Source organism: Electrona antarctica, assembly GCF_951216825.1.
Source record: "Electrona antarctica genome assembly, chromosome: 9".
NCBI classification, from domain to species: Eukaryota; Metazoa; Chordata; class Actinopteri; order Myctophiformes; family Myctophidae; genus Electrona; species Electrona antarctica.
In genome coordinates this window covers 13,004,724-13,076,812 of record NC_136790.1, presented here as the reverse complement: position 1 = coordinate 13,076,812, position 72,089 = coordinate 13,004,724, and the positions used below count along the sequence as shown (strand labels likewise).

Here is a 72,089-nt window from a genome sequence, read left to right as displayed (position 1 = left end):
TGGGGATTCAGCTGTGTTAGAAGATGTTTTTGTAGTGCTGAATGAAGTTGCAGAAGTTGGAATGGTTTCACTGCCAGTGACAACTGATGTTTGAGGTTGAGACTCATTGGCAGTTGTTGCTGTTTGGGCTGAACTTTGTGTTGTTTCGCTGGTTTGATCAGTTGATGAATGGGTGCTGCTGGTTGTCATTGAAGAGATTGAGGGCCTCACAGATTGAGATGACACTGGGGATTCAGCTGTGTTAGAAGATGTTTTTGTAGTGCTGAATAAAGTTACAGAAGTCGGAATGGTTTCACTGCCCGTGACAGCTGATGTTTGAGGTTGAGACTCAGAATGGCTGTTCGTAGTTGTTGCGGTTTGCGCTGAACGTTGTGTTGTTTCACTAGTTTGATCAGTTGACGAATGGGTGCTACTGGTTGTCATTGAAGACATGGAGGGACTCACAGATTTAGGTGACACCACTGGGGATTCGGCTGTGTTATAAGATGTTTTTGTAGTGCTGAATAAAGTTACAGAAGTCGGAATGGTTTCACTGCCCGTGACAGCTGATGTTTGAGGTTGAGACTCAGAATGGCTGTTCGTAGTTGTTGCAGTTTGCGCTGAACGTTGTGTTGTTTCACTAGTTTGATCAGTTGACGAATGGGTGCTACTGGTTGTCATTGAAGAGATTGAGGGACTCACAGATTGAGATGACACCACTGGGGATTCGGCTGTGTTTGAAGATGGTTTAGTAGTGCTGAATGAAGTTGCAAAAGTTGGAATGGTTTCACTGCCAGTGACAACTGATGTTTGAGGTTGAGACTCATTGGCAGTTGTTGCTGTTTGGGCTGAACTTTGTGTTGTTTCGCTGGTTTGATCAGTTGATGAATGGGTGCTGCTGGTTGTCATTGAAGAGATTGAGGGCCTCACAGATTGAGATGACACTGGGGATTCAGCTGTGTTAGAAGATGTTTTTGTAGTGCTGAATAAAGTTACAGAAGTCGGAATGGTTTCACTGCCCGTGACAGCTGATGTTTGAGGTTGAGACTCAGAATGGCTGTTCGTAGTTGTTGCGGTTTGCGCTGAACGTTGTGTTGTTTCACTAGTTTGATCAGTTGACGAATGGGTGCTACTGGTTGTCATTGAAGAGATGGAGGGACTCACAGATTTAGGTGACACCACTGGGGATTCGGCTGTGTTATAAGTTGTTTTTGTAGTGCTGAATAAAGTTACAGAAGTCGGAATGGTTTCACTGCCCGTGACAGCTGATGTTTGAGGTTGAGACTCAGAATGGCTGTTCGTAGTTGTTGCAGTTTGCGCTGAACGTTGTGTTGTTTCACTAGTTTGATCAGTTGACGAATGGGTGCTACTGGTTGTCATTGAAGAGATTGAGGGACTCACAGATTGAGATGACACCACTGGGGATTCGGCTGTGTTTGAAGATGGTTTAGTAGTGCTGAATGAAGTTGCAGAAGTTGGAATGGTTTCACTGCCAGTGACAACTGATGTTTGAGGTTGAGACTCAGAATGGCTATTTGTAGTTGTTGCCCTTTGGGCTGAACTTTGTGTTGTTTCACTGGTTTTATCAGTTGACGAATGGGTGCTGCTGGTTGTCATTGAAGAGATTGAGGGACTCACAGATTTAGGTGACACCACTGGGGATTCAGCTGTGTTTGAAGATGTTTTTGTAGTGCTGAATGAAGTTGCAGAAGTTGGAATGGTTTCACTGCCAGTGACAACTGATATGTGAGGTTGAGACTCATTGGTAGTTGTTACTGTTTGGGCTGAACTTTGTGTTGTTTCAATAGTTTGATCAGTTGACGAATGGGTGCTGCTGGTTGTCATAGAATAGATTGAGGGCCTCACAGATTGAGATGAGACTGGGGATTCAGCTGTGTTAGAAGATGTTTTTGTAGTGCTGAATGAAGTTGCAGAAGTTGGAATGGTTTCACTGCCAGTGACAACTGATATGTGAGGTTGAGACTCATTGGTAGTTGTTACTGTTTGGGCTGAACTTTGTGTTGTTTCAGTAGTTTGATCAGTTGACGAATGGGTGCTGCTGGTTGTCATAGAATAGATTGAGGGCCTCACAGATTGAGATGAGACTGGGGATTCAGCTGTGTTAGAAGATGTTTTTGTAGTGCTGAATAAAGTTACAGAAATTGGAATGGTTTCACTGCCCGTGACAGCTGATGTTTGAGGTTGAGACTCAGAATGGCTGTTCGTAGTTGTTGCAGTTTGCGCTGAACGTTGTGTTGTTTCACTAGTTTGATCAGTTGACGAATGGGTGCTACTGGTTGTCATTGAAGAGATTGAGGGACTCACAGATTGAGATGACACCACTGGGGATTCGGCTGTGTTTGAAGATGGTTTAGTAGTGCTGAATGAAGTTGCAGAAGTTGGAATGGTTTCACTGCCAGTGACAACTGATGTTTGAGGTTGAGACTCAGAATGGCTATTTGTAGTTGTTGCCCTTTGGGCTGAACTTTGTTTTGTTTCACTGGTTTTATCAGTTGACGAATGGGTGCTGCTGGTTGTCATTGAAGAGATTGAGGGCCTCACAGATTGAGATGACACCACTGGGGATTCGGCTGTGTTTGAAGATGGTTTAGTAGTGCTGAATGAAGTTGCAGAAGTTGGAATGGTTTCACTGCCAGTGACAACTGATGTTTGAGGTTGAGACTCAGAATGGCTATTTGTAGTTGTTGCCCTTTGGGCTGAACTTTGTGTTGTTTCACTGGTTTTATCAGTTGACGAATGGGTGCTGCTGGTTGTCATTGAAGAGATTGAGGGACTCACAGATTTAGGTGACACCACTGGGGATTCAGCTGTGTTTGAAGATGTTTTTGTAGTGCTGAATGAAGTTGCAGAAGTTGGAATGGTTTCACTGCCAGTGACAACTGATATGTGAGGTTGAGACTCATTGGTAGTTGTTACTGTTTGGGCTGAACTTTGTGTTGTTTCAGTAGTTTGATCAGTTGACGAATGGGTGCTGCTGGTTGTCATAGAATAGATTGAGGGCCTCACAGATTGAGATGAGACTGGGGATTCAGCTGTGTTAGAAGATGTTTTTGTAGTGCTGAATGAAGTTGCAGAAGTTGGAATGGTTTCACTGCCAGTGACAACTGATATGTGAGGTTGAGACTCATTGGTAGTTGTTACTGTTTGGGCTGAACTTTGTGTTGTTTCAGTAGTTTGATCAGTTGACGAATGGGTGCTGCTGGTTGTCATAGAATAGATTGAGGGCCTCACAGATTGAGATGAGACTGGGGATTCAGCTGTGTTAGAAGATGTTTTTGTAGTGCTGAATAAAGTTACAGAAATTGGAATGGTTTCACTGCCCGTGACAGCTGATGTTTGAGGTTGAGACTCAGAATGGCTGTTCGTAGTTGTTGCAGTTTGCGCTGAACGTTGTGTTGTTTCACTAGTTTGATCAGTTGACGAATGGGTGCTACTGGTTGTCATTGAAGAGATGGAAGGCCTCACAGATTGAGATGACACCACTGGGGATTCGGCTGTGTTTGAAGATGTTTTTGTAGTGCTGAATGAAGTTGCAGAAGTTGGAATGGTTTCACTGCCAGTGACAACTGATGTTTGAGGTTGAGACTCAGAATGGCTATTTGTAGTTGTTGTCCTTTGGGCTGAACTTTGTGTTGTTTCACTGGTTTTATCAGTTGACGAATGGGTGCTACTGGTTGTCATTGAAGAGATGGAGGGCATCACAGATTTAGGTGACACCACTGGGGATTCGGCTGTGTTTGAAGATGACTTAGTAGTGCTGAATGAATTTGCAGAAGTTGGAATGGTTTCACTCCCAGTGACAACTGATGTTTGAGGTTGAGACTCAGAATGGCTATTGGTAGTTGTTGCCGTTTGCGCTGAACGTTGTGTTGTTTCACTAGTTTGATCAGTTGACGAATGGGTGCTACTGGTTGTCATTGAAGAGATGGAGGGCCTCACAGATTGAGATGACACCACTGGGGATTCGGCTGTGTTTGAAGATGTTTTTGTAGTGCTGAATGAAGTTGCAGAAGTTGGAATGGTTTCACTGCCAGTGACAACTGATGTTTGAGGTTGAGACTCAGAATGGCTATTTGTAGTTGTTGCCCTTTGGGCTGAACTTTGTGTTGTTTCACTGGTTTTATCAGTTGACGAATGGGTGCTACTGGTTGTCATTGAAGAGATTGAGGGACTCACAGATTTAGGTGACACCACTGGGGATTCAGCTGTGTTTGAAGATGTTTTTGTAGTGCTGAATGAAGTTTCAGAAGTTGGAATGGTTTCACTCCCAGTGACAACTGATATGTGAGGTTGAGACTCAGAATGGCTATTGGTAGTTGTGGCCGTTTGCGCTGAACGTTGTGTTGTGTCACTAGTTTGATCAGTTGACGAATGGGTGCTACTGGTTGTCATTGAAGAGATTGAGGGACTCACAGATTTAGGTGACACCACTGGGGATTCAGCTGTGTTTGAAGATGGTTTTGTAGTGCTGAATGAAGTTGCAGAAGTTGGAATGGTTTCACTGCCAGTGACAACTGATGTTTGAGGTTGAGACTCAGAATGGCTATTTGTAGTTGTTTCCCTTTGGGCTGAACTTTGTGTTGTTTCACTGGTTTTATCAGTTGACGAATGGGTGCTACTGGTTGTCATTGAAGAGATTGAGGGACTCACAGATTTAGGTGACACCACTGGGGATTCAGCTGTGTTTGAATATGTTTTTGTAGTGCTGAATGAAGTTGCAGAAGTTGGAATGGTTTCACTGCCAGTGACAACTGATGTTTGAGGTTGAGACTCAGAATGGCTATTTGTAGTTGTTGTCCTTTGGGCTGAACTTTGTGTTGTTTCACTGGTTTTATCAGTTGACGAATGGGTGCTACTGGTTGTCATTGAAGAGATGGAGGGCATCACAGATTTAGGTGACACCACTGGGGATTCGGCTGTGTTTGAAGATGACTTAGTAGTGCTGAATGAATTTGCAGAAGTTGGAATGGTTTCACTCCCAGTGACAACTGATGTTTGAGGTTGAGACTCAGAATGGCTATTGGTAGTTGTTGCCGTTTGCGCTGAACGTTGTGTTGTTTCACTAGTTTGATCAGTTGACGAATGGGTGCTACTGGTTGTCATTGAAGAGATGGAGGGCCTCACAGATTGAGATGACACCACTGGGGATTCGGCTGTGTTTGAAGATGTTTTTGTAGTGCTGAATGAAGTTGCAGAAGTTGGAATGGTTTCACTGCCAGTGACAACTGATGTTTGAGGTTGAGACTCAGAATGGCTATTTGTAGTTGTTGCCCTTTGGGCTGAACTTTGTGTTGTTTCACTGGTTTTATCAGTTGACGAATGGGTGCTACTGGTTGTCATTGAAGAGATTGAGGGACTCACAGATTTAGGTGACACCACTGGGGATTCAGCTGTGTTTGAAGATGTTTTTGTAGTGCTGAATGAAGTTTCAGAAGTTGGAATGGTTTCACTCCCAGTGACAACTGATATGTGAGGTTGAGACTCAGAATGGCTATTGGTAGTTGTGGCCGTTTGCGCTGAACGTTGTGTTGTGTCACTAGTTTGATCAGTTGACGAATGGGTGCTACTGGTTGTCATTGAAGAGATTGAGGGACTCACAGATTTAGGTGACACCACTGGGGATTCAGCTGTGTTTGAAGATGGTTTTGTAGTGCTGAATGAAGTTGCAGAAGTTGGAATGGTTTCACTGCCAGTGACAACTGATGTTTGAGGTTGAGACTCAGAATGGCTATTTGTAGTTGTTGCCCTTTGGGCTGAACTTTGTGTTGTTTCACTGGTTTTATCAGTTGACGAATGGGTGCTACTGGTTGTCATTGAAGAGATGGAGGGCATCACAAATTTAGGTGACACCACTGGGGATTCGGCTGTGTTTGAAGATGACTTAGTAGTGCTGAATGAATTTGCAGAAGTTGGAATGGTTTCACTCCCAGTGACAACTGATGTTTGAGGTTGAGACTCAGAATGGCTATTGGTAGTTGTTGCCGTTTGTGCTGAACGTTGTGTTGTGTCACTAGTTTGATCAGTTGACGAATGGGTGCTACTGGTTGTCATTGAAGAGATTGAGGGACTCACATATTTAGGTGACACCACTGGGGATTCAGTTGTGTTTGAAGATGTTTTTTTAGTGCTGAATGAAGTTGCAGAAGTTGGAATGGTTTCACTGCCAGTGACAAGTGATATTTGAGGTTGAGACTCATTGGCAGTTGTTGATGTTTGGGCTGAACTTTTTGTTCTTTCACTGGTTTGATCAGTTGACGAATGGGTGCTGCTGGTTGTCATAGAAGAGATTGAGGGCCTCACAGATTGAGATGACTCTGGGGATTCAGCTGTGTTTGAAGATGTTTTTGTAGTGCTGAATGAAGTTGCAGAAGTTGGAATGGTTTCACTGCCAGTGACAACTGATATGTGAGGTTGAGACTCATTGGCAGTTGTTGCTGTTTGCGCTGAACGTTGTGTTGTGTCACTAGTTTGATCAGTTGACGAATGGGTGCTACTGGTTGTCATTGAAGAGATTGAGGGACTCACAGATTTAGGTGACACCACTGGGGATTCAGCTGTGTTTGAAGATGTTTTTGTAGTGCTGAATAAAGTTACAAAAGTTGGAATGGTTTCACTCCCAGTGACAACTGATATGTGAGGTTGAGACTCATTGGTAGTTGTTACTGTTTGGGCTGAACTTTGTGTTGTTTCACTAGTTTGATCAGTTGACGAATGGGTGCTACTGGTTGTCATTGAAGAGATGGAGGGCCTCACAGATTTAGGTGACACCACTGGGGATTCAGCTGTGTTTGAAGATGGTTTTGTAGTGCTGAATGAAGTTGCAGAAGTTGGAATGGTTTCACTGCCAGTGACAACTGATATGTGAGGTTGAGACTCATTGGCAGTTGTTGCTGTTTGCGCTGAACGTTGTGTTGTGTCACTAGTTTGATCAGTTGACGAATGGGTGCTACTGGTTGTCATTGAAGAGATTGAGGGACTCACAGATTTAGGTGACACCACTGGGGATTCAGCTGTGTTTAAAGATGTTTTTGTAGTGCTGAATAAAGTTACAGAAGTTGGAATGGTTTCACTTCCAGTGACAACTGATATGTGAGGTTGAGACTCATTGGTAGTTGTTACTGTTTGGGCTGAACTTTGTGTTGTTTCACTAGTTTGATCAGTTGACGAATGGGTGCTACTGGTTGTCATTGAAGAGATGGAGGGCCTCACAGATTTAGGTGACACCACTGGGGATTCAGCTGTGTTTGAAGATGGTTTTGTAGTGCTGAATGAAGTTGCAGAAGTTGGAATGGTTTCACTGCCAGTGACAACTGATGTTTGAGGTTGAGACTCAGAATGGCTATTTGTAGTTGTTGCCCTTTGGGCTGAACTTTGTGTTGTTTCACTGGTTTTATCAGTTGACGAATGGGTGCTACTGGTTGTCATTGAAGAGATTGAGGGACTCACAGATTTAGGTGACACCACTGGGGATTCAGCTGTGTTTGAAGATGTTTTTGTAGTGCTGAATGAAGTTTCAGAAGTTGGAATGGTTTCACTCCCAGTGACAACTGATATGTGAGGTTGAGACTCAGAATGGCTATTGGTAGTTGTGGCCGTTTGCGCTGAACGTTGTGTTGTGTCACTAGTTTGATCAGTTGACGAATGGGTGCTACTGGTTGTCATTGAAGAGATTGAGGGACTCACAGATTTAGGTGACACCACTGGGGATTCAGCTGTGTTTGAAGATGGTTTTGTAGTGCTGAAGGAAGTTGCAGAAGTTGGAATGGTTTCACTGCCAGTGACAACTGATGTTTGAGGTTGAGACTCAGAATGGCTATTTGTAGGTGTTGTCCTTTGGGCTGAACTTTGTGTTGTTTCACTGGTTTTATCAGTTGACGAATGGGTGCTACTGGTTGTCATTGAAGAGATGGAGGGCATCACAGATTTAGGTGACACCACTGGGGATTCGGCTGTGTTTGAAGATGACTTAGTAGTGCTGAATGAATTTGCAGAAGTTGGAATGGTTTCACTCCCAGTGACAACTGATGTTTGAGGTTGAGACTCAGAATGGCTATTGGTAGTTGTTGCCGTTTGCGCTGAACGTTGTGTTGTGTCACTAGTTTGATCAGTTGACGAATGGGTGCTACTGGTTGTCATTGAAGAGATTGAGGGACTCACAGATTTAGGTGACACCACTGGGGATTCAGCTGTGTTTGAAGATGGTTTTGTAGTGCTGAATGAAGTTGCAGAAGTTGGAATGGTTTCACTGCCAGTGACAAGTGATATTTGAGGTTGAGACTCATTGGCAGTTGTTGCTGTTTGGGCTGAACTTTTTGTTCTTTCACTGGTTTGATCAGTTGACGAATGGGTGCTGCTGGTTGTCATAGAAGAGATTGAGGGCCTCACAGATTGAGATGACACTGGGGATTCAGCTGTGTTTGAAGATGTTTTTGTAGTGCTGAATGAAGTTGCAGAAGTTGGAATGGTTTCACTGCCAGTGACAACTGATATGTGAGGTTGAGACTCATTGGCAGTTGTTGCTGTTTGCGCTGAACGTTGTGTTGTGTCACTAGTTTGATCAGTTGACGAATGGGTGCTACTGGTTGTCATTGAAGAGATTGAGGGACTCACAGATTTAGGTGACACCACTGGGGATTCAGCTGTGTTTGAAGATGGTTTTGTAGTGCTGAATGAAGTTGCAGAAGTTGGAATGGTTTCACTGCCAGTGACAACTGATGTTTGAGGTTGAGACTCAGAATGGCTATTTGTAGTTGTTGCCCTTTGGGCTGAACTTTGTGTTGTTTCACTGGTTTTATCAGTTGACGAATGGGTGCTACTGGTTGTCATTGAAGAGATTGAGGGACTCACAGATTTAGGTGACACCACTGGGGATTCAGCTGTGTTTGAAGATGTTTTTGTAGTGCTGAATGAAGTTTCAGAAGTTGGAATGGTTTCACTCCCAGTGACAACTGATATGTGAGGTTGAGACTCAGAATGGCTATTGGTAGTTGTGGCCGTTTGCGCTGAACGTTGTGTTGTGTCACTAGTTTGATCAGTTGACGAATGGGTGCTACTGGTTGTCATTGAAGAGATTGAGGGACTCACAGATTTAGGTGACACCACTGGGGATTCAGCTGTGTTTGAAGATGGTTTTGTAGTGCTGAAGGAAGTTGCAGAAGTTGGAATGGTTTCACTGCCAGTGACAACTGATGTTTGAGGTTGAGACTCAGAATGGCTATTTGTAGGTGTTGTCCTTTGGGCTGAACTTTGTGTTGTTTCACTGGTTTTATCAGTTGACGAATGGGTGCTACTGGTTGTCATTGAAGAGATGGAGGGCATCACAGATTTAGGTGACACCACTGGGGATTCGGCTGTGTTTGAAGATGACTTAGTAGTGCTGAATGAATTTGCAGAAGTTGGAATGGTTTCACTCCCAGTGACAACTGATGTTTGAGGTTGAGACTCAGAATGGCTATTGGTAGTTGTTGCCGTTTGCGCTGAACGTTGTGTTGTGTCACTAGTTTGATCAGTTGACGAATGGGTGCTACTGGTTGTCATTGAAGAGATTGAGGGACTCACAGATTTAGGTGACACCACTGGGGATTCAGCTGTGTTTGAAGATGGTTTTGTAGTGCTGAATGAAGTTGCAGAAGTTGGAATGGTTTCACTGCCAGTGACAAGTGATATTTGAGGTTGAGACTCATTGGCAGTTGTTGCTGTTTGGGCTGAACTTTTTGTTCTTTCACTGGTTTGATCAGTTGACGAATGGGTGCTGCTGGTTGTCATAGAAGAGATTGAGGGCCTCACAGATTGAGATGACACTGGGGATTCAGCTGTGTTTGAAGATGTTTTTGTAGTGCTGAATGAAGTTGCAGAAGTTGGAATGGTTTCACTGCCAGTGACAACTGATATGTGAGGTTGAGACTCATTGGCAGTTGTTGCTGTTTGCGCTGAACGTTGTGTTGTGTCACTAGTTTGATCAGTTGACGAATGGGTGCTACTGGTTGTCATTGAAGAGATTGAGGGACTCACAGATTTAGGTGACACCACTGGGGATTCAGCTGTGTTTGAAGATGTTTTTGTAGTGCTGAATAAAGTTACAGAAGTTGGAATGGTTTCACTCCCAGTGACAACTGATATGTGAGGTTGAGACTCATTGGTAGTTGTTACTGTTTGGGCTGAACTTTGTGTTGTTTCACTAGTTTCATCAGTTGACGAATGGGTGCTACTGGTTGTCATTGAAGAGATGGAGGGCCTCACAGATTTAGGTGACACCACTGGGGATTCAGCTGTGTTTGAAGATGGTTTTGTAGTGCTGAATGAAGTTGCAGAAGTTGGAATGGTTTCACTGCCAGTGACAACTGATGTTTGAGGTTGAGACCCAGAATGGCTATTTGTAGTTGTTGCCCTTTGGGCTGAACTTTGTGTTGTTTCACTGGTTTTATCAGTTGACGAATGGGTGCTACTGGTTGTCATTGAAGAGATTGAGGGACTCACAGATTTAGGTGACACCACTGGGGATTCAGCTGTGTTTGAAGATGTTTTTGTAGTGCTGAATGAAGTTTCAGAAGTTGGAATGGTTTCACTCCCAGTGACAACTGATATGTGAGGTTGAGACTCAGAATGGCTATTGGTAGTTGTGGCCGTTTGCGCTGAACGTTGTGTTGTGTCACTAGTTTGATCAGTTGACGAATGGGTGCTACTGGTTGTCATTGAAGAGATTGAGGGACTCACAGATTTAGGTGACACCACTGGGGATTCAGCTGTGTTTGAAGATGGTTTTGTAGTGCTGAAGGAAGTTGCAGAAGTTGGAATGGTTTCACTGCCAGTGACAACTGATGTTTGAGGTTGAGACTCAGAATGGCTATTTGTAGGTGTTGTCCTTTGGGCTGAACTTTGTGTTGTTTCACTGGTTTTATCAGTTGACGAATGGGTGCTACTGGTTGTCATTGAAGAGATGGAGGGCATCACAGATTTAGGTGACACCACTGGGGATTCGGCTGTGTTTGAAGATGACTTAGTAGTGCTGAATGAATTTGCAGAAGTTGGAATGGTTTCACTCCCAGTGACAACTGATGTTTGAGGTTGAGACTCAGAATGGCTATTGGTAGTTGTTGCCGTTTGCGCTGAACGTTGTGTTGTGTCACTAGTTTGATCAGTTGACGGATGGGTGCTACTGGTTGTCATTGAAGAGATTGAGGGACTCACAGATTTAGGTGACACCACTGGGGATTCAGCTGTGTTTGAAGATGGTTTTGTAGTGCTGAATGAAGTTGCAGAAGTTGGAATGGTTTCACTGCCAGTGACAAGTGATATTTGAGGTTGAGACTCATTGGCAGTTGTTGCTGTTTGGGCTGAACTTTTTGTTCTTTCACTGGTTTGATCAGTTGACGAATGGGTGCTGCTGGTTGTCATAGAAGAGATTGAGGGCCTCACAGATTGAGATGACACTGGGGATTCAGCTGTGTTTGAAGATGTTTTTGTAGTGCTGAATGAAGTTGCAGAAGTTGGAATGGTTTCACTGCCAGTGACAACTGATATGTGAGGTTGAGACTCATTGGCAGTTGTTGCTGTTTGCGCTGAACGTTGTGTTGTGTCACTAGTTTGATCAGTTGACGAATGGGTGCTACTGGTTGTCATTGAAGAGATTGAGGGACTCACAGATTTAGGTGACACCACTGGGGATTCAGCTGTGTTTGAAGATGTTTTTGTAGTGCTGAATAAAGTTACAGAAGTTGGAATGGTTTCACTCCCAGTGACAACTGATATGTGAGGTTGAGACTCATTGGTAGTTGTTACTGTTTGGGCTGAACTTTGTGTTGTTTCACTAGTTTCATCAGTTGACGAATGGGTGCTACTGGTTGTCATTGAAGAGATGGAGGGCCTCACAGATTTAGGTGACACCACTGGGGATTCAGCTGTGTTTGAAGATGGTTTTGTAGTGCTGAATGAAGTTGCAGAAGTTGGAATGGTTTCACTGCCAGTGACAACTGATGTTTGAGGTTGAGACTCAGAATGGCTATTTGTAGTTGTTGCCCTTTGGGCTGAACTTTGTGTTGTTTCACTGGTTTTATCAGTTGACGAATGGGTGCTACTGGTTGTCATTGACGAGATTGAGGGACTCACAGATTTAGGTGACACCACTGGGGATTCAGCTGTGTTTGAAGATGTTTTTGTAGTGCTGAATGAATTTTCAGAAGTTGGAATGGTTTCACTCGCAGTGACAACTGATATGTGAGGTTGAGACTCAGAATGGCTATTGGTAGTTGTGGCCGTTTGCGCTGAACGTTGTGTTGTGTCACTAGTTTGATCAGTTGACGAATGGGTGCTACTGGTTGTCATTGAAGAGATTGAGGGACTCACAGATTTAGGTGACACCACTGGGGATTCAGCTGTGTTTGAAGACTGTTTTGTAGTGCTGAATGAAGTTGCAGAAGTTGGAATGGTTTCACTGCCAGTGACAACTGATGTTTGAGGTTGAGACTCAGAATGGCTATTTGTAGTTGTTGTCCTTTGGGCTGAACTTTGTGTTGTTTCACTGGTTTTATCAGTTGACGAATGGGTGCTACTGGTTGTCATTGAAGAGATGGAGGGCATCACAGATTTAGGTGACACCACTGGGGATTCGGCTGTGTTTGAAGATGACTTAGTAGTGCTGAATGAATTTGCAGAAGTTGGAATGGTTTCACTCCCAGTGACAACTGATGTTTGAGGTTGAGACTCAGAATGGCTATTTGTAGTTGTTGCCCTTTGGGCTGAAGTTTGTGTTGTTTCACTGGTTTTATCAGTTGACGAATGGGTGCTACTGGTTGTCATTGAAGAGATTGAGGGACTCACAGATTTAGGTGACACCACTGGGGATTCAGCTGTGTTTGAAGATGTTTTTGTAGTGCTGAATGAAGTTTCAGAAGTTGGAATGGTTTCACTCCCAGTGACAACTGATATGTGAGGTTGAGACTCAGAATGGCTATTGGTAGTTGTGGCCGTTTGCGCTGAACGTTGTGTTGTGTCACTAGTTTGATCAGTTGACGAATGGGTGCTACTGGTTGTCATTGAAGAGATTGAGGGACTCACAGATTTAGGTGACACCACTGGGGATTCAGCTGTGTTTGAAGATGGTTTTGTAGTGCTGAATGAAGTTGCAGAAGTTGGAATGGTTTCACTGCCAGTGACAACTGATGTTTGAGGTTGAGACTCAGAATGGCTATTTGTAGTTGTTGTCCTTTGGGCTGAACTTTGTGTTGTTTCACTGGTTTTATCAGTTGACGAATGGGTGCTACTGGTTGTCATTGAAGAGATGGAGGGCATCACAGATGTAGGTGACACCACTGGGGATTCGGCTGTGTTTGAAGATAACTTAGTAGTGCTGAATGAATTTGCAGAAGTTGGAATGGTTTCACTCCCAGTGACAACTGATGTTTGAGGTTGAGACTCATTGGCAGTTGTTGCCGTTTGCGCTGAACGTTGTGTTGTGTCACTAGTTTGATCAGTTGACGAATGGGTGCTACTGGTTGTCATTGAAGAGATTGAGGGACTCACAGATTTAGGTGACACCACTGGGGATTCAGCTGTGTTTGAAGATGTTTTTGTAGTGCTGAATAAAGTTACAGAAGTTGGAATGGTTTCACTCCCAGTGACAACTGATATGTGAGGTTGAGACTCATTGGTAGTTGTTACTGTTTGGGCTGAACTTTGTGTTGTTTCACTAGTTTGATCAGTTGACGAATGGGTGCTACTGGTTGTCATTGAAGAGATGGAGGGCCTCACAGATTTAGGTGACACCACTGGGGATTCGGCCGTGTTAGAAGATGACTTAGTAGTGCTGAATGAATTTGCAGAAGTTGGAATGGTTTCACTCCCAGTGACAACTGATGTTCGAGGTTGAGACTCAGAATGGCTATTGGTAGGCCTAGTTGTTGCCGTTTGCGCTGAACGTTGTGTTGTGTCACTAGTTTGATCAGTTGACGAATGGGTGCTACTGGTTGTCATTGAAGAGATTGAGGGACTCACAGATTTAGGTGACACCACTGGGGATTCAGCTGTGTTTGAAGATGGTTTTGTAGTGCTGAATGAATTTGCAGAAGTTGGAATGGTTTCACTCCCAGTGACAACTGATGTTTGAGGTTGAGACTCAGAATGGCTATTTGTAGTTGTTGCCCTTTGGGCTGAAGTTTGTGTTGTTTCACTGGTTTTATCAGTTGACGAATGGGTGCTACTGGTTGTCATTGAAGAGATTGAGGGACTCACAGATTTAGGTGACACCACTGGGGATTCAGCTGTGTTTGAAGATGTTTTTGTAGTGCTGAATGAAGTTTCAGAAGTTGGAATGGTTTCACTCCCAGTGACAACTGATATGTGAGGTTGAGACTCAGAATGGCTATTGGTAGTTGTGGCCGTTTGCGCTGAACGTTGTGTTGTGTCACTAGTTTGATCAGTTGACGAATGGGTGCTACTGGTTGTCATTGAAGAGATTGAGGGACTCACAGATTTAGGTGACACCACTGGGGATTCAGCTGTGTTTGAAGATGGTTTTGTAGTGCTGAATGAAGTTGCAGAAGTTGGAATGGTTTCACTGCCAGTGACAACTGATGTTTGAGGTTGAGACTCAGAATGGCTATTTGTAGTTGTTGTCCTTTGGGCTGAACTTTGTGTTGTTTCACTGGTTTTATCAGTTGACGAATGGGTGCTACTGGTTGTCATTGAAGAGATGGAGGGCATCACAGATTTAGGTGACACCACTGGGGATTCGGCTGTGTTTGAAGATAACTTAGTAGTGCTGAATGAATTTGCAGAAGTTGGAATGGTTTCACTCCCAGTGACAACTGATGTTTGAGGTTGAGACTCATTGGCAGTTGTTGCCGTTTGCGCTGAACGTTGTGTTGTGTCACTAGTTTGATCAGTTGACGAATGGGTGCTACTGGTTGTCATTGAAGAGATTGAGGGACTCACAGATTTAGGTGACACCACTGGGGATTCAGCTGTGTTTGAAGATGTTTTTGTAGTGCTGAATAAAGTTACAGAAGTTGGAATGGTTTCACTCCCAGTGACAACTGATATGTGAGGTTGAGACTCATTGGTAGTTGTTACTGTTTGGGCTGAACTTTGTGTTGTTTCACTAGTTTGATTAGTTGACGAATGGGTGCTACTGGTTGTCATTGAAGAGATGGAGGGCCTCACAGATTTAGGTGACACCACTGGGGATTCGGCCGTGTTAGAAGATGACTTAGTAGTGCTGAATGAATTTGCAGAAGTTGGAATGGTTTCACTCCCAGTGACAACTGATGTTCGAGGTTGAGACTCAGAATGGCTATTGGTAGGCCTAGTTGTTGCCGTTTGCGCTGAACGTTGTGTTGTGTCACTAGTTTGATCAGTTGACGAATGGGTGCTACTGGTTGTCATTGAAGAGATTGAGGGACTCACAGATTTAGGTGACACCACTGGGGATTCAGCTGTGTTTGAAGATGGTTTTGTAGTGCTGAATGAAGTTGCAGAAGTTGGAATGGTTTCACTGCCAGTGACAAGTGATATTTGAGGTTGAGACTCATTGGCAGTTGTTTCTGTTTGGGCTGAACCTTTTGTTCTTTCACTGGTTTGATCAGTTGACGAATGGGTGCTGCTGGTTGTCATAGAAGAGATTGAGGGCCTCACAGATTGAGATGACACTGGGGATTCAGCTGTGTTTGAAGATGTTTTTGTAGTGCTGAATGAAGTTGCAGAAGTTGGAATGGTTTCACTGCCAGTGACAACTGATATGTGAGGTTGAGACTCATTGGCAGTTGTTGCTGTTTGCGCTGAACGTTGTGTTGTGTCACTAGTTTGATCAGTTGACGAATGGGTGCTACTGGTTGTCATTGAAGAGATTGAGGGACTCACAGATTTAGGTGACACCACTGGGGATTCAGCTGTGTTTGAAGATGTTTTTGTAGTGCTGAATAAAGTTATAGAAGTTGGAATGGTTTCACTCCCAGTGACAACTGATATGTGAGGTTGAGACTCATTGGTAGTTGTTACTGTTTGGGCTGAACTTTGTGTTGTTTCACTAGTTTGATCAGTTGACGAATGGGTGCTACTGGTTGTTATTGAAGAGATGGAGGGCCTCACAGATTTAGGTGACACCACTGGGGATTCAGCTGTTTTTGAAGATGGTTTTGTAGTGCTGAATGAAGTTGCAGAAGTTGGAATGGTTTCACTGCCAGTGACAACTGATGTTTGAGGTTGAGACTCAGAATGGCTATTTGTAGTTGTTGCCCTTTGGGCTGAACTTTGTGTTGTTTCACTGGTTTTATCAGTTGACGAATGGGTGCTACTGGTTGTCATTGAAGAGATTGAGGGACTCACAGATTTAGGTGACACCACTGGGGATTCAGCTGTGTTTGAAGATGGTTTTGTAGTGCTGAATGAAGTTGCAGAAGTTGGAATGGTTTCACTGCCAGTGACAACTGATGTTTGTGTTTGAGGTTGAGACTCAGAATGGCTATTTGTAGTTGTTGTCCTTTGGGCTGAACTTTGTGTTGTTTCACTGGTTTTAACAGTTGACGAATGGGTGCTACTGGTTGTCATTGAAGAGATGGAGGGCATCACAGATTTAGGTGACACCACTGGGGATTCGGCTGTGTTTGAAGATGACTTAGTAGTGCTGAATGAATTTGCAGAAGTTGGAATGGTTTCACTCCCAGTGACAACTGATGTTTGAGGTTGAGACTCAGAATGGCTAATTGTAGTTGTTGCCCTTTGGGCTGAACTTTGTGTTGTTTCACTGGTTTTATCAGTTGACGAATGGGTGCTACTGGTTGTCATTGAAGAGATTGAGGGACTCACAGATTTAGGTGACACCACTGGGGATTCAGCTGTGTTTGAAGATGTTTTTGTAGTGCTGAATGAAGTTTCAGAAGTTGGAATGGTTTCACTCCCAGTGACAACTGATATGTGAGGTTGAGACTCAGAATGGCTATTGGTAGTTGTGGCCGTTTGCGCTGAACGTTGTGTTGTGTCACTAGTTTGATCAGTTGACGAATGGGTGCTACTGGTTGTCATTGAAGAGATTGAGGGACTCACAGATTTAGGTGACACCACTGGGGATTCAGCTGTGTTTGAAGATGGTTTTGTAGTGCTGAATGAAGTTGCAGAAGTTGGAATGGTTTCACTGCCAGTGACAACTGATGTTTGAGGTTGAGACTCAGAATGGCTATTTGTAGTTGTTGTCCTTTGGGCTGAACTTTGTGTTGTTTCACTGGTTTTATCAGTTGACGAATGGGTGCTACTGGTTGTCATTGAAGAGATGGAGGGCATCACAGATTTAGGTGACACCACTGGGGATTCGGCTGTGTTTGAAGATGACTTAGTAGTGCTGAATGAATTTGCAGAAGTTGGAATGGTTTCACTCCCAGTGACAACTGATGTTCGAGGTTGAGACTCAGAATGGCTATTGGTAGGCCTAGTTGTTGCCGTTTGCGCTGAACGTTGTGTTGTGTCACTAGTTTGATCAGTTGACGAATGGGTGCTACTGGTTGTCATTGAAGAGATTGAGGGATTCACAGATTTAGGTGACACCACTGGGGATTCAGCTGTGTTTGAAGATGGTTTTGTAGTGCTGAATGAAGTTGCAGAAGTTGGAATGGTTTCACTGCCAGTGACAAGTGATATTTGAGGTTGAGACTCATTGGCAGTTGTTGCTGTTTGGGCTGAACTTTTTGTTCTTTCACTGGTTTGATCAGTTGACGAATGGGTGCTGCTGGTTGTCATAGAAGAGATTGAGGGCCTCACAGATTGAGATGACACTGGGGATTCAGCTGTGTTTGAAGATGTTTTTGTAGTGCTGAATGAAGTTGCAGAAGTTGGAATGGTTTCACTGCCAGTGACAACTGATATGTGAGGTTGAGACTCATTGGCAGTTGTTGCTGTTTGCGCTGAACTTTGTGTTGTTTCACTGGTTTTATCAGTTGACGAATGGGTGCTACTGGTTGTCATTGAAGAGATTGAGGGACTCACAGATTTAGGTGACACCACTGGGGATTCAGCTGTGTTTGAAGATGTTTTTGTAGTGCTGAATGAAGTTTCAGAAGTTGGAATGGTTTCACTCCCAGTGACAACTGATATGTGAGGTTGAGACTCAGAATGGCTATTGGTAGTTGTGGCCGTTTGCGCTGAACGTTGTGTTGTGTCACTAGTTTGATCAGTTGACGAATGGGTGCTACTGGTTGTCATTGAAGAGATTGAGGGACTCACAGATTTAGGTGACACCACTGGGGATTCAGCTGTGTTTGAAGATGGTTTTGTAGTGCTGAATGAAGTTGCAGAAGTTGGAATGGTTTCACTGCCAGTGACAATTGATGTTTGAGGTTGAGACTCAGAATGGCTATTTGTAGTTGTTGTCCTTTGGGCTGAACTTTGTGTTGTTTCACTGGTTTTATCAGTTGACGAATGGGTGCTACTGGTTGTCATTGAAGAGATGGAGGGCATCACAGATTTAGGTGACACCACTGGGGATTCGGCTGTGTTTGAAGATGACTTAGTAGTGCTGAATGAATTTGCAGAAGTTGGAATGGTTTCACTCCCAGTGACAACTGATGTTTGAGGTTGAGACTCAGAATGGCTATTGGTAGTTGTTGCCGTTTGCGCTGAACGTTGTGTTGTGTCACTAGTTTGATCAGTTGACGAATGGGTGCTACTGGTTGTCATTGAAGAGATTGAGGGATTCACAGATTTAGGTGACACCACTGGGGATTCAGCTGTGTTTGAAGATGGTTTTGTAGTGCTGAATGAAGTTGCAGAAGTTGGAATGGTTTCACTGCCAGTGACAAGTGATATTTGAGGTTGAGACTCATTGGCAGTTGTTGCTGTTTGGGCTGAACTTTTTGTTCTTTCACTGGTTTGATCAGTTGACGAATGGGTGCTGCTGGTTGTCATAGAAGAGATTGAGGGCCTCACAGATTGAGATGACACTGGGGATTCAGCTGTGTTTGAAGATGTTTTTGTAGTGCTGAATGAAGTTGCAGAAGTTGGAATGGTTTCACTGCCAGTGACAACTGATATGTGAGGTTGAGACTCATTGGCAGTTGTTGCTGTTTGCGCTGAACGTTGTGTTGTGTCACTAGTTTGATCAGTTGACGAATGGGTGCTACTGGTTGTCATTGAAGAGATTGAGGGACTCACAGATTTAGGTGACACCACTGGGGATTCAGCTGTGTTTGAAGATGTTTTTGTAGTGCTGAATAAAGTTACAAAAGTTGGAATGGTTTCACTCCCAGTGACAACTGATATGTGAGGTTGAGACTCATTGATAGTTGTTACTGTTTGGGCTGAACTTTGTGTTGTTTCACTAGTTTGATCAGTTGACGAATGGGTGCTACTGGTTGTCATTGAAGAGATGGAGGGCCTCACAGATTTAGGTGACACCACTGGGGATTCAGCTGTGTTTGAAGATGGTTTTGTAGTGCTGAATGAAGTTGCAGAAGTTGGAATGGTTTCACTGCCAGTGACAACTGATGTTTGAGGTTGAGACTCAGAATGGCTATTTGTAGTTGTTGCCCTTTGGGCTGAACTTTGTGTTGTTTCACTGGTTTTATCAGTTGACGAATGGGTGCTACTGGTTGTCATTGACGAGATTGAGGGACTCACAGATTTAGGTGACACCACTGGGGATTCAGCTGTGTTTGAAGATGTTTTTGTAGTGCTGAATGAATTTTCAGAAGTTGGAATGGTTTCACTCGCAGTGACAACTGATATGTGAGGTTGAGACTCAGAATGGCTATTGGTAGTTGTGGCCGTTTGCGCTGAACGTTGTGTTGTGTCACTAGTTTGATCAGTTGACGAATGGGTGCTACTGGTTGTCATTGAAGAGATTGAGGGACTCACAGATTTAGGTGACACCACTGGGGATTCAGCTGTGTTTGAAGACTGTTTTGTAGTGCTGAATGAAGTTGCAGAAGTTGGAATGGTTTCACTGCCAGTGACAACTGATGTTTGAGGTTGAGACTCAGAATGGCTATTTGTAGTTGTTGTCCTTTGGGCTGAACTTTGTGTTGTTTCACTGGTTTTATCAGTTGACGAATGGGTGCTACTGGTTGTCATTGAAGAGATGGAGGGCATCACAGATTTAGGTGACACCACTGGGGATTCGGCTGTGTTTGAAGATGACTTAGTAGTGCTGAATGAATTTGCAGAAGTTGGAATGGTTTCACTCCCAGTGACAACTGATGTTTGAGGTTGAGACTCAGAATGGCTATTTGTAGTTGTTGCCCTTTGGGCTGAAGTTTGTGTTGTTTCACTGGTTTTATCAGTTGACGAATGGGTGCTACTGGTTGTCATTGAAGAGATTGAGGGACTCACAGATTTAGGTGACACCACTGGGGATTCAGCTGTGTTTGAAGATGTTTTTGTAGTGCTGAATGAAGTTTCAGAAGTTGGAATGGTTTCACTCCCAGTGACAACTGATATGTGAGGTTGAGACTCAGAATGGCTATTGGTAGTTGTGGCCGTTTGCGCTGAACGTTGTGTTGTGTCACTAGTTTGATCAGTTGACGAATGGGTGCTACTGGTTGTCATTGAAGAGATTGAGGGACTCACAGATTTAGGTGACACCACTGGGGATTCAGCTGTGTTTGAAGATGGTTTTGTAGTGCTGAATGAAGTTGCAGAAGTTGGAATGGTTTCACTGCCAGTGACAACTGATGTTTGAGGTTGAGACTCAGAATGGCTATTTGTAGTTGTTGTCCTTTGGGCTGAACTTTGTGTTGTTTCACTGGTTTTATCAGTTGACGAATGGGTGCTACTGGTTGTCATTGAAGAGATGGAGGGCATCACAGATGTAGGTGACACCACTGGGGATTCGGCTGTGTTTGAAGATAACTTAGTAGTGCTGAATGAATTTGCAGAAGTTGGAATGGTTTCACTCCCAGTGACAACTGATGTTTGAGGTTGAGACTCATTGGCAGTTGTTGCCGTTTGCGCTGAACGTTGTGTTGTGTCACTAGTTTGATCAGTTGACGAATGGGTGCTACTGGTTGTCATTGAAGAGATTGAGGGACTCACAGATTTAGGTGACACCACTGGGGATTCAGCTGTGTTTGAAGATGTTTTTGTAGTGCTGAATAAAGTTACAGAAGTTGGAATGGTTTCACTCCCAGTGACAACTGATATGTGAGGTTGAGACTCATTGGTAGTTGTTACTGTTTGGGCTGAACTTTGTGTTGTTTCACTAGTTTGATCAGTTGACGAATGGGTGCTACTGGTTGTCATTGAAGAGATGGAGGGCCTCACAGATTTAGGTGACACCACTGGGGATTCGGCCGTGTTAGAAGATGACTTAGTAGTGCTGAATGAATTTGCAGAAGTTGGAATGGTTTCACTCCCAGTGACAACTGATGTTCGAGGTTGAGACTCAGAATGGCTATTGGTAGGCCTAGTTGTTGCCGTTTGCGCTGAACGTTGTGTTGTGTCACTAGTTTGATCAGTTGACGAATGGGTGCTACTGGTTGTCATTGAAGAGATTGAGGGACTCACAGATTTAGGTGACACCACTGGGGATTCAGCTGTGTTTGAAGATGGTTTTGTAGTGCTGAATGAATTTGCAGAAGTTGGAATGGTTTCACTCCCAGTGACAACTGATGTTTGAGGTTGAGACTCAGAATGGCTATTTGTAGTTGTTGCCCTTTGGGCTGAAGTTTGTGTTGTTTCACTGGTTTTATCAGTTGACGAATGGGTGCTACTGGTTGTCATTGAAGAGATTGAGGGACTCACAGATTTAGGTGACACCACTGGGGATTCAGCTGTGTTTGAAGATGTTTTTGTAGTGCTGAATGAAGTTTCAGAAGTTGGAATGGTTTCACTCCCAGTGACAACTGATATGTGAGGTTGAGACTCAGAATGGCTATTGGTAGTTGTGGCCGTTTGCGCTGAACGTTGTGTTGTGTCACTAGTTTGATCAGTTGACGAATGGGTGCTACTGGTTGTCATTGAAGAGATTGAGGGACTCACAGATTTAGGTGACACCACTGGGGATTCAGCTGTGTTTGAAGATGGTTTTGTAGTGCTGAATGAAGTTGCAGAAGTTGGAATGGTTTCACTGCCAGTGACAACTGATGTTTGAGGTTGAGACTCAGAATGGCTATTTGTAGTTGTTGTCCTTTGGGCTGAACTTTGTGTTGTTTCACTGGTTTTATCAGTTGACGAATGGGTGCTACTGGTTGTCATTGAAGAGATGGAGGGCATCACAGATTTAGGTGACACCACTGGGGATTCGGCTGTGTTTGAAGATAACTTAGTAGTGCTGAATGAATTTGCAGAAGTTGGAATGGTTTCACTCCCAGTGACAACTGATGTTTGAGGTTGAGACTCATTGGCAGTTGTTGCCGTTTGCGCTGAACGTTGTGTTGTGTCACTAGTTTGATCAGTTGACGAATGGGTGCTACTGGTTGTCATTGAAGAGATTGAGGGACTCACAGATTTAGGTGACACCACTGGGGATTCAGCTGTGTTTGAAGATGTTTTTGTAGTGCTGAATAAAGTTACAGAAGTTGGAATGGTTTCACTCCCAGTGACAACTGATATGTGAGGTTGAGACTCATTGGTAGTTGTTACTGTTTGGGCTGAACTTTGTGTTGTTTCACTAGTTTGATTAGTTGACGAATGGGTGCTACTGGTTGTCATTGAAGAGATGGAGGGCCTCACAGATTTAGGTGACACCACTGGGGATTCGGCCGTGTTAGAAGATGACTTAGTAGTGCTGAATGAATTTGCAGAAGTTGGAATGGTTTCACTCCCAGTGACAACTGATGTTCGAGGTTGAGACTCAGAATGGCTATTGGTAGGCCTAGTTGTTGCCGTTTGCGCTGAACGTTGTGTTGTGTCACTAGTTTGATCAGTTGACGAATGGGTGCTACTGGTTGTCATTGAAGAGATTGAGGGACTCACAGATTTAGGTGACACCACTGGGGATTCAGCTGTGTTTGAAGATGGTTTTGTAGTGCTGAATGAAGTTGCAGAAGTTGGAATGGTTTCACTGCCAGTGACAAGTGATATTTGAGGTTGAGACTCATTGGCAGTTGTTGCTGTTTGGGCTGAACCTTTTGTTCTTTCACTGGTTTGATCAGTTGACGAATGGGTGCTGCTGGTTGTCATAGAAGAGATTGAGGGCCTCACAGATTGAGATGACACTGGGGATTCAGCTGTGTTTGAAGATGTTTTTGTAGTGCTGAATGAAGTTGCAGAAGTTGGAATGGTTTCACTGCCAGTGACAACTGATATGTGAGGTTGAGACTCATTGGCAGTTGTTGCTGTTTGCGCTGAACGTTGTGTTGTGTCACTAGTTTGATCAGTTGACGAATGGGTGCTACTGGTTGTCATTGAAGAGATTGAGGGACTCACAGATTTAGGTGACACCACTGGGGATTCAGCTGTGTTTGAAGATGTTTTTGTAGTGCTGAATAAAGTTATAGAAGTTGGAATGGTTTCACTCCCAGTGACAACTGATATGTGAGGTTGAGACTCATTGGTAGTTGTTACTGTTTGGGCTGAACTTTGTGTTGTTTCACTAGTTTGATCAGTTGACGAATGGGTGCTACTGGTTGTTATTGAAGAGATGGAGGGCCTCACAGATTTAGGTGACACCACTGGGGATTCAGCTGTTTTTGAAGATGGTTTTGTAGTGCTGAATGAAGTTGCAGAAGTTGGAATGGTTTCACTGCCAGTGACAACTGATGTTTGAGGTTGAGACTCAGAATGGCTATTTGTAGTTGTTGCCCTTTGGGCTGAACTTTGTGTTGTTTCACTGGTTTTATCAGTTGACGAATGGGTGCTACTGGTTGTCATTGAAGAGATTGAGGGACTCACAGATTTAGGTGACACCACTGGGGATTCAGCTGTGTTTGAAGATGGTTTTGTAGTGCTGAATGAAGTTGCAGAAGTTGGAATGGTTTCACTGCCAGTGACAACTGATGTTTGTGTTTGAGGTTGAGACTCAGAATGGCTATTTGTAGTTGTTGTCCTTTGGGCTGAACTTTGTGTTGTTTCACTGGTTTTAACAGTTGACGAATGGGTGCTACTGGTTGTCATTGAAGAGATGGAGGGCATCACAGATTTAGGTGACACCACTGGGGATTCGGCTGTGTTTGAAGATGACTTAGTAGTGCTGAATGAATTTGCAGAAGTTGGAATGGTTTCACTCCCAGTGACAACTGATGTTTGAGGTTGAGACTCAGAATGGCTAATTGTAGTTGTTGCCCTTTGGGCTGAACTTTGTGTTGTTTCACTGGTTTTATCAGTTGACGAATGGGTGCTACTGGTTGTCATTGAAGAGATTGAGGGACTCACAGATTTAGGTGACACCACTGGGGATTCAGCTGTGTTTGAAGATGTTTTTGTAGTGCTGAATGAAGTTTCAGAAGTTGGAATGGTTTCACTCCCAGTGACAACTGATATGTGAGGTTGAGACTCAGAATGGCTATTGGTAGTTGTGGCCGTTTGCGCTGAACGTTGTGTTGTGTCACTAGTTTGATCAGTTGACGAATGGGTGCTACTGGTTGTCATTGAAGAGATTGAGGGACTCACAGATTTAGGTGACACCACTGGGGATTCAGCTGTGTTTGAAGATGGTTTTGTAGTGCTGAATGAAGTTGCAGAAGTTGGAATGGTTTCACTGCCAGTGACAACTGATGTTTGAGGTTGAGACTCAGAATGGCTATTTGTAGTTGTTGTCCTTTGGGCTGAACTTTGTGTTGTTTCACTGGTTTTATCAGTTGACGAATGGGTGCTACTGGTTGTCATTGAAGAGATGGAGGGCATCACAGATTTAGGTGACACCACTGGGGATTCGGCTGTGTTTGAAGATGACTTAGTAGTGCTGAATGAATTTGCAGAAGTTGGAATGGTTTCACTCCCAGTGACAACTGATGTTCGAGGTTGAGACTCAGAATGGCTATTGGTAGGCCTAGTTGTTGCCGTTTGCGCTGAACGTTGTGTTGTGTCACTAGTTTGATCAGTTGACGAATGGGTGCTACTGGTTGTCATTGAAGAGATGGAGGGCCTCACAGATTTAGGTGACACCACTGGGGATTCAGCTGTGTTTGAAGATGGTTTTGTAGTGCTGAATGAAGTTGCAGAAGTTGTAATGGTTACACTGCCAGTGACAACTGATATGTGAGGTTGAGACTCATTGGCAGTCGTTGCTGTTTGGGCTGAACTTTGTGTTGTTTCACTGGTTTGATCAGTTGACGAATGGGTGCTGTTAGTTGTCATTGAAGCGATTGAGGGCCTCACAGATTGAGATGACACTGGGGATTCAGCTGTGTTAGAAGATGTTTTTGTAGTGCTGAATAAAGTTACAGAAGTTGGAATGGTTTCACTGCCCGTGACAGCTGATGTTTGAAGTTGAGACTCAGAATGGCTGTTCGTAGTTGTTGCAGTTTGCGCTGAACGCTGTGTTGTTTCACTAGTTTGATCAGTTGACGAATGGGTGCTACTGGTTGTCATTGAAGAGATTGAGGGCCTCACAGATTTAGGTGATACCACTGGAGATTCATTTGAATGGCTAATCGTAGTTTGAGCTGAACTTTGTGTTGTTTCAGTTGTTGTTTCAGCTGTGTTTGAAGATGTTTTCGTAGTACTGAATGAAGTTCTAGAAGTTGGATTCTTTTCAACACCAGAGACAGTTGAGGTATTAGTTTCAGATTGAAAGGTGACTTCATGAAACTCAATTGTCACATTATCACCAAAAGCGTGGCCAATGCTGTCCAGGTTGCTTGAGTTGTTGAAGATATTGTTCAGTGCTTGTTGTAGTTCAGCGTTGAGGAACTTTGTTTGTATTTCATTGTCTGGATAGGTGTATTGCACCGTACTCTCAGCGACAACACTCCCAGGTCTAAATAGGTAGAAAAAGCATTGTTAAAGAACATGAATTATATCCAGCAACATGCTATTATGAGTACACACAATCTAAAAATATAATTTTGCTGTCCAGAGGAAACCACTGACTCCATTTTTTAGGTTTTAGATGCTCATAAATCAGTGCCCATAAATAAGTGCAGCAGAGATTTTTTTTATTACTATGAAATTTGATGAGTGCATTTGTGGTACCTGGAGAGGATCAGGATTAACCCTAACTTTCAGTGACCTTATGACCTGTAATGTACTATGGCCAAAACATGAATTTTACACACAAGATATTTCCTAATCTAATTACAGGGTGAATCCTTTTTTATTTTAGTGGCCATGACCTTTCGAACACCCCCCTTAGGAAATATTTGCACTTTTTTGTTTCAATTTTCAGATGGTATCAAGAAAGTATACCATCAAATTGATCACTTAATGTCTTTAAAAACATTCAACACATATTACATTTGTTTGCTACTTTGCAATTTGCAACCCTTATAGTCTACAATGACAACAATATATATATATATATATATATATATATATATATATATATATATATATATATATATATATAGTAATATAATATAAATATTTATTTTTTTAGTGCTACTCTCCACATGACTTAGAGCAGTGATTTTCAAAATGGGGGAATAAATCAATCAATCAATAAATACAATGTAAATAGCAAAAATAGCGATCTACAGTACATGCTCACAACAACGAGCATTTAGATCGGCTATTCTTTTTTAAAAGCCACTTTGCAATAGGAGGCTAGAGGCTATATATCATATATATTCACCATATTACCCATATTACCATATTAACCATATTTATTTGGAGGTCCTTGGTATAGAAAGATAAAAATATACCTTCTTGTCATACACCAACTAATTGAACTAATTGTATTAGCTACAGCTGTAATGATTACTTCACAGAGTACCTAGTTCAACACCCTAGTATGTTTGTTTTTTTACTCTTCTATAATTATTTTTGAGGAGCCCCTCATTCAGCTATTAGCGTAGATTTCCGTCTTACACATAGCCTACATTAAATTCCCATTGACAATTAATGGAAAATGTACGTCATATGTAGACGAGCAAATCGGCCTAGTGTCTAATTTTGTCCTACACAAACATTACATTTCCATTGACAATGAATGGACAATTTTACGTATAGTGTCTGAGCAAATAGGCATAGTGTCTTTTTGTCACGATGATGTACGATGATAAGAGCGCTCCTCACTTCACGCTGGTGTGATTCTTAACATTTAGAGAGTCGCAAACTTATGAAAGTGGCTTGGTGTTCACTGCAGTGGGATTGGCTGTGTCAGCTAGCCTACAAGGGGAAAACTCAATGAGGAGGTTTATAACTTACTTTAGTTTGGTGACTTGTACATCTTTGAAGTTTTTTGGATCTGCTTTTTTGCACAGAAGAGTAAGCTGAAAATAGGATGAGCAGAGTATTATTTTCTTACATCTTGTTTACAAATTATAAAAACATCAGCAGTCTGAAATACCATATAAAATAAACATAATACGTACGTAATTCACCAATAATAATTGCTAAAATTCTGAAATCACTGACTTACAAGTTTTTCCATTTGGAAATTGCATAATTTGAATACTTTTTTGTTTTTTTGTTTTTTCCATAGGCTACCGGTACTCTACCTGTTCAATCAAAATGTGGATTAACAGTTGTGACTCAGGAGAATTCAGATCTTTATAAGCAGGCACGAATTCCTTTATGATTTTCAAGGAAATGTTTGCCTTTCTTGTTGGTACATCACTTTCTGAAATTAAAGCACATTTATTGCATGTTAATAATAATAATAATAATAATAATAATAATAATAATAATAATAATAATAATAATAATAATAATAATAATAATAATAATAATAATAATAAATGTTCCTGTGTGTGTGTGTGTGTGTGTGTATACATATATATACACATTGCACACATTGCATGCGTGTATAGTATATATATATATATATATATATATATATATATAATATATACACGCACACGCACGCACGCACGCACGCACGCACGCACGCACGCACGCACGCATATTAATGAACAGTTTTTTTTAATGTAGCGTAAATACACCGGATTTAGCAGAGATGCTAGCTATTTTCCATCCCTAGTCCCTTTAGGACATTGAACACTGAACACATCCGTAGTCCCTTTAGGACATTGAACACTGAACACATCCGTAGTCCCTTTAGGACATTGAACACTGAACACATCCGTAGTCCCTTTAGGACATTGAACACTGAACACATCCGTAGTCCCTTTAGGACATTGAACACTGAACACATCCGTAGTCCCTTTAGGACATTGAACACTGAACACATCCGTAGTCCCTTTAGGACATTGAACACTGAACACATCCGTAGTCCCTTTAGGACATTGAACACTGAACACATCCGTAGTCCCTTTAGGACAGGGGTGCCCAAAAGGTAGATCGTGATCTACCAGTAGATCACAAAGGCTGTGCAGGTAGACCACATGACATGCCCCTGGCCTAAAATATAAATAATTTAAATTACTTTTTTTTTTAAACCTATTTTTGGCATATGCCACTTGAATTAAGGTGACTTGATTGATTTACATCAAAAGGGGCCTGCCTCAAACCCACAATGCAATACTTTGTTTTCGACCACCACCACAACATCTGGATTGTTAGTTTAACTGCAGCAGCCTTGCATCTTTATTGTCAGCATGTTTTAAAAATAGGGGAACATTCATCTACCTATTTTCACTATTATGCATGGTTTAAGTGGTTAATGGAAGCCAGTCATCCAAAATGGAAGAACAAGAAACCGGCATTGAAGGAAATGAAGGACACATGAAGTCCAACTATGCAAATATTAATATTTCAATACATGGGTGTTGTGTTGTCTGCACCATTCAGAATAACACAGCATTCCAGTCTTGCAAACGTATACGTTATTGTCTCCACCAGGCCGAAGGCATGGGGAGAGAGTATGTTTTGCACTCCGTCCGTGTGTGTGTGTGTGTGTGTCCGTCCGTGTGTCCGTCCGTGTGTGTGTGTGTCCTTCCGTCCGTCCGTTACCAGCTAATCTCCGGCACCGTTAACCCGGTCGATGCCAAACTTTGCACACACACTCCCTGGATGCCAACGATGAACCTCTGCCCCACATTTTCCAGAACGGCCTGTTATAGCGCCACCATGAGGCAGCTTTTCACATGTTTTACCTAAAACTGCACCGATCTGCGTAAAACGTTGCATGCACACTCCCTAGAGGCCAAGGACAAACCGTTGACCTGCATTTTCCGCATCTGCCTTTTATAGCGCCACCAGGAGGCCGACTTTTGTAAAACACATTTTTTGCTATTACTCCTCCAGATTCTGTCCAAAAATCTCACAAATCGTTACACACTATCTCTATGGCCATGTGCTCAAGTCGGATCTGTCCGATATTTCATATTCCATCCTAATTGGCTATAATTAGCTTTCACAGTTTGCAAGATTGCCCTGTTTTGAACAAAAGCCTCAAATCATGAACGCAGCATGCAATTTACGTGAAATCTTTCACACATTTTCTTACTAGGCTGAGGAATATATCCCACACTTTTCACATTGGCCTGTTATAGCGCCACCAACAGGTTGATTTTTGCAAAACACATTTTTGGAACAAAATGCCTCAAAAACATGTTTATATTAATCCTAAACATTTTGCCAAACATCTCACACAGTCCTATCCTCCTGGTGGAGACCTGTGCCCAGAAGGGCACTTTCTGTAGTTCAAATCTTTATTCAAAGTGAGTGGCATATTCAAAGAGGGTGCATAATGCAATTAATGCATGCATGCACACACTCACGCACACACACTATAACTGATCTAACCTAAGCCCTAATGGATAGATGTCTAATGTTAAACCTAACCCTAAGCATAAAAACTTGGGGACACCAATTTTTGTGTTCATATTTGACATGCACTCGGGCCTGTCTAAGGTAGACGCACGCACGCACGCACACACACACACACACACACACACACACACACACACACACACACACACACACACACACACACACACACACACACACACACACACACACACACACACACACACACACACACACACACACACACACACACACTTTTTGGTGGGTAGATCTTGTTCTGCTGGTCATTTAGCAAGTAGCTCTCAAGTAAAAAAAAGTGTGGGCACCCCTGCTTTAGGACATTGAACACTGAACACATCCCTAGTCCCTTTAGGACAATTGAACACTGAACACATCCGTAGTCCCCAGACATTGAACACTACACAAAACTGACATAACAAGACATGAGAGGACAGCATACAAAAAGATAATGCATTTCAAAGCACAGTAAAAGGAGAAAATAAGAAAAGATTAAAACTATTGCTAGGGCCAACTCTATTGTGGACTGACAGTCGTACGATCACGTATCACAAGACTGGTTGTTTTTTTAGCCACTGTTTGAATTGACCTTTAAAAGCTGTGAAAGTGGGGATCTCCCTCAGTGTGAGAGGGAGCTCATTCCAGTATTTACAACCTTTTATGGACAGTACATTTTGACTGAAGGTAGACTTTCTGCCATGGACCTCACAGTCAAGTCAAAGTCAAAGTCTCACGATTTGTCACACACGTTACCGCTGTGAAATTTGTTCTCCGCATTTGACCCATCTCTTGGAGCGGTGAGCCGCAGCCAAGGAGCGGTGAGCTGCAGCGTGCGCCGCGCTCGGGAATCATTTGATTAGTAGATTTGACCCCCAATCCAACCCTTTGATGCTGAGTGTCAAGCAGGGAGGCATTGGGTCCCATTTTGTACAGTCTTTGGTATGACCAAATTTCCTCCCAGTTTCAGGGCGACACTCTAACCACAAGGCCACTGAGCTGGTCACCCCTGGATGTAGACCTGGTGTCATACCTACTGTCTCTCTTTTTATGTATAAATTCCTACAGTATAGTATAAAAGTCGTGGTAATTACAGAAGAAATGTTGACTGGGAAGACTCACCAGTGACAGGTAAAGTATCATTATCTCCAGAAGTGCTTGCTGAGTTTACTGCTGACTCTGTTTTAAAGCGCATTTCAGATGTGGAAGACATGGACAGATGCTCCTCTGTTTTGGGTAACATTAATCCAGGAGTAAGCATACTTTGCATAGTGGTTTGTTCAGGAGGTCTGGGATTCTCTGTTGGTTCAGTTGTAGATGTTGTACTTGTAAGTGTAGACTTTGTTGATAAAAATCTAGTGGGCGATGGGTTTTTTCCACTGTCATTGTGTGTTTTATAAAGCTCTGTAGAGGTATTTGTGGTATAGTTTGATGCATCTGTTGTTTCCAAATGTCTTGCTGGAATTCTATTTCCCTGGGTTGTTGAAGTAATGTCCCGTGTGCTCAATACTGTTTTGTGTGTAGCTACACTTGCATTTGTACTATTTTGCAATAATGGAATAATTCTGAAATCCTCCAGGGGCTCACTTTCACCGATATTAGATCTTTCATTTGTTCGATTTAGACCTTTATATTTGTCTGTAATCCCTGGTTTCCTCAATGTATGTTCTGATTGATCTTGTGCTGGATCCTCATTTCCTGTGGAATGAGAACATGTGAGACATTAGTATGAGGAACATACAGGGCTATAGTATGTCCTTGCGTCAAGCATGGCATTTGGTGAACATCAATCCGTTCATTCCATTCGTCCTTGCAAAACGTGCGTGCGTGCGTGCGTGCGTGTGTACAATATGTATATACAAACACACAGTATATCACAACCCATCCTTTATTTGCCCTGGAGCGGTGATAAGCTTATACAATAAGCGGCTCAATAATGACCATCCCTGGCACAATCTGTTTGTGCTGCTGCCGGCAGGTGATGCCATCAGGCACCTACATAGTCTTACATGCTCCCATATATATATATATATATACACATTACACAATATGTATTATTATCTGTGGTTAGCTCGCACAAAAGAGTATTTCACCCATTATGTTACACCTGTAAACAAGTGATTACTTTACCACCTTTATTTTACAAGCCATTGAGATTAAAAGTCTCTTTAAAGGGAGTTCTGTCCAAGACAGGTTCAGAACTTCAGATGAAGCTTCACATAAAATAAAGTAAATGAAACAGCTAAATGAATATCGATTTAAAACAACATGAAACAATACAGATTAAGCGCGTTCAGTAACAGGACATGTGCACAGTGGTAAATTCTTAGTTCTATTAATAGCAATATTTGTGCTATGGTGTTGGATGTCTAACTTCTTGATGTCACACACTTTTGTAATGTATTACAATGATCAACATTTGAGGTAGGTTTGTTTTCAATTATGCTAGTAACAATAAAACGGAATAAAACACAAACAACACAATTTAAAAAGCGATCTGTCAAAAGATGCCGTGATGAACAAATTATCGACTGACATTCGTCAGTTGGATAACTTGCAAGAGTATATGGACTCTAATTGCAATTATATAATAATACTGATGTTACTAAATGGAGAAGAAATATAATGTAATGAGAAGTATAATCAGGTTTAATTACAGATTTGCTAACTATATGAACAAAAACACTCTTATTTCTGTGTAGGGAGAAATAGGATAGAAAATAAAAATATATCAACCTACCTCTTTCTTCTGCAAAGAACACACTCAATGCAGTCACTACAATTACCAAAAAGGTAAGGACTGTTAGAAGGGCAAGCACTCTTTTCCAATTTAATGGTCCCAAAGACAACTTCTTCTTTGTCATATTGAGTAAGAGCAAAACAAAACATGTGGCTCAATCACTTAGATGGTCTGTGGTATCCAAAGTTGTATCCTGTACAGTTAGGCTATCAACATTCTGTATACATGTAAGATGAAATTCACAGTATATGCGTCATCGATGATCAACTGTGGTGGACTGAGGTCGATGTTGATATAGCCAGCCTAGTGCACACCTTTGGCAAACCCTCAAAATGATTGTGGCTTGGTACTGACATGGTTCTGAAGTTGGGTTCATGTAATTTGAAATGCACGCACACATGCACACGTACACATGCACACGTACGCACACACGCACACCACACACACACACACACACACACACACACACACACACACACACACACACACACACACACACACACACACACACACACACACACTAATCATGTCATTACCATGGTCAGCATCATGTCAGTTGTGTTCCAGTTCAAGCATGATGTGTTCCCTTTCAAAAATGTTGCGCTCCACTTCAATATATGTGTGTATATCGCTGTCGGGCAGAGAAACCAGCTAACTCCATTTTCATCTATTTTTTCTTTTTAATAAATCAGTGCTAGAATACCCTTTACGTGGGTGTGGGTATTACAAATATTGAACCTTGGAATCTGGAATCTGGAAATCTGTTTTATTTATAAGGCTAGTGCCTATTGTTGGAAAGCTACCACTTTGTATCGCAATGATGACAGGTTAGAACTTTGCTGTCGGGGAGAAACCACCTAACTCCAAAATGTTCATTTTCCCGGAAATGAACAGATTTTTTTTCTTTCTTTTTAAACAATGCAATACTGCCTCATCAAAGTTGGTATTGTGACTTTATATATTGTCAATTACATGCATGAGAGGGGGAGAGGTGGTGGAGTTTGACGGTCCAAAAGAGTTAAGAGTTTTTTTCCAAAGCTCTTTTTAATACTTTTCATTGGTTCAATATTTTTTTAACCAACACACAGACAAAAAGGGTGTTAATTCTGTTCAATAGCATTGATTTATGAAAGGAAAAAATGATAACCTCACAAATGGAGTTAAGTGGTTTCCTTCCGACAGCGACAATATTCAAATTGACCCAGAGCATGGTCTGAATCTGAAGTTCAGCGGCTTTTTTTAATGCCACAATTTCTTCGAATGATCTTCAGCACATGCTATTATGATGCAAAAAAATCTATTCTCGATGGACAATTTCAACCACGATAATAAACCTGTGTCTCTTTTGACAGATCGTTTTTTAAATTGTGTTGTTTGTGTTTTATTCTGTTTTATTGTTGCTAGCATAATTGAAAACAAACCCACCTCAAATGTTGATCATTGTAATACTTAAAGAAAAGTGTGTGACATCAAGAAGTTAGACATCCAACACCAAATCCAAATCCATCCAAACCGCAAATACTGCTATTAATAGAACTAATAATTGTATTATTATTAATTTTCTTTGGCTGAACACCTTTTGACTACAGCAGGGGTGTCCAAAGTGCGGCCCGCGCATGAATCTATTCTACGTCCGAGCATAGACATAATGCCTGCCTCTGATTAACCTACCGACACTGCCCGTCTTACCAGACCTCCGAGGTGGATTAGATAGCTAAGGTGGAGATGGTGGATAGTTTGGTGACACTGACGCGAGGTTACTCCGTGGTCGGAAATAATATAACTTTAAGTTGTATTATTATTAAGTACGGTATAATATGAGGGACAGAGAATGACAGCTTGGCACGCACGACAGATGACGCTCCAGAAAGAGGCAAACTAATATTGTTTATGCCGTTTGCTTTGATTGAATAATTGATTGAACACGTACGTTCTGTGTTCTAAATAAAGTGTTTGTGTTGATTATCGTGTATTAATCTAATTATAGTAAACTAATACTATTATACTAAAAAGGATAAAGATGAAGGGAAAAGAGATATTTTTCAAATACAAAGCAGCAGTGACAAATTAAGAACTTTGTGCAAAATGTATCAGGTCATAGAGACCATACAGACCGAGGTTACTACGGCATAAATATTAGTTTTTCAATTCTACAAAAATAGAATTTACTGTTGCGCGTGCCAAGCTGTCATTCTCTTGTGCTATATGGTACTTCTATTATACCACCACGGAGTAACCTCGTGTGAGACTATCCAGCAAAATAGCTATCCACCTCGGAGGAAAGTCTGGTGCGGCCGGCAGTGTCGGTAGGCCAATCAGAGGCAGGCAGGGCGTTAACATGTCTATGCTCGGACGTAGAATAGATTCACGCCCCAAATGCGGCCGTGGGGCAAATTTTATACGGCCCACCCAACAGTATGGGACATTTTTACATTCAGGTTTTTTTACCTGGGCATTTCCTGAGTATAATTTGTTAGTGTTCCTTGTTCCTTGTATTTTTTTTACCATGCTCGTCTGGTTACATTTGGTAATGTGACATATGATATGGCTGAAAAAAGGCTGAGTTACACTTTTTGTTCACAGCACACACCTGACAAATGACCATTGATATTAAATATTGATTATGATAGTTAAATATAATCGTTTAAATGTGATGCATATGTTATGTATGTGACTTGTCACTTTGTTATAGTCCGACGGTACAGCCCTTGCGTGTTTTCATATTTTCTAATATGGACCCCATAGGTTTGGACACCACTGGACTACATAAAATAACATTTTCAAGGTTATCATATGCAATGATTAAATGTGTTTTTTACAGAATTAATTATGCCATGTTGTTGACAGTTTATAATATTGACTGTTCCAATGCAATATTTACACACTGGCAATCAGTTGGACGTGATAACAGCATGACATAACTCATAACATAACTGACTTTAGCCCAAACCACACCAATGACTCGCCATGCAACTCCTACTGTACCTACAACGGTACGGTTTACGTAGACTGTCCTCAGTATGAGCCCAGTAAATTGTTGCTGCAATACAAGGAAGGTACAGACATTTGTAATCTTGAATCATGGGGAAAGTTGTCCACACCTCTGTTTGCTTATTGTAAATCCATTGAGGAAATAATGCAACAAAAAAAACAAGCTCCTGTTTGCTTATAGTGATTTACTGTCAAGAAACAATGAAATGACATACCGTACTAACACAATTATATCCACCATTCTATTAATTTATCTATCATGAACTGATGGTAACATCAGTTCATGGTATACTCTTGGTTGCTTGTTTTTGCAGAAAATGCACTAAAGACTTCTGGTGATTAGTAGTTTTTGTTCCCTACCTATGTTGAATACACTTATTGTAAGTCGCTTTGGATAAAAGCGTCTGCTAAATGACTGTAATGTAATACCACCCTGTGTATGGGCATTATCTACGATTTATACTTTATTATGTGTCGGTTCCATGCACCAAATATAGACAAACTACAATTCAATTCAAAGGAACTTTATTGGCATGAGAAACCGTCCACATTGCCAAGTGTCAAAATATAATAAAAAACGTTACAAATAGGGGAAATATATACAGTTGTAGGGGTAAACTGAGCTACTAGTATCATGTCACTTGATACCATGATACTTAACAAAATGAAGAGTCACGTTGACAATTTGGAAATGTTTTATTCCATTTACTATAATATAGGAATGTGTAGCTGAGGAGGGCAGTAGAATGAATTAACTAATATGAGACTGGACAAATCAAAAGAGAAAAGATTGGCCCTTTTTTGGCACGCGACACTGCGGTACCACAGAGCATGAATGAAGCATTTCTGCCAACAATTCTATATGTATTGTGCACATTAACAACAAGGGGGTGGAAAGTGGATAATACAGAGTCAGATCAATTTTCACACTGCCATAGATCATTGCAGGGATAGTTATTAAGGTCAAAACAAAGGCAACACAAAAATACAGTAAACTGCTTTAATTGAATTAAGTCACACAAAACAGGAAATACGTCTGTGACACACACACACACGCACACACGCACACGCACACGCACACACACATGCACACACGTCACACACACACACACACGTCTCACACACACTCAGTTCGTATAGCTGCTACTCATAATTGTTGCATTTTTGCAAACAAAACGTTTTGTGCAATCATCACAAACATTCCTGACCCGGTGGAGACCTTCTAGTTTGTACTGTTTTTCTCCATCCTCTGATCTTTCTCCAGTTTCTGGTGGCAGCAATTCTGAGCACATTTGTAGAAAACCTCAACAGGACATTGTTATGTGATGATAAAGTGCTGTATCATTGAACCCACTAGGTGTGGCAAACTTCCTTGAAGGTCAATGAACACATTATTCTTGTGGTTCTAGATTGTACACAGCACAATCTTTCTAAAAAATGAAGCCTTTCAGCGAGTCAGTAAATATTGCACGTGTGTTGTGTAATAGAGCTCCGAAGTCTGACGTCACTTTCAGTAGAGGGTGTCAATCTCCAGGTTCATGTATTTGTTTATTTGCATTGAGATCCCCAAACGGCGATTTTAGGTCGCTTCATATAAGAACTGTGTTTGAAAAATAAACCGACCACCTCAGCGTTTCTGTCAGGGGAGTGGCTGCTGCGTCGTTAATGATGTCCATTCATATTTGATACAGCCAGTTTCTAGAGAAAATGGAATTAATGTGACCGCAAAAGCCTTGAAACTACATATGAATGCAATGTCGCTGAGCATATACGTCACGCCCAGCTGTCAACATATTGCGTTCCTGAGATTCCTCGTTGACGTAAGCTCAACTGGTGGTGACTCGACTCGTACTAACCACGATACATTATATATCAATAAAATAAAAATAAAAATAAACGTAATTAACGTTCAGTTTCTGTTGTGCGACGGGCTGCGGGCAGAAGCAGCCTACCCGGAAATGTAGTCTCTGGGTTGTTTGGCTCGTTTCTAACGCTTATTTTGTTACTCTTTGGGTATATTTGTACATTTCCACCTTCAGTCGATGCTTCATATCCATATGAGTGAAAAGGCCCGGGTGATCGGTTTATTTTTCAAACACAGTTCTTATATGAGGCGATCTAAAATCCCCCTATGGAGAGTACAATGCTTATAAAAACATACATGAACCATGGCGCTCACTGCCCTCTACTGGTAGTAGAGGGCAGTGATGTCAGGACTTCGGTGCTCTATGGCTATTTTAGAATGCCAACTAGTCTACCAAATATATATGCATTACTTTGCCTTCCATTCAGTCAAATTGAATGGACTCTCACCAATATGCATTCTGACTGAACTGCAGCTGTCAATCTGACAGATGAGTCTCCATGCTTACTATACCACTATGTCAGCAAATGTGTATTTGTGTAACTATCTCAATTTAGAACAGAAATGAGAATAGCACCTATGTCTTCCTCGGACAAACTCCAACCATGAAAGGAGGTGTTGAATGACCACCTGTTACTGACTGTCTATTCTGTTTGGGATTTGGCTGTCAATAAAAGTGTGTGTATGTCATTGATGAGGAGGGAACTGGAGGGAGAACTGGAAAGAAGTCATGCTACCATTTTGCTGTACTGACGACCTACTGACAACTCTGAATAAAGATGATGATGCCTGAATCTTGATGCCTGAGTCCTGCTTCTGATGCTTTCCTCTACTTACTAATAGTGAGATCAAAAACTCCCAGAACAGTTGCTAGTGGAGATAACTGTTGACAGGGTGTAGGCTTCTTTATAGGGATGGACCTCCTTGATTACCTGGGCCTTCATCAAACCCTGTACACTCAAGACACTGCCCCCGCTGCCACCCTTAGATCTCCATATATGGAGCTGACCTGTTCTGACATTCCATACTGTATGTTGATCTGACCCCATCAAACCCTGTACAATACACTCAAGACACGCTCCATATATGGCCAGTACAGAATTGATTCCATATATGTCGCCAGCGCCAGCGTTTGCCCAGCACAGTCTGCCGTCACCCAGGCGGATGCGTGCATGCTTCTTGCTCTCATGGGGTCTTACTGGTTATATTGCATTTAGTGAAATTGTATTAAACAAAAGGTCTCTCACCGTTATTATGAAGCACTAATTTTCTTCAAGTTTAGAATACATTTATTTTATTACTATCACTAAACGCGTGTGAAATACACCTGAACACCTGTAGAAAAAAACAGGGATGTGGCAGGGAAACAAACCTACCTTCTATGATGTCACTGAGCATCATGAAGGTACTGAAAGACCCACCCACCTCAGACATCAGCAACATATGTAAAAGATTAGATTAGAGTGACACATATTTGAATCCATGAAATTGCATTTGAGCCCTGTAAGATTTGTGTTAATTTAAATCAGTAGTGTTCCTTTTTATTTTTCACTGTGAGGATATAGCTTCCAGAGGGGATGTCACATTTTCCACCAACACAATCCACTGACAACTTATCAATGTCTCTGTGGTTAGAGCAACAGACTGACATGGTGAAGCTGTAAATTCCTCATCGCGAGTAACCTAACCCAGTACCTCTTGTGTGTGTGTGTGGTAGGAACTGGCAGTCACTCTTCACAAAGAATTCCACTCTTATTTCACTCCACACAGTGGTTTGATGTTACTGCCACACTATAGAAAGACTGGAGAAGTGAGAAGTCACCTCATGAAACTTAAAACACCACAATGAGGAAGAGCTCATAAAGAGTCATCTGAGTATTTGGTTAAAGCAATGCCACACCCACCCCACATGCTGTGACATGGGGTAAGTGGGTCAAATCTCCCAAATTAGTTAGATCCACTGGGATCAATTGAAGTCTATGCTCAAATATATATTATAAAAAGAGAGAATCTTGAGTGGCTTTTCACTCTCACTTAACCTCCGCTCCACAAGAGGGAGACCACCCTCCCCACTCTGCAGTACTCTGCACCCACTGTATGGATCCCATGGCCGGGAGGGACGGTCGAGCTGTGTGATTGGCTAGTTGGTTGTTGACATGTATATAGTTCCATCTATGACCGTGCAGCGCACCAAAACAGCAGAGCTACAAGCTCACAACGCGTCACTTCTGCGACGCGTTGTGAGCTTGTAGATCTGCTGTTCCCAGGACGCGACTCCGTCGTACGACGAAGGCCAACGTGGCGAGTTGGTAGGATACTTCCGGACACTTTGGAATGTGAGACGACAAGAGAAGGTTTGAAGACAGAACTTAGTAAAATATAGGGTTGAAAACATAAATGTAAAATTCATGTCAGATAGGTTACACGTTCCGTCGATCATATTTGAGCTTAGGAAGCGCTTATTCCCAGTCGGGAACGCTTGAACGGCCGTTATAAAGACTGGAGTAACGTGATCCGCGTCGTGTTATAAAGCTAGCCAACTTTAGCCAACGCCATCTGCGAAGAGCTAAAACAACAACATGGCCACCGGCGGTGCCAACGAAGACTGGAAGAAAGAGCTGATCTGTCCAATATGTCTGGATTACTTCAAAGAGCCCGTCATGTTAAATTGTGGCCACAACTTCTGCCGGGCTTGCATCTGCTTGCACTGGGATGAAAATCGCGATCATTTCGAAGGGTACGCGTGTCCCCAGTGCAGAGCGGTGTTCAACAAGGCCAGTTTCACCAAGAACTTCCTGGCCCAGAACATGGTGGACAAGCTGGACATGCTGGGCATCAGTTCCGCGCCGGAGAAGCCTGTGCAAATGGACGGCAAGTGTGAGAAACACGGCGAGGAGCTGAAGCTGTACTGCCACACTGATAAGAGGCCCATCTGCGTGGTCTGTAGGGAATCTAAGGTCCATAGACGACATCAAGTTGCCCCGGTGAGTGAGATCGTCAACGACCTGAAAGCAGAGCTGGAGAGCAGGCTGACGGTGCTCAGGTGGCACAAGATCCAGTGTGTCAAAGTGAAGGTGGCCGACGAAAGCACCAAAAGTGAAGCCAAGCAGAGGAAGCGGAGGCTTAGGGATAAGATCGAGGGAGACATCGGTGTGCTTGTCCAGTTCCTGCTGGACGAGAGAGACTCGTTGCTGGAGAGCCTTAATGCCGATGAAAGAGCAGCCGTCAATGTTATCGATGACAACCTGGATATGTTGGACACTGAGTTGGCCAAGGTGGACTCCGAGATGGATGATATCAACACCCACCTAACTGGCAAAACCAACTTCGAGAAGCTCACGAAAACGTACAACGAAGTCGTACGTGCGCGTGCCAAGCCCTTGGTGACTCCTAAATCGACCGAGAGTGCAACTGACTGGTCGGACTTCCCGGAGCCCTTCCAGCTCATCGTTTGGAAGAAGATGATGCATGTCCTACACACTATGCCTCAGAACCTGACCATGGACCCCGACACGGCTCACCCCAACCTGTTCATCACAGACTTTGACACCAAAGTGGAGGAGGGCCACATTCGGCTGAACGATCTTCCCGATCTGCCCGAGCGCTTCAATCGATTCGGCGGCGTCCTGGCCACGGCTCACTACTCTGCCGGTCAACACTACTGGGAGGTGGACGTGAAGGACAAGGGCGTGTGGTACCTGGGAGTCACCTCCGAGAACAGCAACAGGAAAGGCTTCGTCAACCTCACACCGTCCACCGGGTACTGGAGCCTGTGCCTTCAGGACCGCCTGTACGCCAACGAGGAGGACCAACGGGTCCCCGTGGCCGACTACTGGAACTCCCCGCGCGTCGGCGTGTACCTGGACTACGACAACGGCCGTGTCAGCTTCTACGATGCCGTCACCATGAAGAAGCTGTTTGTGTTTGACACCTGCTTTCATGAGCCCGTCTACCCTTTCTTCAGCCCTGGAAAGAACGATCCTGGGAGCAGGCTTCAGATATGCCACTATTATTGATGTTTTGGTTTTGTTTTGGGTTCTTTAGCAGGAGTATTTTCACTGGGCAAATGGGCCGTATATCAGCAGTTAACTGATGTAAGCATTTGAGAAATTACAAATGGTTTGTGTCAATGAAACCATAAATGTCTTGTTTATACGTTGCAAAACGGGTAGCAGCGTAAGGTTTCGTATGCTGATTTTCAGGGTGTGAAGGCAAAATACTGATGTCTCTGCATTTAGAGAACAGTGCCTAGAGAGTCTGTATCCATGCATTTTAAACATGATTTTAATATGATTTTTCTCCTTTTTTTAGGAAATCAATTATTTTGTTGGAAGTATGCTGCAGGTAACCTAACAGTCATTGACTGAGCACTGAAGTTCAGAATATGTGGATGGTATTGGTACAGTAGTTTTGAAGTAGGCAACCTGAAGCCTGATTTTTTGACGCTCGGGGGGTGCCCGACTCAATCGATCTGCTCGGGGCCGCTCAAAGCGCGATCAGCCCGATCAACATCAAGAATGTTTGATATTTGCTCTGCCCCGCTCCGATTATCCTGTAGTGTGTGGTGCTATCAGATTTCATATTGAAAAAATCACACCCGTGTGAACTGAGTGGTGTAAGGTTTTATATAGCATGATCAGCTGTGGTCTGACGTAATGTCTGACGTAATGAAATCATTATTATTATATAAGGTAAGGTATTATATAGCCTGATCAGCTCTGATCTGACGTAATGAAATCACACCTGGATGTGATTTCACAACTGGCTTTTTTTGTGCAGAGAAAATGACCACGGTTGCTACGGTCATCCAGTTCACCCGGGTGTGATTTAATTACGTCAGAAATTATTTTGAACATAGCAACCGTGGTCATTTTTTTCTGCACACAAAAGCCAGTTGTAGGAGTGGTTTACACCACTCAAAAAAATCGGCTAGTGTAAGGCCACCTTTATTGTCTGTCGCACTACGACTACGCCATCATTCCCCAAAAACCGCAGATCGCGTCACACCAGCGATGTGTTGTGAGATAATTTGTAGGTCTGCTTTTTTCATTTCACAACAACACTGTTGTTGATGTTTATTATTTGTTCTGACCATGGAATCAAGTTTTGATTGGTTAGGTAGATATTTGAGTTACAAAGTGTTCTGAAGGCACCGTTTGCTCCATGTTCTTTACTTGTCTTATTGAAGCAATCTTAAAATATAGGTCCAAATTACCTATTCATCTATGTTATGATAGAATTGAATAGAATTGATGTAAAAGTAGGCCATTTTATTTATCTCCCTGCCTGGATAAACATGTAGAACTGGTTGCTGCTGCTTTACAATGGCCAACTGGGAGGTTCTCCACATATTAACCAGGTTGCCTGCAAAGAAGTCTCAGAATTAAACAGCACAGCTGTGTATGGTTTATTTCATTGCCATTAATCATTTTGGGAATTATCTTACACAAACATTACCAGGATGAAAGAGGTTAAATCTGATTATCTAATGTGTTCATATTTCTGTTGTGTTTCTGGTCCTGATGATCAATCTGTGGTTTTAACAGATCTGTGTGAAGGCCACTGGCCAATGACTCGTGTCAAGGTACTGAAGGTAGTGAGTCAAATGGGTTTCATTTATTTGAACACCACCTGCCTCCTATTTTTAGTTACAATTGTATTTTGTATTTTTAACATGCTGTTTTTAAACGTTTTGTTTTCTCGTACAGCTATGCCACATGTTTATGCTATGTCTTATTCTACATGGCTCAAAAAGGACATCTATCTATAATCATATTTTGTAATATAATAAATCCAGTCCTTTTTCAGTTTTCTATTTTGTCAGTTTCTAGGAGTTTATGCTACTGAAAAGGTTCACCTTTTTATCCATTTCCTGTTAAACTTCTTGCCTTTGCTAATAAATGTAACATTTCACATAACAATGACATTGCTTATCATTATTTATGAATGCACATCAACCATTGATTGTACACATTTCTAATAATTATTATACTCTAGCAATGACAGGTGAGGTGTCTCAATAGAAGAGCAAAGAGAAGACCACATACCAGACCAAATTGCTTTTAATACATTGTTTTCATAAAACACGTTACATAATAGAACTTTAATACGATTTAAATGCCATACTGGGCTGGCTGGTGTCAGCTGTAGTTGTATAGCCGTTGCCTGACAACGAACTAGCCAATCACCGCTGCCTCATCCCTCCCGGCTGTGGGATGTAGACGGGAGTTCCTTCCGCCTCCAGAAACCCCACCTCCACATTTCCATGCATTGGCGCGCACTGCTCCGCTCCCCGGCGCTGCCTGGACTGTCCTCGAGTCTCAAGCGGGCTACCCACCCAGAGTGCTGTGCTGACACAACATGGCAGGCATGAGTGCGGCTGGGGCTCGGCCAGCCGGCCCGGTTCAACAAGGACTGAAAGAGGCTCTGATCGAGACCCTGACGGCGATCTTGTCCCCGGTGCAAGAAGTGCGCGCTGCAGCGGAGGAGCAGATCAAAGTGCTGGAAGTGACAGAGGGTGAGTGGTGGTGGTGATCATGGTGATCCATGCTAGCTCTGGTTAGCTGCTGAAGTAAGAGACCTACAGGCTGCCTGGGACACAGACACAGTATGAATACTCTTGACAACTTGACACGGGCCAGTTTGAACAAGCAAAAGCCATATGCACACACAGTGGCGACAAGAAACGTTTATTTAATCGTTGCTATCCAGCGTTAATAAGTTGGATTTATACCGCTACACACAGGCCACATCTCCACGAGTTGTTAGTGTCGGGCTAACTTTAGCTAGTAGAAAGACCCCCCCCCCCCCCATCACCGCTCACTGCCAAGTTCTATAATGTTGAGTTGAGTTGTGGGTCATGTTTTAAATTGCTTTGATGATGTACATCGGGCCGGGATGTACACCCCCGATAGCTAGGTAATGTGTGTGTGAGATGCATGGGGACTGAGACCCCGGTGGCCCGACGACTGACAGCAGTTATTTTATTATTAGTCAACTCAACACAAGCCAGGTAGCCTAGCCATACAACACTCATGGTCAGCTGAACTTATGAAGTCCAAGATAGATTGGGAGAACATTGAGTTGTATGTAGAGGCTACGATAATACTCACAGTATAATTAGTCTATAGTCATATTATTTTTAAATTGGAGTAACCCCGACCCTGTGGTTTCCATGGTGACCATTGATAGATGGAATGACACGCTATTCCCGCTAAGATGTTTCCTGGGTTATTCTCCCGCGAATCCCGCCTAGCAGCAGCCGGTGTCGGGCTGACAACAGCATCACTGACAGCAAATGGTCCAAGATTATTATACGTTTTTGCTGTTTCTTGTTTGATTCATATATGTAATTTGTTGTCTACCCACTCTTGTTGAAAATGAAACTGCTGCGGCTTGTGTAATATGCACAAACTTGCCAGATTCAAGTATCATTCATGATGGCTGAATGCCATCCTTGACATATAATAGTATCGACAATGATGAGTGAGTGACAGATGGCCTGCATAGTGTAGGACCCAGCTGCAAGCAACTCTTGGATGCTATTGTAAATTATCTGGCATTTAGAGTTGAAATACCAACTCTTGACAGCCCATACAGTCAGAAAAGTCCAATCTGATTGTATTAAAATGAAGTTAAACTCACAGTCATTCTATCGGTATGAAAAGCTTGGATTATCCTCTTTGTATCTGCCAAGTTTTTGTTTCATAAACATCCACCGTAGACTACTAGTACGTAGCTACTTTCTCTCAATAAATCCTGTGCAGGTTTATTATTCATTATAAGTGTTGGAGTAGTTTGGAAGTGCTTGTTTTCAATAACGCAATGCCCTGCTGCCTCCTGCATTATGTGCAATTTCGAAACGGGTGGTACGCAGGACCATAGAGTGATTTTCAACAAGCACTTATGAACTCAAACACTAAGTAAAAGTATCATATGCACGGAATATATTGACAGAAAGTAGCTCATTACACGCCTGTGTGGGATTTTATGAAACCAAAACTGTCAAGGGTTTGTATTGCAACTCTAGATGCCATATTGAAAAGAGTAAGAGTTGCTTGCGGCTAACCCAAAACATTGTTGTTCAAACACTACAGTATCGGAAATATATTGATATAATAATACTATAGGTCTACATGCATACATGGTGCCTAATTTCATTGTCCATTCTTCCTGCATTCCTCCTGCCATTGGTAAAAGACTGAATAATAAGCGGTCTGTCTAGTTGGACTGCAGTGTCGCAGCTAGACTGACCATACGCTGGCCTCTTTCTAAGAGAGCTAGAGTTGTCAGCACTCACATTGTCACTGGTCCCCTGATGTCACTCTCAGTTAAACCCTGAGAGAAAGAGATGGCACAATGATAAGGTAGATAATTCGGTACCTCACTGTGTATTCATCCCTCCTGTCTGCCTCCCTGGCTAGCTTTTATATGTACCCTGTATATACAGTGTAGTATCAGCCTGTGTAGATTTCAACCCAAAAACTCCCCCAGCCCCAGGGCCCGAAATAACCACTTGAGCCCGATTTTGTATTTCTGCTATTCGAAAAGCGCGTAGCATTGTGAGCTTGTAGATCGGCTATTTTTGCCTATAATGACATTCCCAAATTGGGATGGCAGGGATAATGTTGTTAAGCAAAGTTGTGACTTGCTTTGAGACCCAAGCTCATCACACAGTAGAGCTGTTGTTGCATAGAACCGTACTGTAGAAGAGGAAACGCCTGTAGCTTGATTTGGTATTGAACTAGCAAGCTTGAAAAAGGTGAAAGAAATTGATTATGTAGTCAAACAGTGGCCATCATCTTTCTTAAATGGGGGATGCAACAAGGCCCACGGCTGCGGAATGGCACTCAAAGGGCACCCATACGCATTGCATGCATACTGCATATGTAGCTTCTTGTTTTATGATGGGTGGCACGGCATGCTCCTTACAGTTTAACACACGTTGATAGGCGTGGTCCTGCCAGCTCCTAGCCATGCAGATTGAAGCAAGGGTCGATGTACTACTGGGGTTCAGCTGGTCTGCCTAGCCAGCTTCCTTCAATCACACGATGTTGCACAAGAAACTTCACACAAACCAGACCAAGTTATTCTTAGCAATACGTCGCCATTGTTACCTTTCCTATCATGCAGACAGAGTCGGATCTATTCTTAACCGGCCAATCAGAAGGTGTTTCTGTTTGAGCATCCTGCATCCCTCCTCACAAGTCATGTTACAGTCCTAATAGGCCCAGTCTGTTTTCTCATCTTTATTTGAATTGTAGACAAATGTCATTGTGACATGTCCAGATATCATAGGTATCATAATGTTTCATCATTCTTAATATAGCATTTCAAGCAAGACAGTTATGATGCAATACTAACTGTCCATTTGTCTAACAACCATATGTCTGAGTATTCACTTAAATACATACAACATATACAATATGTATCTTGCATAGTATACTACCATGAGTGCTTTAGTCATATTCAGCATGGGCTCTGCCGTCTAAGTGATAACTATGTTGTGTTTGTGTTGTAGAGTTTGGTGTTCACCTGGCTGAACTGACAGTGGATCCACAGGGGGCTCTTGCTATCCGTCAGGTAAAGAGGGAGGGGGTTTGATGTCCTCAACAGGGAATAGATTTTACACAGTTGTGTTTATTTCCCCTACACACACAATAGTCAAACTGGACTCTATCACAGGTTCTCAAAACCTTTTGGCCCAGGTACTCTCTCATCCTCACAACACCGATTTACAAGCCCATGTGTACATTTAGATGCCATTGGAACTATTTGTGTTAAAAACTTTTCAATCAAAATCATTCAGACCCACATAGCCTATATAAGGATAATGATTTAAGACCCCCATTGACGGAAGAAGCGCACCTCAGAATCAACTTTATTGTCACATCACATGTTTAGTTGTTTACAGGTGTAAAACAGTGGGTGAAATGAAATGTGTTTTTGTGCAAGCACCTGCTCTATATCTAGACTTCAAATGTAAGCTTTGCCATATTTTTGACATAATTTATTAGTTTGTCTCTGGCACTACTCAACTGTATGTTGCTGTATGTTGCTCGCCACTCCGTTCCCGTCAGTTGACAGCAGATGTGTTTGCTGCATTGTTTGTGTGTGCAGTTGGCATCTGTCATCCTGAAGCAGTATGTGGAGACCCATTGGTGTTCCCAGTCAGAGAAATTCAGGCCTCCAGAAACCACCGATCGGGTAAGAGAACAGCCTTGCAAGTTGCAACCAGTATTAACCCATGAATCAATATAAAACATTATAGCACGAGTATACTCATCCTGGGCTATTTGAAAAGACGAGTATACTTTCCCTTGGCTGGGTTAATGGGTTAAAAAAATAACAGATATACAAGCTCATAGTGCGGCACAAAGTGACACGCTATGAGCTTGTAGATCTGCTGTTTTTGAAGAATCGTGAAAATGTATGCAATATATATATATATATATATATATATATATATATATATATATATATATATATATTAAAGCTAGAGTTGTCCCGATACCATTTTTTTCAGACAGTACGAGTACAAGTACTTAATTTTTAGTACTCACCGATACAGAGTACCGATACGAGTACTTTATTTTTTTTACTTTACTTTATTTTCCCCCCTTTGTCTCATAGATGCAGATGGATCTCCGATCTATACTTGTCAGTTGTCATTTATGCTTGTAGATCGGCTGTAGTGTGATTTGCTGCAGTGTTGGGTCAGACTTGCTCCCGTTGCATTCGTTCAGCCCTAGTGTCAATTGGATGTTTTGGTACTCGGGGCCGGTTCCGAGTACTTGAGGGTGGTATCGGCCCAAGTAACCGATACCAGTATCGGTATCGGAACAAGTCTAATTAAAGCAATAATTTTGAACTCAGGCTAAAGCTGCCATCAGGGAGCTGCTTCCGGGTGGTCTGAGGGAGGCTATCAGTAAGGTGCGTTCCAGCGTGGCGTATGCCGTGTCAGCCATCGCCCACTGGGACTGGCCCGAGGCCTGGCCGCAGCTCTTCACCCTGCTGATGGACATGCTGGTCAGCGGAGACGTGAACGCCGTGCACGGAGCCATGAGGGTCCTCACAGGTACCGTATGTATGCAGGGAGACGTGACAAGCATGTCCAGCACGTCTCTATTTGAAGCACTTTAAAACCCGGCATCCCTGTTTTGGGCCATGTCATTACTTTATATAGATAAAGTTTAAGCGTAAACTTATTTTATTCAAAAAAACTATTTAAATAATAGTTCACAACGCAATGCTACGCAGTACGCACTGAGCTTGTAGATCGGCTATCTCAGAATGTTTTTTGATGGGGCATAAGTTCCGTTTTATTTACTTTGTCAGATGTTGTTTGTTCATTAGGCCTAACAAAAAAATACGTTGGTTTCCGATTGGCTGTCATTTTTGGCCTGAGTAGGTACTGAATTTATTTTATTATCTATATATATATTTTCTTTTTTTTTCGTGGGAAGGATGGGTAGCAAGGAATTTATTTTATTTTCGTCGTGTCATGTCTCCCTTCTGTGGACAAAAACCGACACTATTTAATAGTCGGTCGGCAACCGGAAACCAAAGTATTATTTTGTTAGGTCTTATATAATTAAAGTTAAATGTTCTTTATATATTGAAGTGTACCAAACGTTATTTGTGGGTTGGTTAAGGTGCTTATGACTGAGTGTCCCATGTTCTATCCCAGAGCGCAGTGGCAAATTATTTTCTGTGTCTCTCCCCAACACTCTCCCTTGTTTCCTGTCTTTCTTCACTGTAATTACGGTTGCTTATACATTTTATGTTCTCAAATAGAAACTTAATTCAAAACAAAGTTGTTCAGATCCATTAAAAATATGTTGTACTTTTTGACAAAATATTGGTCAAAACATTGGTCGTACTCCGCTGAACACCGTTTCAGTGATACTGTCACACTGAGGTGAATTGGCTTGCTGAAAGACACTGTGACCCTTGTCAGAGCGGCTGGCTGTTGATGGTTAAAGGTTGGTCTGTTGCCTTTTGGCTGCTTCAAGTTCTTTTAGCACTCAATCCTCCCGTTGTGTCTTATCTGTGTCCAGAGTTCACACGGGAGGTGGCAGACACACAGATGCCACTGGTGGCCCCTGTGATTTTACCTGAGATGTACAAGATCTTCACCATGGCTGAGGTACGTGAACACCCACCCCCTTTTCTGTCAGTGTTAACCCTGACTGAGCTGTCATAAATATCAGTGGTGTAAAGTAACTAAGTACATTTTTGCTTAAGTACTGTACTTAAGTACAATTTTGAGGAGTACTTTACTCCTTTACAGGTACTTTACTTGATTATTTCCAATTTCCAATACTTTTACTCCACTACATCTCAGATGAAAATATTGTGCTTTTACTCCACTACATCCACTACATACAGTTTGTATTGATTGATTATTATTACAATTACAAAGAATACATTAACCACTTCGGTCCTATATACATTTCGGCCATTTGAAAATAGCCGATCTACAAGCTCACGGACGCATTCATTGTGAGCGTGTAGATCTGCTATTTTCAAAATATGTTTATACATTTGAAAACTTTAAATGGGATATTTTGCATAATGACTACTTTTACTTTTGGTACTTTAAATACATATTGTTGCCAATACCTTTGTACTTTTACTCAAGTGCATTTTGAATTCCGGACTTTTACTTGTAACAGAGTATTTCTATATTGCAGTATTGATCATTTTACTAAACCCATTTTGGGCGGGAACCCCTTTTGGTGTTAGCATTATGTTATGCTTTAGCTGTTGAAAAATTGCAGATCTACAAGGTCATAGCGCGCCACCGAGTGGCGTGCTATGAGCTTGTAGGTCTGACATAGAAACATAGCTTTTTCAGAAAACTGTCAGGATGTAGAAGACATTTTTAGATGGTCAAAAGTAAAACATTTGAGTACTTTTTCCACCACTGATGATAATGCTGATCCTGATGAAACCGTTGTAGGTCTACAGTATACGTACCCGCTCCAGAGCAGTGGAGATCTTCACCACGTGTGCCAACCTCATCTGTGCCATTGAAGAACTGGAAAAGGTGAGTCATCCTCTTGGGTGTGTTTACTCATATCACTTTAGACTACCGTGACACCGTCCAACCAACCAAGATGTCTGTGGTCTAGAGGTCGAAATCTGGTCGCATCACAGATCACACACACAAAACATATGGCTAATCGTACGAGATTCTCTTCTCAAATGATGCTACTTCACACACACTAAAGGACATAATTAAATGTATTGCCTTGCTGACCAACGCAGCACCTCACGGCTATGATTCCAGTTCTTTACTTAACAGTTCCCTCTTAACACATTCTGGGCGGGAATCCGTTTTGGTGTTTTAACTAAGCATTATGTTATACTTAGCTATTGAAAAATAGCAGATCTACAAGCTCATAGCGCGCCACTCGGTGGCGCGCTATGAGCTTGTAGATCTGCTATTTTTGAAAAATCGTGAACATGCGGCACAAATCTTTGAATATATATTCTTTCAGAGTGAACAATTTTTTTATTTCGACGTCAGGTTTAAATGGGTTAAGTCATTAACTGCCGGAGTTTCTCTAGAACAGTCTGCGGCCACTGCCAACGTTTTTTACTAATCTGAAACCACAAATGCAACCATTTGTACTCTCAGAGAGTTCTGGTGCTCCCTTAAAAATACAACGTTTGAGAACCACCAGTATTGTAATTGTATAGCGGATCATCACAGGATAATCTCCCTGATTATCCTGTAACGGTAATGCTACATGCTGTGCTGATGCTACAGGATATATTGTCATTGTTGTGTGTCCATGGTTTTAACTCTACACGTGTTGACTTGTGTGTCTTAGGGTGCAAAATCAAATCAAATCAAAGTTTATTTGTATAGCACATTTACATTGACCGAAGACAAACCAAAGTGCTGAACAATAGCATGTAAAAACAAGAACAGAGCAACAACAAGAGCATGTAAAGAAAAGAAAAACAAAACAAAACAAAAACAAAGCAACAAGTGAGACCGGAAGTATAACCAGACATGGTATAAGAAGGGTACGAATTTTCAGGCAACATTAAAAGCCAGGGAGAAAAAGTGGGTCTTTAGGAGAGATTTAAAAACAACCAGGGACTGGGCAGAACGAATGGGAAGGGGCAGGGCATTCCACAGTGTGGGACCGGCCACAGAGAAGGCTCGGTCACCTCTAGTGACACATGAGGTTCCAGGCACAATCAAACGCAGTTGGTCAGCTGACCTCAAGGGTCTGGCTGGGACGTATGGTTTAATGAGCTCGCAGAGGTAAGGGGGGGCATGCCCATTTTGGGCTTTGAAGACAAACAATAATAATTTAAAATCTATTCTGTGCAGCTAAAGCCTTGATCTTCTGTCCATGGTTTTAACTCTACACGTGTTGACTTGTGTGTCTTAGGGTGCAGCTAAAGCCTTGATCTTGTGTGTCTTAGGGTGCAGCTAAAGCCTTGATCTTCTTGTGTGTCTTAGGGTGCAGCTAAAGCCTTGATCTTCTTGTGTGTCTTAGGGTGCAGCTAAAGCCTTGATCTTCTTGTGTGTCTTAGGGTGCAGCTAAAGCCTTGATCTTCTTGTGTGTCTTAGGGTGCAGCTAAAGCCTTGATCTTCCCAGTAGTACAGCAGTTCACAGCAGCATTCGTGCAGGCCCTGCAGATGCCTGATGGAGTCTCGTCTGACAGCGGCCTGAAGATGGAGGTCCTCAAGGTTAGCCTGGTGGTGTCTTGGGAATCATTCTTCTACATAATGATGACTATCTGACTGATCTTTAGCTGAACCACATAAACATTGGAATCGCTAAAAGAAATGTTAGTTGTTCACACAGTATGTTCATTTTTGTTACCTTCCAAAATTAGTATAAATTGCTCACAATGTGTGCGACGCATTGTCTGCTTGTAGATCTAGCTATTTCTGCAATGCTTATACATTTATTTACACAGCAATCTTTTTGTCCTGATCCCAGGCGGTGACCGCTTTGGTGAAGAACTTCCCCAAACCCATGGTGTCTTCTATGCAACAGATACTACCCATTGTGTGGAACACTCTCACTGAGAGCGCATCTTTATATCCTTCACGATGTCAAATATATACAAGCTAGCACTGTCCATGGCATATTACATAATAGGTGACATCAATGTTATTATTCAAATGCAAAGAGCCCTATTTTTGTCTGTGCTAAACCCCTTATCCCTAAACGTCTTTGCCTTTTTTTTTTTGCTATTTTGAAAAACATTGTTTAATTGTTCAAATAGCCGATCTACAAGCTCACAACTTGCTGATGTAGATCGGCTAGTTGAACAATTTTAATGTTTTTCAAATAGTAAAAAAAAAATATCACACCCATGTGAACTGAGTGGTGCAACTCCCCCCTTCCATCTCTCTCTCTCTCTCTCTCTCTCTCTCATTAGCAGGCAACAGTGCAATACTATCTCTCTGTCTCTGGCACGACAGTGCCCCTACTGGTACTCATGAGTCACACATGAGTCACACACAAACATAGTCACAAACATAGGTTAACATCACAAACATAGGTGAACAACACCTAACACACATCAAGTGGTTGCACCACTCAAAAAAGGCAAAGAAGCTTAGGGATAAGGGGTTTAGCATTGACGAAAATAGGGCCCAAAGTTCCCAAATTAAGAACTCTTTGGAGCAGGTATTCCTTAACCAAGCGGCCACTTATGTGAGGACAGAAGTCAACTACACAGAGGAAGTGGACGACCCTGTAGACTCGGATGGTGAGCACAGTTCACGACATCACCTGCGTGTCTTTTCTATCTGCTTTGTGCAAGGCAGGCTCGAGAAGATCTCTATACTGTAGAGATGATGCAAGATGCAATCTAAATGCATGCTCCCCATTTTTCTGCTTTAACCCATTCTGACGGGAACCCCTTTTGGTGTTTTAACTAAAGGATTATGTTATACATTAGCTATTGAAAAATAGCAGATCTACAAGCTCATAGTGCGCCACCGAGTGGCGCGCTACGAGCTTGTAGGTCTGCTATTTTTGAGAAATCGTAAAAATGCGGCACACATCTTTGAATATATATTCTTTCAGAGCGAACGTTTTTTTTATTTTGACGTCGGGCCTGAATGGGTTAACCTCTTTTTTTTATTTTGCAGGTGAGGTGTTGGGCTTTGAGAATCTGGTGTTTAGCATCTTTGAGTTTGTTCACACGCTACTTGAAAACAACAAGTTCAAGAGCACAGTGAGGAAAGCCCTGCCTGAACTCATCTACTACATCATCCTCTACATGCAGATCACTGAGGACCAGGTAGGAGATAACTGCTGGTTGTGTTCAATTTATGTGTGTGAATGTGCAAGCATTTGGCCAGTGGCACACCTTAATCATCACTATGAAAAAAAATCACAACCTGTGTGAAGTGAGAGGTGCTAATATATTAACGTCTAACTCATGTTGATTAGGTGATGTAAAACAAACGGTGCCAACACAAACATTAAATTCTCTTTATTGTTAATGTTTGTGTTAGGGACAAGATGACGTACATTTTCCCTTCATTGTCAATGGCGTTTTTAAAACAAACATTGAACTAAAAACAAATATTAAACCTGTATATAGGAGGGGCTAGCACCCCTCAAAAATAAGCCCACCCCCCCCCCAAAAAAACATTAAGGCAAGCTCAGCTGTGTGTCACTGTACAACTGTCACTTTGTACAGTTTGTAGCTTCATGTCGCTGGCTTCCATTGAACACAACTTTCATCATGTTGTTTTTTTGCTGCTAGTGTGAACTCTGCGTAACTGTAAGTTGTAAGTTGTTTTTAGCACCCTTAGCGCCAGCCAGCGCCATAACCCGCGGCTATGGCGCGGGCAGAAAATGTCAATATTCAATATGCACTTTCACTTTGAAAAAGTGACAAACCACGACAAGAAAGTGTGACCAGGTTGATTGAACGAATGACCGCCACGGATATGCAGCCGATCTCCAGTGTGGAAGAGGAAGGCATCACAAATCTTATGGTTGATCCGTTTGTGACGTTGTTTCCTCAGATTAAGGTGTGGACGGCGAACCCCCAGCAGTTTGTTGAGGATGAGGACGATGACACGTTCTCCTATTCAGTCAGGATCTCCGCCCAGGACCTTCTTCTGGTGAGATGAGCATACAGTACAGCCCGGGGACCCCCAGGGGGTCTTCAAGTGGGTTCCAGGGGTCCCCAACTAAATCATTGATACTATAGTTTAGGAACCAAATGTACCCTTGCATGTCTGAAGCTGCGCAAATGTACAAATGTAACCAAATGGACCCTTATGGGATGGGTTAGATTCAGTCATTTGTATCAAAAAGATGAGAGCCACTATTGGGGTCCGCGGACCCTCTGGGTTCCAAATGGACCCTTAAAGGTCTGTAACTCTGAGAGAGTACTTGGAACCAAATGGGCCCCGGACCCTTACAGTTCCATTTGTACACTCTCATAGTAATGGGGGTCTTTGAAATTAAAAAGGTTTGAGAATCATAGCCCTAAACCCAGCCCCTACCAACTCTTCACCAAACTCTCGCTGTGTTGCATTTATTGGTTGATGTGCGTGCCCTCAGTGTTGATAATGTTCTGATGTGTGTGTGTGTGTGTGTGTGTGCAGGCTGTGGCTACAGAGTTCCATAATGTTCTGATATGTGTGTGTGTGCAGGCTGTGGCTACAGAGTTCCATAATGTTCTGATATGTGTGTGTGTGTGTGTGTGCAGGCTGTGGCTACAGAGTTCCATAATGTTCTGATATGTGTGTGTGTGTGTGTGTGTGTGTGTGTGTGTGTGTGTGTGTGTGTGTGTGCAGGCTGTGGCTACAGAGTTCCATAATGTTCTGATATGTGTGTGTGTGTGTGTGTGTGTGTGTGTGTGTGCAGGCTGTGGCTACAGAGTTCCATAATGTTCTGATATGTGTGTGAATGTGCAGGCTGTGGCTACAGAGTTCCATAATGTTCTGATATGTGTGTGTATGTGCAGGCTGTGGCTACAGAGTTCCATAATGTTCTGATATGTGTGTGTATGTGCAGGCTGTGGCTACAGAGTTCCATAATGTTCTGATATGTGTGTGTGCAGGCTGTGGCTACAGAGTTCCATAATGTTCTGATATGTGTGTGTGTGTGTGTGTGTGTGTGTGTGCAGGCTGTGGCTACAGAGTTCCATAATGTTCTGATATGTGTGTGTGTGTGTGTGCAGGCTGTGGCTACAGAGTTCCATAATGTTCTGATATGTGTGTGTGTGCAGGCTGTGGCTACAGAGTTCCAGAATGAGAGTGCAGTGGCTCTGGCAGCAGCCGCCACCAGGCACATGCAGGAGGCCGAGCAGGCCAAGAACAGTGGCAATGAGCACTGGTGAGAGAGACTCACTCAGCACTCACTAAGAGGTCCTAAACACTTCTGTTCCTCTCTCATATCGTCGCTGTCGGGCACACACCTCCTATCTCCATGTTTCCATCTGTTTTTTCTTTCTTTTTTGGGGGGTAAATGAATGCCCTACTTCACCATACTACAATGTCACACTGTTTTCTTTTTTTTTTTACTATTTTTATCCCACAATTTTGTAACCCATTTTTCACCCGGTGCCAATTGCCTAAGCTGTAATCCTGGGCGCTACTCTCCGTCTGCCAACCTGGGGAGAGCCCTGGACCGGGCTCATTGCATGGAGCAGGCCCCTCCTTATCACCTGACAGGGAAGAGTTTCCTGTGTAGGACATAGCACAAGAAACACATTATTCCAACCTATTCCTGGCCAGGGGGAGGCAGTATAGACCAGTATTGTTTTGTGATGGTATACCTCCCCCTAGGGGACTCGGGGAGAAGATGCAAACTCCACGCTGAAAGGCCCTTTCCCCAACCCCAGTTCTTCAAGTGAACTTGAGCTTGCAGATATGCATTCATTTTCATTTTTCATTCATTTTAAAGAAAGGGTTTTATAAATATTGAACCAACAAGAGCTTGTGACTAAATATAACTATATATCCATTGGAACACAGTCTCAAATGTAACCATTTTGGCCATACTGTATGCTTCTACTCGACGGCAACGATAATGCCCTAGTTGTGTATATAGTATAGTACTGTATGTGTGTTTATCACAGACCTTAAACACCAGAAACCTCTGCTCTCATCTCATCACTAGTCCTCCCTAAGCTTACATCACCAGGCTTTCCACACAGCAGAAAGTCTGGTTCATGCGAACTGACTAGTGTCATCCAGTCTAGGCCATGTGTAGTGTGCTCATGCATTCCCAAACTTAATATCCGTATTGGGTTGGGCGCTGCAATGCTATTGGTTCTGAAGACCGCAGCCTCCTGTGCTTGCCAGGTGGAAGGTCCATGAAGCCTGCATGCTGGCCCTGGGCTCGGTGAAGACCATCATCACGGAGAACGTGAAGAACGGTCGCATCCAGTTTGACATGCACGGCTTCCTGGCCAACGTCATCCTGGCTGACCTCAACCTGCCGGGTGAGGCCTCGACAGACGCTTTAGAGCACTGCTTCTCAATGGGGGGGTGGGGTCCGTGAGGGCGTTCCAGTGGGTCCCCAGATAAACGACACTCTCTGAGTTCTGTTAAAAGGATCCCTGGCTAATAAGACAAATATGCCTTAAAGGACCACTTTTCAACTCACCCCAACACGGCGCATACTACAGTTATTTGACACGTTTGCAATGTTCGATATACTGTAACTTCAAACGAAACGCGGCTGAAACAGTGCAGCGCAGCCAATGTCTGTCTCATAGGAGGGCTGTGAGCAGTTCAGAAACCAGATTATTTTAAAACAAGATTTTAAAATATATATATTTAGGATTTGTATTATCGTGAGAACGATGGCTTCCATTATCGGATTGCAACTTTTCAGGAATAGAAAGCCCGCAATTTCTATCAGCTTGGATTCCCCATCGATGATGTCACTGGTGGACGAGTTTCTGAACTGCCCACAGCCCTCCCATGAGACACAGACAGTAGAAAATAATTGTGGCATTTTATCATGAACGTTCGTGAGGAGTGAGGACCAATTATATGAAGGAAGGTTGAAAAGCGGTGGAGTGGTCCTTTAATACAATTGCCCTCAACAACTACGGCGAAAACAGCCGGTGGATCCTGTTTGTTCACTGATCTGCGCGCCTGAGAACATTTATGTCACCAAATTTTGGAGCGACGCCCCTCTGCACTGTTATTGGTTAGCCTCGGAAACCCAGACGTTTTTATTTCCAGGGAGAAAAAAAAAAGTCCACTTCAATTCGGCATAGAGTAGCGCAAACGTTAATCAATCTGCTGATTTCTGATCGTCTGCACCTTTGTTAAATTGACGCACACACGTACGTACACACACACACACACACTCCTCTCTCTGTCTCTAATGAATTAGTCTCATGTCGCGCAGCTGCGTCTAGATTCTCCCGGCGGATCCTGCCGGGAGCTGCCTATGCCATAGAAAGCATAGGTGGACCCCAGGCTAAATACCAAGGGGCCAGTGATGCTATTCAACGTTGAAGCTCTCCTCCCTAGTGGTAGGAGGAGGGACTACAGGCGGACCCGTGGATTCATGACCGGGAAACCCCGTGCAGCTGGGCTTTAACATTGAGCGCTCGGTTGCACTTCCGCATTTGACCACCAAAATTTGGTGGTCAAATGCGGAAGTAGACGTTCTCAGACGGTACTTCCGGCAGTCTTCCGGGTGCTTCAAAACGCCACTGAGCAACTTCCACTGACATGAATAGCTGGGGGGGCGGAGCTTCGCGCCAGTTCAGTCTCTATTATATATATATACTCTATGCTAAATACTGGTTGACTTCCACTTCCTTTACTAGATTTTCCAATGGGTTTCCGCAGGATTTTTGAGCCTCAATGCGAATGGAAAAATAAAAGCCTGGGTACCGAGGCTACTTTCCACCACTGGATCTAACAATGTCTCTGTCTGTCTCTCCCCCCCCCCCCAGCGGCGTCTCCCTTCCTGCTGGGCCGGGCCTTGTGGGCCGCCAGTCGCTTCACGGCGGCCATGTCTCCAGAGCTCATCCAGCAGTTCCTCCAGGCCACGGTCAGCGGCCTCCACGACAGCCAGCCGCCGTCCGTCCGCATCTCTGCCGTCCGGGCCATCTGGGGGTGCGTTTAAACAAACCCATTAAGACCTGAGTCCAATTCTACAAATGCCTTCTCTTGGCTAAAAAAAGATTTTTGAATAGTCGGCTCTAAAATAAACAGTTCACCCGGGTGTGATTTAATTACGTCAGAAATTATTTTGAACATAGCAACCATGGTCATTTTTTTATGCACACAAAAGCCAGTTGTAGGAGTGGTTTACACCACTCAAAAATCAGACCAGTCTGAAGCGAGTGGTGCAACAGCACCCCCTATTGGTGCTCTAAACATTGGGACACAGGGACATAGTCACACAGGTTGGGACAAATAGGGACAAAGCTGTTCCTTGGAGTGGTTGCACCACTCAAAAATGACAGATGCTTTGCCGATTTGAACACGTTGAAAATGATGTGTGCAAAATATTGTCTCTGTCGGGCAGAAACCTCCTATGTCCATATTACGTTTTTTTGTAATATGTATAAGTATTAAAAAATACTGATTAACCCATTCTTGGCGGGAACCCCTTTTGGTGTTTTTAAGCATTATGTTATGCTTTAGCTATTGAAAAATGAATGAATGAATGAATGTTTATTTCGAACTCTTTTAAATAAAAATGACAATAAAAATACAAAATATACAATAATGCATTAAAAGAAAAGAAAAGTTAAAACAAAAGCAAAACAAAATATAGTACAGTTCGAAAAGGAGCAGGAATGAAGCCTGAGCTTATCTGGTCCTACCCCTAATTATACAATTTAAAAATAAATAAATGTGTCAAGGTTCCCTTTATATTATATTATGATTTGTCTATTTATTTTAGCACTAAGTGGAACCATAATGTACCCTCAACCCCCCCTCCGCCCCTCATGCTTCTTCTCTGTAGCTCATAAGCAAAGTATATTTAAACCTCTTCTTAAACAGTGCAATAGTTCCACTATTTTTAATTTCATCATCCAGACCGTTCCACAGAGTCACTCCACCATGTGAAATGCTCATGTTCTTCAAATTTGTATGCCCAAAGTAGGACTTGTAGGTCTGCTATTTTTGAAAAATCGTGAAAATGTGCCTGAAATCTTTGAATATATATTGTTACAGAGCGAGTTTTTAACTCAAATCTGTGCTACTGGGTGGGTCCCTGGAACAACATATTTTCAGATGGGGGTCGGCGGCCAATTACATACAAATGTTGGGGTCCTTGACATGAAATATTGAGCACCACTGACGTAGAAACATGAGGTTTTTATTTAAGAAAAAAATCCAAATTTGCTGGCAAAATCAACACCGATTTCCACGTGGCTCTCCCACCACCACCAGGTACTGTGAGCAGCTGAAGCTGTCGGAGAGCACCCAGGTGCTGCAGCCCTTCCTGCCCGCTGTGCTGGAGGGCCTGGTGCAGCTGGCGGCCCAGTTCAGCTCCGAGGTGCTCACGTTGGTCATGGAGACGCTCTGCATCGTCTGCACGGTGGACCCAGCCTTCACCACCAGCGCCGAGAACAAGATCTGCCCGCTCACCATCGCCATCTTCCTCAAATACAACAACGGTAAATATTATAGAGTCTCGCTTTGCTAGGCCTAGTCACAATTACCAGTGGTGGGAAAAGTACTCTGTACAACCTGTAGCAGCGACGAATAGTTTTCATAATCCTCAAGGGGGCCCGTGCCGCCCCCGCCTCCCCGTCCCCCGTGAGACTGTGACACAGACGCGGTCAATAATATATAGCATAAATAATAGGCCAAATATAACACTTTCCCTCTATCTGTGACTGTGATCAGCTCCTCACACACATACCTACCTGGCAGGTTAAGCACCCAGATTAGCGTTTCAATGCCTGATCTGCATGTGTAGCCTACAAGGGACAGGCAACGCGGTCCACCCCCACCACCCACGGACAGTGGCGGGGGGTGGATGGGGGCTTTGATGCTGGGGGGTTGGATGGTTAGAGCGGCGCGATTGTATACACAGTCAATGCAAGACGAGAATTGCGCGAACGGGCGCGACCTGATGCGGCACAAACGGGACGAACCGAGGCGAATATATATTCAGGTCCAATTCCTCATGGGGGCCGAGATCCCTGGTCCAATTCCTCATGGGGGCCCTGGCCCCCCGGCCCCCACAGACTCTACGTCGTTGACCTGTAGTGTCAACTGCAATGTAATAATTGTGACAGCCCTACTCTTTGCAGTACACCAGGAACATTTATTTTTGCTTCAGCTTTGCAAAGTTGACAGTTTTGAACTCATTCGGTCTTTCACGATCATGACATTTTAGTTGAAGATTTCACACAAATTATTGCGGTTAATAATTGGAATTGTGTTTTAGCCGGATTTGGCTTCCATGACTCTACACCCCATGGACTCTCATGTACGTTTGTACTTGGAACACATTAAGACCTGGAACGCATCTGTGTCACCTTAGCTTTTAACCACTTTTAACCAATATTTTAAACTTGTTCCGCACCGAGTGCCGCCACTTCACAGTGAATCTTTGCTTCTGGGGGTCCCTTGTACAAAATATTTTCAGATGGGGGTCAGAGGCTGAATACATGTAATTTTGGGCCTCCTTGACATGAAAAAGGTTGAGGACCACTAATATAGAAACATACGTTTTTCAGAAAGATTTAGAAGACCTTTCTAGAATCTGGTTTCAGGTCTAAATGGGCTTAAATGTCCTTTTTTCTCTTTTCCTTTCCAGACCCTGTGGTAGCGTCTCTGGCGCAGGACATCTTTAAGGAGTTGGCCCAGGTGGAGGGGTGCCAGGGGCCCATGCAGATGAGACTCATCCCCACCCTGGTCAGCATCATGCAGGCTCCTACAGACAAAATCCCCTCTGGACTCTGTGCTGTAAGTCGGTGCTTCTCAAACTTGGACCAACCCCACCACCCCACCGATCAAGTCCCCTTTTGGCCTACTTACTGCATTGTATAGATTCTTCTTTCTGGGTTCATTCTTGTTAACAGTTCTACTGCGTACTATGCGTTACCCGCATTTTAATCAAATATTCTACGCTGCCGAGATTGTTTTATTACCTTTAGATCATACGCTGAAGTATTTGGGCTTTTGATCCGTGAAAATCCGGCGAAAAAAGGTTACTCCGTTTGTTATGTACGATCGCACCACCCGCCATCTTGGTACGCCACAAGACCGGTGCACAAGACCCTCCTTCATGAGGCGTTGTACCCCGTTCACTTGCATTGGCCTCAATTTCCCAGAAGCCCTAGCAGCCCAGCGCATGGGTTGATTTCCGCATATGTGACCCCCCCCATGCTTTTACTTCAACAGCTCGTTTCTAATAAATGTCACTGTTCTGTAGAATCTTCAAATTCTACATTACAATGCCAGGTTCGACTGCCAGCTCATCCTGAGCCACCTAACCCTTAACAGCTGCCTCTGTGTGCTCATCTTAGCCATCTGAACAGCCATCAGCTGGGTGGAAAAGTCATTTGCCATCCCCCCGGGGACCAGTAAATAGCAATACTCCCTTTCGAGAGAGAGAGAAAGTTAAAGAGAAAGTTAAAGTATAACATTACGTTATACTTTAGCTATTGAAAAATAGCAGATCTACAAGCTCATAGAGGCGCCACCGAGTGGCTGGCTACGAGCTTGTAGGTCTGCTATTTTTGAAAAGTCGTCAAAAATGTGGTGCAAATCTTTGAATATATATTTCAGAGCGGACATTTTTAACTGAAATATTTGCTTCTGGGGGGGTCCCTGGAACAACATATTTTGAGATGGGGGGGTCCGTGGCCCAATAGAGATAATTCTGGGGGTCCTTGACATGGAAAAAGGTTGAGCACAACTGACATAGAAACATGGGTTTTTCAGAAAACTTAGGATTTAGAAGCCTTTTCTTAATCGCCATCAGTCCAAAATGGGTTAAATACATAGAGTATATAAAAGGATAGAGACTGAACTGGCGCGAAGCTCCGCCCCCCCAGCTATTCATGTCAGTGGAAGTTGCTCAGTGGCGTTTTGAAGCACCCGGAAGACTGCCGGAAGTCCCTCCTCCGGACCTCAACTTTGAGGTCCGGAGTGACGTATGCAACCGAGCGCTCAATGTTAAAGCCCAGCTGCACGGGGTTTCCCGGTCATGAATCCACGGGTCCACCTGTAGTCCCTCCACCACTAGGACCCAGACCTTCAACGTTGAATAGCCTCACTGGCCCCTTGGTTAAATATAAGTTGGCATCAATGAACGTAACACTTGCTGCTCTGTAGTGATACATGTGTTTTGCTCCTTTTCCCCAGACATCCATAGACATCCTGACCACCGTGGTGCGCAACACCAAAGCTCCTCTCTCGGAGATGCTGGTGTGCCAGGCCTTCCCTGTGGTGGCACAGTGCACACTGCGCACAGACGATAACACTATCATGCAGGTGAGAGAACCCGCCAAGATGTCATCACAACAACGACCACTGAAAGGTCTGAAGTATCGTAAAGCAGGGGTTCTCAACGTTTTTGGCCGGGGACCCCCGGAAATGCTTTGGCAATGTCTCGGGACCCCCGCCCCGCCCCCTCCCGACCCCCAATATAAATTGACTGCTACAATAACCTTAAACCATTTTGGGCGGGAACCCCTTTTGATGTTTTAAGCATTGTTATAATTTAGCTATTGAAAAATAGCAGATCTACAAGCTCATAGCGCGCCACCGAGTGGCGCGCTATGAACTTGTAGGTCTGCTATTTTTGAATAATCGTGAAAATAAAAATTATTATTATATATATATATATTATTATTTTTTTTGTAATATTTTGGGGACCCCCCAAAATAATTTGGCGACCCCCCCCGAGGGGTCGCGACCCACGGGTTGAGAACCCCTATCGTAAAGGAACTACAAGGGACTGCATTATACTGTCACTTGAAATGGGATGATGATTCATTTCTGAAGTGATGTAGCCAAGTTAATTTCCACAGGCGTTATTAGTATTCATCATATTTAACACTCATCAAAATCCAGTCAAGAGTCATACTAGGCTCAAGCCCATGTAGTTGTAGGTCGCTCTGGATTAAGAAGAGCGTTTGCTAAATGCCTACGAGGTATCTGAACTATAAAGAGAAGACTGTGCTTTCTATATAGCCCATAAACGGACATAAAGACTTGACTTAAGGTGGCCTTACACTAGCCGATTTTTTTCAATCTGAAATCTGATAGCACCACACACTGCAGGATAATCGGAGCGGGGCAGAGCAAATATAAAACATTCTTGATGTGGATCGGGCCGATCCCGATCGCGCTTTGAGCGGTCGGGCACCCCCGAGCGTCAAAAATGCCCGATTATCGGCTAGTGTAAGGCCACCTTTAGACTAAAACACTCGGAGAATGAAGTCGACGGCAGACAGGCAGATAAAGGTTGTTCCGGAGTTCCATTTATTTCAAGAGACAAAATACAAGTCATGGGCCCTGGCATGCCCCCCCCCCCCCCCCCCCCCACCAGCCTGACTGCTTGTCAGGCTGGTGGGATCTTCAGTAGGCTCTAACACAGGACAAAGAGTAAAGACATCAAATGAAAGGTGGTCTCTCAGGTTCCCCAACCCCCCCTGAAGTCTAAAGTCGTCAACATATTATGTGTGTCCATATAAGGCGATGGTCAAGAAGGAAGCACAGTGCTGCTATCAGCGAGCTGATCTATTTAGCATACAGGGTCCCCTGCAGCTGCCCCAACTAAGTGTTGGTCAGAGCAGAAGTTAAACGTCTCATTTTAAGAGAGACTACTTAAAACAGTTATTTATGCTATATTAATGTGAATTGTGGTTCCAGATACCACACCTACATTGTAAATTGTATGCGGTAGGCCGGGGCCACTAGTTTGCTAGTGACTATAGCAAACTAAGCCACTAGGGGGCGCCTCTATGTCCAATTATTTTATAACCTCTTAATCCAATCGGTTGATAGACTGATGGTCTTAGTGTTAACATTGACAGCAAATTCTGTTTTAGTCTTATATTAGTCTTTAGTTTTAGTCTTAGATGTCTCTTGAACACACCATTTAGTTTTGGGCCTATTTAGTCATCTGAAATTGTTTTAATCTTAGTCGACTAAATATCGAAATCTTATGGCCCTCTCTTGGGCCACCCTTTATCCCTAAACTTCTTTGCCATATTTTACTATCTTGAAAAACATTGAAAAATAGTTCAACTAGCCGATCTACCTCGACACGTTGTGAGCTTGTAGATCGGCTATTTGAACTATTTATTAAAAAAAATCGAAATAGTAAAAAAAATAGGCAAATAGGTTTAGGGGTAAGGGGTGGCACAAGATATAGGCCTTAGTCTTTTTAGTCTTAGTTAAAACAAATTACGTGTGTGTCTGTCTGTCTGTCTTTCTCCCCAGAACGGCGGCGAGTGTCTGCGGGCGTACGTGTCAGTGGCTCTGGAGCAGATCGGCCAGTGGAGGGACGAGCAGGGGAACAGTGGCCTCTGGTACGTCATGCAGGTGGTCAACCAGCTGCTGGACCCCAGGACGTCGGAGTTCACGGCGGCCTTCGTGGGCCGCCTGGTGTCCACGCTCATCTCGCGGGCCGGCACGGAGCTGGGCGAGCAGCTGGACCAGATCCTCCGAGCCATCCTCAGCAAGATGCAGCAGGCCGAGACGCTGAGCGTCATGCAGGTGCGCGGCTGGGGAAATTAGGATGATAACACCGTGTACTCACCGCCACAGCCATTTTGCTGGCACTTAACACATTCCCCGCCATTAGCGTAGATCTTCAGCATTTAAAATCCTTTTATAGTGATTATGATGGCTCGCATTGTAATGCTACTCACATTAGCATTGGGTTGCTAAGTGATGCAGTAAACAGAAAATAATGAGCCGACCATCTCGTTGTTGTTCCTTTCAAATGCCTTTATCTTGGATTCCTTTTCCAGATTGCGTTCCTGGTCAAACCCAGCTTTATTCGACAGCACATAGTAGTAATGGCCTTTTTAAAGTTTAACCACTTTAACCATTCTTTTTTAATAAGATCACAAGCTCAGCGTGCTTGTAGATCTGCTATTTTTTGAAAAGTCATGAGAATGTGTGCAATTCTTTGACTATATATATTCTTTCACAGCAAACGTTTTTGAGTGGTGCACTGCTAGCCACTCCTATAGACATATGTGTATCCCTGGCTGTGTCTGTCTGTCTGTCCATCTGTCCGAGTACGGAAATAGGGTTTGTTGACCACCAAGTGTCACTGTTGCGCAGCCTAACACACAGGTGGATTTGTGCCTCCAATGATTTTTAGGTCCAGAGGTGGACATGTATTTTTTTTTCATAATTGCGACCAAAATGGCTATTCTTCTTTTTCTTGTTTACATTTTAGCCATTTACTGTTAGCAGTTCCCTGGGTATTAGCGGTCAGAGCACAGGCCACAGTACAGTACAGTACTACAGCATGAGTACAGTACAGCACCACTCACTTCAGACAGGTCTGATTTTTAACTCATATCTTTGCTTCTGGGGGGCGTGGAATAACATATTTTCAGATGGGGGTCAGCGGCCGGTCCATGATTTAGAAGACATTTTGTAGAATCTGGCCTTAGTCCTAAATGGTTTAACTCCCTTCCTCTCTTCCATTCCACTCTCCACTCTCTCTGTTACAGTCCCTCATCATGGTGTTTGCCCACCTGGTTCACTCCCAGCTAGAGCCCTTGTTGGAGTTCCTGTGCAGTCTTCCTGGGCCAACCGGAAAACCTGCTCTGGAGTTTGTCATGACGGAGTGGATGAGCAGACAGCATCTCTTCTATGGACAGTACGAGGGCAAAGTCAGGTCAGACAGCAGGACAGAACACTGCTTTTGATACCATTTTGAATAACATGTACCAATTAAAAAAAGACTAAACGTTACTGAAAAAAGAATGGTGCTTGAGGAAATACATTTAGGACTATGACCAGTGGAAAACTATTGGAACATATCCTGTCTTTAGTGCCGTATTGTAACTATATGACTATTGCCAGTTTTTGGAGAGTCCTAGAGCACTGTTTCCCAAACAGTGGGTCGACTCGGGACCCATTTTTATGGGTCCCCTTTATATTTTGTCTCGTACATTTAGTTTTTTAATTAGTATTATTTCAAAACATACTCATACATCATGTCAAGGAGCCCCACAAATGTATGTATTTGCCCGCCGACACCCATCTCAAAACATTTTGTTCCAGGGACCCCCAGAAGCAAAGATTTGAGTTAAAAATGCTCGCTATGAGCTTGTGTGTCTGCTATTTTTCAATAGCTAAAGTTTCAAATAATGGTTAAAAGTGGTTAAAAGCTAAGGTGACACAGATGCGTTCCTTGTTGGCACCTTTCACACTATGTTCTATATGTTCTACCCTGCAGTACGGTAGCGTTGTGCAAGCTCCTCCAACACGGTCTCAACACCAATGACAAGCGTCTCCAAGACATTGTGGTCAAAGGAGAAGAGATCTTCACCCCTGACGAAGGCATCCGCACACGCTCCAAATCGGCCAAAAGTGAGATATGAACCCTTTCACGTCATCCTAGCTCTAAACGTTGCTGTAAATAATTTGACAATCCAGCTATCATCCACGTATATATGTTGTACAGGTATATTCCAAAAATAGCCATGCCAGGTTGAATGGCTCACTTTTCCAATCCGAATATTCTGTTTTATTTTATTTATTTTCCTCCCACAGACCCAGAGAGGTGGACCAACATTCCTTTACTCGTCAAAATCTTCAAACTGATCGTGAACGAGCTATCGTCTGTCGTGGAGGCTAACAACAGCAGGTCCAATGCTGGAGACTGGAGTCAAGGTACAGTATATATACTGTAGTATACTGTTACTTATCCCCAGCACACATATACTGTAGATCAGGGGTCTTCAACTGTTTTTCAGGCCACAGACCCTTTTGGCGGAGAGAGAACTGAAGCAGGGACCTCTCACTGCATATTGTATGAGACGAAACGATGTTAAACGTTTTTTTTTAGATTTCATAGATAGCTTCATAGATTTGTTTGACAGCACTATCATGTTGTGTAATTCAATATTTTGGGGTTTGTTGACTTAGCTTTTCTATGAATGTTGGATTCATGTTAACGTGTACTTTCATACATTTAACCAGCTAAACCCTCAATACTTAGTTAATACTTGTAGAGATAGGTTGCTATTTTTCGCTAAAGTTCCCCTCAGAATCAATTCATTATCTTGTCCCTTGTTCTGAACATTTCACAAGTTCTGTACACCACCATTGCACGCACGCACACACACACACACACACACACACACACACACACACACACACACACACACACACACACACACACACACACACACACACACACACGTGTCAAGGCACAACATTAATCGTTGTCAGCCAGTGTATCAGATTCCCACGTCACATACCCAGCCTTATTTACTCACTACAAACCATAATGCATGATCAAGTGGTTAATCACCGCTTGTCAATTTGTGAATATATACAGTATATATATATATATATATATATATATATAAAGAAAACAAAGAATTATTTGATTAACCTACATGAGCAAGATTAAGTTGGTTATTGGGTTATTGGGTTATTTGCCCAGCCGTAATAGCGAACGTTTGAACCACCAACTGTTGTGGTCCTTCCTGGTAGATTCCAGTGGGATGTGGGAGGAGCAAGAGGAGGAGGAGGCTGAGGACGATGATGACGAAGATGAAGGCCTGGCGGGGCAGCTGCTCTCCGATCTCATCGCCTCCAACAAATATGGTACCGACATCTCTCCCCTCTCTTCTGCCATTCCCTCTTGCGCTTTTCTTACCTCCCAAATGTTGTGAATTAGACCCTCCAGGAAAATGTGATCGCATAATTTACTGCATAATCAGCCAAATGGCACAGATTGTGCAGGGCTAAATGTTTTTCAAAAGAGCACATAATCGTGCAAACTTCCCACATATTTCACAACTCCCTGCATTTTTCACAGCATAAAATCATATAGGCTACAACCCCGCATATTGCACAACCTTTCGCATATTTCGCATTTCCAAATGTTCCGCATATTTTTGCAACTTTCCGCATATTTCCCAACTTCGTGCAATTTCATCGCATAAAATCACATAAAAACATGCATATTTCATCGCATAATCAAGCTTTGTCGTTGTGTCTCGCAGACGAGGACTTCTACGAGGACGACGAGGACGACGACCCCGATGCGTTGAAGGACCCCATATATCAAATCGACCTACAGGTACAACAGTCGCTTAACGTCTATTCACGTTATTAACGTTTATTCACGTTATTAAAAGTCAAAACGGTCAGTTCAACAAGGAATGCTCCCAACTCGTTTGAATGATTCATAAGAATACGTTAATAAATGAGAAAAAGAGGTTGCGCTTCAGCAATGTTTTTCAGTGGAGTGCTAGACCCAAACTCCAGTATACATCAAAAAGTAGAAGATGAAGACTCATAGCCAAAACGCGTTCATTTTTTATGTGCGCCAATAAAAAAGTGTAAATGAAATTTACACTTTTACAAATTTACAAATTTTGGATATGCTACCTTTTTGGGATTTCTTCAATTCCCACTTTTTGAAGTTCATAAATAATATTAAATTTTGATCCTTTTTACATCTTCCTCAATTTGAAAAATGTGAAAGGTCGCTTAAATAAGTCTTACCGGCTGCTTTGCAGAAATCCTATGCCCAGCTTTCCGGGTTTGTGTAAAAACGACATTGGCTTGTGATTGGCTGATCACCCCATAGCGATGATGTGATTGGCTGAGCAAACTACATATTGAAGATCAAAGTGAGGGCAGAAAAATGAGGACGCAAATTGTGATCGGCAAGAATGAGAAGAGGTATATGATATGATGATAAGAGCGCCCCTCACTTCACACGGGTGTGATTTTTTTTTTAAATACATTGTCGTGAACGGCGCAAACATGTGATTTGTCGCTTACCCTTCTGGTCTGAGTGGAGTAGTTTGTACCTGGTATTGTTTTTCTCCTGAACAGAGTACTGAACCCGTATTGTTTGTCTCCATCCAGCCCTACCTTACAGACTTCCTGACGCAGTTCGCACATCAGCCATGTTACAGCATGTTCTCGGGTCACCTGAACGACAGCGAGAGACGGGTCCTGCAGTCTGTCGGCCTCTAGCCCCGCCTCTCCACCCACATCCCTCTCCTTATCGACGAAACCCCACTGCGCCACTCTGTTAGATCCCATCACGTACACGCTCATAGTGAATTTACCCAGATCAAAGAAATGACCCCCGCCTACACCCTAGACACGAGTAATGATGGTTTAGACAGGGGAAATGAACTGGGGAAAAGGAAGACAGAGAGACATGCACTTATCCATAATTCCCCTCTTTCTCTGTATTTCAATGGGACGAGCTGAAGGATTGAGGACGTGAACAGAGGAGGAGGCCATGTTGGGAGGAATGGACACACGACCACCCAGAGTGATTCGGAGGTGGATATGGGGGGGTGTCTTCTTTGTCATTTTTTAAATGACTTAAGGCTGGACTTCAGGGACTTTGTGGGAATGAATAGAGCTGGTTGAGGCTTTACAATGGGACAAGGTAACCACTATATATGAACAGACTATTTTACTGTGTCCCATTCTGAACTCAACCCATTATTTTTGTGTTTCTGTTAAAAAAAACAAATAAAAACAAAATAAAAACAACAACATTGAAATGAAAAAGATCAAACTTTCAAGAGACCATGTCGATTGGAGGACCGTAAAAGAATCCTTGCAAAGGAGAGAATCATTGGCAGCCCTATTTCGAGCAAAACGTCGACTGTCGGATTGGCAAGGAGCACTCTTAGACCAGCTGTCTATGTCTGGGACTGGGTCTATTATGGTGGGTATATATGGAATTACACTGACCATGGTGAATCACAGCTTCGTCATTTCCTTGTACCCACTGGAGTTTGGGATGAAACTTTATAAATAAACGTCCAGACAGGACAACATGTTCAGCTTCCATTCTCTCTCTCTACCAGGGGCCCGTTTCACCAAACTTGGATTCGAGGTTAAACCGGGATTTAACAGATATCCTGGTTTAATATATCCTGGATCAGCGATTAACCGGTTTCATCAGCTAACAGCCAGGTTTAACCTAATCCTGATGTCTTTACTGTTCATTAAGCAGTCAATCTGATCACAAACCAATGATTTTTTCCACACTTATTCAATTATTATGGGTTTATGTTGCCTTATTTTTATCGGTCTGCATTAAAACATCATATTGGTACACATTGCCATTAAAGGACTAATAAGTCATCAAAGAACCAAAATATATAGGCTGCACAACCTCATCATGACAGCTTGTGAGCTTGTAGATCAGCTACTTTTGGTGAATGTTTCCCCAGAATAGGTTTGCTGTGGTGCAGGTGGTTAAGAAGAATGAATTTATTTGTAAAAGTGAAAACATTACTAAATATTACCATTACTCACCTTACTTACCATTGTAACATTTCACACACCAACGGCCAAGAAGTGCATCACCCCAAGCTGTGTTATACAATTGAAAACGTTATCAGTTCACCAGTCTGGGCAACAACCCCCTTCACCAAAGGTAGCTCCCTCAGAGGAGGGAGTTATGGCCAAATATGGCGATGCTACAATATCATTATGCTTACAATATTAAGAATTATGACAATTTCATTATGAAGTTTTAAGTTAAGCGTAATGGTTAAATGTAAATGTAGATTTTTTTATTATATACTCTTTTATTACAACAGCAGTATTTATTTTAGAAGCTTAAGTCCTAGTATCACATAGGCCTCACTCACACTGTTGCAACATGAATACATTTGTCTTGTCCGTGTTTAATGGCCGCCCCAATGCATTTCCAATGGAAGTCACATGGTTTGACAAAAACATTTTGTTTGATGGCTGTGTTGTGCCCCCCTCCCCCGCATCAAACAAAAATGTTTTATCAAACCATATTGGAAATGCATTGGGGCGGCCATTAAACACGGACAAGACACAAGACAAATGTATGCATGTTGCAACAGTGTGAGTGAGGCCTAAATCTGGAATAGATTAGTAAAGATACTGTACTGAGATATACAGAAGGGGGCAGTAATGCAACTATTAAGGATGCAAACTGTCATACTGTATACCCCACGAAGAAGAAGGATCAGCAAATCTGTGTTCAATGGGTCTAGTGAGAAAAATCCAGGCAGTCTATTCAGCCAGGCAGGCTTTGTGATCCTGGCTTGCTAAATCCGCCCATTCTAAGCCTCGCTTGGCTTTAGTGGAATGGAATAAACCAGGCTTTACAGACCAGGATTTAACAAGCCTGGTTTTGGTTTAAATCCTGGATTAGTTAATCCAAGTTTCATGAAACGGGCCCCAGTTGATGATGGCTGTTCACTGAAAGATCGGCTGTTGACTCCGTTTTTGGTATCGCTCTAAGCCCTTTCCAGACTTGGGCTTCTAGGCAAGGCGGTTTTCCGCTCAGAGCCGGCGTCTCTTCCGGGTTTTTAGACCGCTGCCGTGTGGGTGGAGCTTCATTTCCATCCACCAGCTGTCTAAAAACCAGCGGCGGCTTTTGGCATCTTCGTGACGCTCAGGTGTGCCTGCGCTGTATCATGTAGATTAGAAAGTAGACGCTCCCTGAGTGCAGAGCCATCTAATAAAAGATTAGCGATATTGAGAGGGGGGCAAATAACAGCCCGGTCACGTGGTTCATGTACTCGTGCGAGCCTATTGATGATGATATGCACACAGCTGCCATCTTGCCAGCA

General features: G+C 43.0%; 2 protein-coding genes across 2 annotated transcripts; both read left to right on the top strand.

Moving 5' to 3' along the window:
- Positions 1–39,617: 39,617 nt before the first annotated feature.
- LOC306929651 (zinc-binding protein A33-like) lies at positions 39,618–43,253 on the top strand. Its single transcript, XM_079510266.1, has 2 exons — positions 39,618–41,938; positions 42,271–43,253. The coding sequence occupies exon 1, from the start codon at positions 39,917–39,919 to the stop codon at positions 41,351–41,353; it is 1,437 nt and encodes a 478-aa protein (XP_079366392.1). The 5' UTR covers positions 39,618–39,916; the 3' UTR covers positions 41,354–41,938; positions 42,271–43,253.
- Positions 43,254–43,572: 319 nt separating this feature from the next.
- LOC306930140 (importin-9) lies at positions 43,573–70,307 on the top strand. The gene is made up of 24 exons (XM_079510894.1): positions 43,573–43,854; positions 46,858–46,919; positions 47,457–47,543; positions 48,213–48,414; positions 49,397–49,485; positions 50,302–50,388; positions 51,934–52,053; positions 52,310–52,410; positions 53,029–53,087; positions 53,473–53,624; positions 54,361–54,459; positions 55,575–55,681; positions 56,653–56,792; positions 58,269–58,431; positions 59,722–59,948; positions 61,100–61,248; positions 62,653–62,781; positions 64,738–65,013; positions 65,988–66,154; positions 66,719–66,852; positions 67,036–67,155; positions 67,984–68,097; positions 68,499–68,575; positions 69,373–70,307. Exons 1-24 carry the CDS (start codon positions 43,698–43,700, stop codon positions 69,481–69,483), a joined length of 3,129 nt encoding a protein of 1,042 aa, XP_079367020.1. The 5' UTR covers positions 43,573–43,697; the 3' UTR covers positions 69,484–70,307.
- The last annotated feature ends 1,782 nt before the right edge of the window (positions 70,308–72,089 follow it).

Bases quoted from the DNA above. Each gene is read 5' to 3' on its own strand.
- LOC306930140 (XM_079510894.1), top strand. From the start codon at position 43,698: ATGGCAGGCATGAGTGCGGCTGGGGCTCGGCCAGCCGGCCCGGTTCAA. The intron at 53,625-54,360 runs GTAGGAGATAAC...TTGTTTCCTCAG, and splicing joins TGCAGATCACTGAGGACCAG to ATTAAGGTGTGGACGGCGAA. The intron at 68,576-69,372 runs GTACAACAGTCG...GTCTCCATCCAG, and splicing joins TATATCAAATCGACCTACAG to CCCTACCTTACAGACTTCCT.
- LOC306929651 (XM_079510266.1), top strand. From the start codon at position 39,917: ATGGCCACCGGCGGTGCCAACGAAGACTGGAAGAAAGAGCTGATCTGT.